This window comes from Zingiber officinale, chromosome 3A (genome assembly GCF_018446385.1).
Source record: "Zingiber officinale cultivar Zhangliang chromosome 3A, Zo_v1.1, whole genome shotgun sequence".
NCBI lineage: Eukaryota > Viridiplantae > Streptophyta > Magnoliopsida > Zingiberales > Zingiberaceae > Zingiber > Zingiber officinale.
The window spans coordinates 31,428,650-31,500,738 of NC_055990.1; the positions used below are offsets into that span (position 1 = coordinate 31,428,650).

The 72,089-nt window shown below is 36.7% G+C and overlaps 1 protein-coding gene and 1 long non-coding RNA gene across 2 annotated transcripts in view; one reads left to right on the forward strand and one right to left on the reverse strand.

Annotated features, from left to right (window-relative positions):
* The window catches only part of LOC122051650 (protein DETOXIFICATION 45, chloroplastic-like), a 20,317-nt gene extending 15,584 nt beyond the window's left edge, over window positions 1-4,733 (reverse strand). Inside the window, exons 1-2 of the mRNA XM_042612870.1 lie at window positions 4,611-4,733; window positions 3,593-3,941 (exon numbers count right to left, since the gene is read on the reverse strand). Coding sequence (XP_042468804.1) covers window positions 3,593-3,921 — 329 coding nt within the window. The 5' untranslated portion in view covers window positions 3,922-3,941; window positions 4,611-4,733. The remainder of the gene's footprint in view (window positions 1-3,592; window positions 3,942-4,610) is intronic.
* A 28,316-nt stretch (window positions 4,734-33,049) lies between these two features.
* Window positions 33,050-60,306, forward strand: LOC122051651. Its single transcript, XR_006131485.1, has 4 exons — window positions 33,050-33,873; window positions 34,236-34,297; window positions 58,939-59,024; window positions 59,925-60,306. It is a non-coding gene; the product is annotated as an uncharacterized LOC122051651 (long non-coding RNA).
* The last annotated feature ends 11,783 nt before the right edge of the window (window positions 60,307-72,089 follow it).

Sequence of the window (72,089 nt, forward strand, 5' to 3'; positions counted from 1 at the left end):
ACCAAAAATTAAGGTGAATCAATAAAAGTACATGTTGTCATAATGCAATCATGACTGTGAATGTTTGTTTTATCCAAGATTTAAATCTCAAGCCGCATCTTTGTTTTATCCAAAATTTAAATCTCAAGCTTAGTAGAGTTTCAATTTCTGACTTGGAAAGATACGTTTGCAATAGCGCATTGACACACTTTTGACACCATATCGATACAGTTTTGGTACCATATTGATACGGTCTCAATACCTTACCTAATACAGTCTCGATACCTTACCTACTACGGTCTCAACACCATATCGATGTGGTGTTGGCACCATATTAATGCCGTATCATATCGATACATTCGCGCCACCGTATCAATACGACATCAACACTCGATGCCATAACAATATCTTATGGCATTTGTCACTATATCGATACATTCTCGGCACCGTGTCAAGATGGTTTGATGCTGTCTCGGCATTGTGGCGATACGATCTCAGCACTGTGGCGATACGCTCTCGACATCATGGTGATACAGTCTCGACACTATGGCAATACAGTCTCAGCACCGTGTCGAGGTCTTAGCACTGTATCGAGATATTGACGTTGTATCGATATACTCATAACATTGTATCGATACATTCATGACACCATATCAATATAGTCTCGACACTATATAGATATGTTCATGGCACCATATTGATACGATCTCAGCATAGTATTGATACATTCACAACACAATTGATACGGTCTTGGCACCATAACAACGATCACGACACCATAACAATAGAGTCTAAAACTACATGATTTTGATACTCAATACAATACCAAAACCATATTGATAAGATTTAGGTATCATATAGTGCTAGTATGGTTTCAATGGTTATATTTAATTATAATTATATAAGTAATATAACTAATTTATAATAAAATCTATTCTATCTCTGTGAAGTTAGTTATATAACTAATTCATGGTTTGAAATCTTATATAGTGTCGGGCAAAAGTTGAAACATATCGTTCCGATAAATTATTGAAACTTGAAACTACACATCAAGACAATGTCTCTCCTTTATGTTAATCATGTCAACACTCGATACTCCTTGTTATGCCAAAATTGGCTTAATGTTCTTTTTTCTGTAATTTGTCTCCATATATTGTGTTCCAGTCAAACACCGAATCATTGACACAACTCAAGATTTTGAACCTTACTAATTTATGTCAAGATTTCGAACCTTACTAATTTATATTATTCTAAGTTATATGATTAGGGCATTAAGCACATTCCTAATTAATCATGCACTTTGTTTCTCAAGTTCTCTTGCTCCTTGCCATTGCACTTTGTGTTCTTCGACCCTAGACACTATCTACCTTGCTTGCATAGTCTCTCAGTCTCTCTTGACATCATGAAAATTGGAACATGAAGAAGAAATCTTGCTAACATTGCAAACCTCTCACACGACCTCATCAATGCCGCAAAAACCCTCAATTGACCTTTGCACTTGTTATAAGTCATAGTATCAAAGCGATTTCGTGTGCCATTTGATGGGAACAATGGTAAATTCTGCCCGTACCAACCAGCACGGGTTGACATTTAAACATTGGTTTCATCTTCAAGTGCAGACATTAAAAATAAATAGATAAAGATGTTGACCAACAAGAGAATCGGAATAACTAAAAAAATGAATAATCACATCAATCCTACAATACATTATATACTAAGTTACAGCCTACACATCACAGCAAAATGATAGTAATATGATTAACAATCCTGAAACATACTAGTTATCATAAGCAATTGGGTGTTGCTCTCTCAAAGTCTCAACAAACAACAAACAGTACAAATGCTAGATACTCGTCAAACTAGAGAAGCAGTATATAGAAATTCGGTATGATGCATAATGTATGTATATCTGTTGAATGCCATGAGCAACAGAATAGATTGAAAAATGAAAATTAGGAAAAAGTTTCAAATGAATAACTGTCAACTACTTGTCAAATAGGCTGAAAAGGAGAAACATTTGTTTATCTGAGATGTGATGTTGCAGTATTCCTAAGATTCACAAGTCATAACCAAACTATGCAACAAATCATTTATTGAAGCACATGAAAACTATGAAAAAAGGTTAAGATTGCCATGTAATATTTGCCAGAAGAATGTTGCATGATACAAGCAAATTCAGAAGTTTATGGTGTAATGCAGCAATAGTTCCATTTCTGGCTTTAGCAATAAAAAGTTAAAATGGATATATAAACATAAAACTCAAGGCATCTGTATTATATGGCATATATAAACATAAAATGGATATCAATTTCATCAATCCTACCAATTTGATCCTACTGATACTATTCAATCTTGACTCCGATATCAATTTTAACAACTATTACCACACCCTTAGTACCATTGGAAGAAGCCTAAACATTACCAAATTAGCATGTCCCTAGTACCCATGTTATCTCATAGGCAACATAAAAATTAAAAGCTTATAAATCTTACACCAATCTAAGACCCCATAAGTTTGAATCATCTTTTCAGTTTTGAGCAAAATAATTCCGTTTGACCAAACCTTTTGTCTATAGAACAAAAAAAATGAAAATATTTAAGATAAAAAATTTACATAGATATAAAAGGAACCTTCAACTTCAGATCTTAGAGTTCATAAAGACAAAACCTTTGGATTTGGATTTTTGTTAGCAACACCTCAATTCAATCAACATTAAAGAACCAAATTAGATCTGTTAGAAACAGAAGAACCCCAATGAGTTCAATAAATCCCTTAGATGGAGTCTATGGACTTGACTGGCTTACTAGAAGTACCCAATATTTTGTTCTCTATTCAGAAAGAATCCTTCTGGAAGTTATCATGGCTTGATGTTATCATGGGAAATGATGGAAGCTTGGAAAGGTTAACACAGGATTGAAATATTTGCAAAATTTTCTTGACAGACAAGCCCTTTCACTTTAAGCAGACTAGTGTTGCTCTCTAATTTATCTACAAGTCAGAAGAGCAAATGAACCTCAGATGAATAGCATTTATCAAACATAGTTGAAAGATTGTGTTTGCTAGTTATTTTCCTTTTGTTCATAATATAACTATCTAAGTGAATCAGAGGAATTTATTATGATCACTAGATGTTATTTTATGAAATAGAGGAAACTTGGATTTCATAGTACAATATTAGTGAAAGATTAACAGGGATATTCTTGAATAATAATACACTTCTCCTTTCCCAATTAACTAGCGACTAATAAATTGTCTTGTTGACAGACAAACCCTTTCCATTTCAAGCGGCCTAGGACTACCACTCTTTAATTGCCTACAATGTTAGAAGTGCAATGGAACCTCAGATGAATAATATTTATCCAACATAGCTGTAGAAGATTGAATTGGCTAGGTTTTTTTATTCATAATCTAAGAGACTCATATTAAGTTATTATTCAATGAAATAGGGAGAAGTCCTATATCTGATTGATGAAACATTAACAGAATTCTGTGAGAAAAAATACCCTTCCCCCTTCTTATTAGTGACTACAATTTATCATGACTACAATTTGTTGTGAATTTCCCCATTCAAAATAGGTAAAAATATTATGATAAGAACAATATAGAGCTTACATGAGCCTATCCTTCATTTGATCTAAAGGTTGCTCAGTCTTCCGAGTGAAAATTTCAGGTGATCCGTTTCCATTCAGGCTATCAGATGAAGAAGACTGGCATTGGACAAAAGTGTAAACTCGTCTTCTACATTCGGTCACCAAAGGCATCAACTTAGCTCGATTGAGGACCAGCGGAGAATCATTTATCCTGTGGCGACTTGCTATCCTGAGAGCATGAGTACCCATTGAACAAGTAGACATAGAGGAACACTTGATTTCCATATATCCTTTTCGTTCATATGGAGATGAAAATGATGGACGAAGTCCCCGTAGTTGCGTGCTCTTCATTTTGAAAATTGCCTATATGTCTGTAGAAAAACAACAAAATCATCTACCATTCATACATGAAGAAAATGAGTTCTCCTTTAAACAACATCACTCAAAATCTTCAAGGATGAAAAAATCTAGTGGTGGTTCGAGGTATGACTAATACAACGTCAATTACAAAATACTAAGTAATACGCAAATCACTCCTTCAAGTAGGTAGGTAAAATGTAATATGAAGAGTTCTCGTTCCACAATTCGCATGAGCACAAGGTGGTCATCACTCAACGAGTGCAGATAGATAATGGCCACAGGTCCCATAAGAAGCCATAGTTGTTCAGTATCAAAGGTAAATTTAAAGTGCAAACCAGAGACACGAAAAAATAATTCATTGAACGGAGGAATCCGTACGCATAGGAATTAACAACACATAAAAAAATAATTAAATAGACAGCGAGAATACCCAGAACGCGCTTAAAGACAAGCATCAAATTCGTAGGAAACCATAATTTGGAAACCTCACAACACACTCGAATTGATAATCACGATCAAAACCCAACGAAACAGGTCCACAGGATTTCCTTCCGCCCTAAGAAGAAGACGCAGACAGCGAAAACAACAAAACCACCAACACGAAACAGCAAGTTCCCAGTAACTCCAAAAACGAGGGTTCACGAAGAGCCCATCGAATAACATCCTCAATTTAGACTTACCTTAATCTGCCGCCAGGCTCATCACCTTCGCTCGCGGCTCGCAGGGATTCCGAAGTGGAACGACGAAACCCAGAAGCAGCGTTCATCCCTTGGAGAAAGGGTCATATATTTGTAGGTATATTCATATTAGTCCCTCGTATCTTTCCTTTTTAACAAAGGGTTCTATTTGCAAATAAGCTTTTCAATTCCATACTTTTTTTTCAGTTCTTTTTCGTTCAAATTTAAAACCTTGATTAACCATGTGAAATATAAGAAGACCATTCCTACCAATTCTGCGTAGAATGCAAACCAACTGTTACAATTTTTTTAATGGGTAAATATATATAATAAAAAATTATGCAAAAACCAATTATGTCGCTCCCTATTCGTGACGTCTCGTCACGTCTAGACATCTGCTAGATCGGAGAGGGTACTCATAGCACTATCAAAGGGTTGGTATAGGCATAGGACATTAACCTACATCAGTATCAAACATCATCAAAAACAAAATACAACCACAATCATAATCGCAATAGACATCACTCTCATTGATGCACTATCATTGATCCGGAAGATAATTAAAGGGCGCCACAAAGATAATAAAGGTTGATGACCCTACTAAGATGATGCTTCTAACAAAAAGAAAATCGAGTCAACCTTGGCTTCTTTGGTACCCCGACTTATTGGGCATCCTCGACTTCTTAGGCGTCCTGACTACCTAACACCTTGACTTCATTTGTGCCATTTAGCAAGATCAAATTAGTTTTCTTTTGCTCCATTTTGTAGCATGATTAGTAAGATCAAATTAGTCTTCCTTTGCTCTACTTTGTAGCATGATTAGTAAGATTAGATTAGCTTTCTTTTGCTCTTATCACAGCACGTTTAGAAAGTTCAAATTAGCTTTCTTTTGCTTTCTTTTATAGCATGTTTAGAAAGTTCAAATTAGCTTTCTTTTGCTTTCTTTTATAGCATGTTTAGAAAGTTCAGATCCGCTTCCCTTGTGTTATTTTTATATAGCATGTTCGGTTAGTGTAATCTTATACTTGTTAGAAATATCTACAGGATTCTAATAAGTTCTAATAAAGGAGTATGAGAAGTATGAGTAAAGAAAAGATTAGAGTCTAGTTAAAAAGAGATAACTTGTAAATTAAAGTAAGAGGCTAGTACCCGACTTCCGAGGTTGTCGTTAAACAAATCCAGGTGATCAATTCCGAGGTCTTGGCCCTGGTAAGACCGAGGTCTTTATCCTCATAGGACTAGAGGCTCGCTACCTCAGTCACTATTAGAGAGCGCGTAAAACAAAGATGGTACTAGCCTGGGCCCAAAGAAAAAGAAGAAAGAAAAGAAAAAGAAGAAGAAAGTGAAAGAGAAACTAAAAGATTAATTTCTAGTATAAGGATATAAGAAAAGGAAACATGTTTTATGCTTAGAATCAATAAAAGTTTAGTTCTTTAATTCTAAGCCTACAGTAGTAGTTTCCTTATTTTCCTGTCAGTTAGTGAGCATGTTTAGTATTCAGTTTTATTTCTGTATACCATGAGTACATGCAGCTTTGCTTTAGCATTTCAGTTTCAGTATTATTGCATTACTTTTATGCACTTCGAGTTTTTGTGAGATAGATTAGTACTTACTAAGCGTTTTCGCTTATAGTTTTATTTTCTTTCCTCCTACTGCAGATAAAGGAAAAGCTAAAATATGAAAGGGAGGTGATAGGATGGTGGTGGTGATGAAGGTGTGTGATGTCTGGACTGTGGAGAGATCCAGAATTAGCTGACAAAACTGTTAAGACTTTCTGTTTAATTCTTTTAGATTTCCTTAAGTGTTATTTCGAGTTGAGACTGTATTTAAGTTTATTCCGCACTTGTAAGTAGTTCACTTGTATTATTGGTGGAGTGATGTAGTTGGTTGCTTTGCTAGAGTAGTTTCTTTCTTTTACTGTTGATTTATTACTGTGTGGTTGTGAATAAAATGTGTTCCAGCCGCCTGTGGCTGCGTATATATTGTTTGTATTATGGATTTGGTCACCGGTACAGGGGAGACTTTGCCGAAATTTTTCGGTAGGAATTCCTCTGGGCCGTGATAAATCTAAGTGTCGCTAATAATAGCATAAGTGACACTAGTAAGTAGAGTAGCAGTTAGGTAACGGTCGCCCTTAGAGAGTAGTAGTAAGAAGGGTGGTTGTTACAATTGATACCTTACGCATATACCTATTGCAAACAGGATTGTTTAGTCGACTTGCAGTTAGGTACAGTAGACTTCTTATCGCACTTCGATAGTATTTCAAGTCTACTGGTTTTTCTTTTAAGTCTGAGTCAATTTTAATATTGGTGGTCATTGGTATATTAATATTTTTTGAGTTTTCCATTCCAAATTTCTTTATTAACTCCTTAGCATATTTTGTTTGGAAAATGTAAATTCCATCTTTTGTTTGCTTAATTTATAATCTTAAGAAAAAATTGAGTTCCCCTACAAGACTCATTTCGAATTCATTTTCCATTAGTTTTGTAAATTCTTTTAAAATTTTTGAATTGGTTGACCCAAATATTATATCGTCTACATAAATTTGTGCAATAAAAATGTTATTTTCTAAGGTTTTTACAAAAGGGTTGGATCTATTTGACCTTGGTTAAACTCTTTTGATATTAGGTAATTAGATAAGCGTTCATACCAAACCCTAGGTGCTTGTTTTAATCCATATAGGACCTTTTTTAATCTAAGGACATGGGTTGGATGTTCTAAGTCTTCAAATCCTGGGGGTTGACTTACATACACCTCTTCTTTAATAAATCCATTTAAGAAGGCGGATTTTACGCCCATTTGATAGAGCTTGAATCCTTTATGTGCTGCATAGACCAACAACATCCTAATAGATTCAAGTCTAGCTATAGGGGCATAGGTCTCATCATAGTCTAACCCTTCTACTTGGTTAAACCCTTTTGCCACTAATCTTGCTTTGTTTCTAACTATTTCCCCCTGATCATTTAATTTGTTTCTAAAAACCCATTTTGTATCAATTATCGTCTTGTCAATCAGTTTCGATACTAGTTCCCATACTTGATTTATTTCGAATTGGGCCAATTCTTCTTGCATAGCTAAGGTCCAGTCGGGATTTGGTAGGGCTTCGTCTATAGTTTTGGGTTCAATTTTAGAAATCAGGGCTATTTGGCTCAGGTTCCTTTAAGATGACCTAGTTCTGACTCCTAAAGTCGGATCACCCAAAATTTGGTCAGATGGGTGATCTGTGCTTGTTCTTGTTGGTCTTATATTTGGGTTAGTGATTTGCTCTTCAAATTCAATAGGTTCAGGTTGAATTTCATCATCTTCTCTGTGTTGGTGCGGGAAGCATCCGACGATCGAACCGTTGTTTTGATAATGGTAAAGGAATTCAAAGTTAAGGTTATATTGTTATCTAACAAGGTTCATGGAGCTTGTAGGAAAGTCCTAAGTGGTACTTAGGCAAAAGTCCTAGCTGCGGTTAGGTAGATGAAAAACCCTAGGGGGTGGTAACCCTAGGTCATAGGGGGTGGTAACCCTATGCGGAAAGTCTTGGCGGGTCGAGGGCTTCAGGCAAAAGTCCTAGGGGGTGGTAACCCTAGGTAGAAAGTCCTGGTGTCGCGAACCAGGTAGAAGACTGGACGGGCTGAGAAGCGGGAGTCCAGCAGAAAGTCCGGAAGCATCGAGTGCCGAGCAAAAGTTCAGTCGATCTGGAGGATCGTACTAGCAACAGGTAAAACTCCTGAGTGGAGTAGGTGAGGGCGCGTTCCCCATAGAGGGAACAGTAGGCGTCGGGTCGACCTAGGATTTTCGGTCGGAAATCCGAAGTCAGACTCGGACAGTCCAGACACTGTCAGAATATTCTATTATCATGATTAATATCTGTGCTAACTTGATTTTGCAGGATGTGTTTGTATTTGTAGACTAATATGTTTTGCAGGGCCAAAAACTAGAGTTTAGCCTTGGATGAACAGTGTACGAGGCACCTCCATGGAGATTAGTGGCGCCTTGGGTGCAAGCCGAAGCCAGCTGTCCAGAGGAGCTGGTGCCTCGACCAAGGCTTGAAGGCGCCTTGAAGAGGCTTGGAGGCGCCTTAAAGCAGATAAGGTGCGACCAGGTTTGTGCTGATCCACCCGTGCGACTCGGCGGCCTAGAGGCGCGTTGGACTGGCTTGGAGGCACCTCCAACACAGTATAAAAAAGGGGTTCGAGGCAACACCCAATACAACTTCATTCAAGCGATCCTTCTGCGACAAGCTGCTAACTACACGATCCCGAAGTGCTGCGACAACCTCCTGACGACCCGGAGCTTCGTTTCTTCATCTCTTGTTGTCGGTATAAGATCATTTTTTAAAGTTAAGCTGTAATTGTTATACTTGTAAACTTTATCGATTCTATAGTTGTTGCCCACCGAAAGCGGTCAACGACCGCGGGCCTTGGAGTAGGAGTCGTCACAGGCTCCGAATCAAGTAAACGACCTGTGTTTGCATTGTCTGCCTTTTATTTCCGCTGCTTTATTACTCTTATTACTCGTCAAGTTTTACGAAGTCGATTCCGAAACGCGAAATAGCCACGAGCGCTATTCACCCCCCGTCTAGCGCTTCTCGATCCAACAATTGGTATCAGAGCGGGGTCGCGTTGATCTGGTGCAACCACCAATCACGTAATTTTTTTTCGTGGTGTTTTCGATTTTATGGAGTCAATTAGAATCTAGCTTAATAGCTACATTCTAATTCTTTTTACGAATCAATTTTTGCTCGAAGTTGGTGCAACACCACTCGAGCTCGTAATCTTAACTTTATTTCCTGCACTGCTGATCCAAGACCTAGTCTTGGGTTAACTCTTCTATTTTTTTGTTTTGCATACTATTAATGGCCCAACAAGAGGATTTCAGCACCGTTCCTCCCCCACTCTTCATCGGAGAAGATTTCGGGTACTGGAAAGGACAAATGGAAACCTTCCTCAAAATCCAGTTCGAGACGTGGATAATCGTCAAGACTGGATTGCAACTACCAACCGACGAAGACGACAAGCTTACACCTTGCGAAAACTGGGAACCAACCCTAATCAAGAAGGTGGAAGCCGATGCCAGAGCGACCTGCCTCCAATGTGTCCTGACCAAAGAGGAGCTCAACAGAGTTGGTCCGTTTTTATCCGCAAAGGAGCTGTGGGAGAAACTGATAGAACTGCACGAGGGCACCTCAGACACCAAAGTAAGTAAACGTGATTTATTGTTTAATAAACTATATAATCTAAAGATGCAGGAAGGTGAGACGGCAAGTTCACTCCACGCACGTATTCAAGACATCCTCAACTCCCTCCACGGAATTGGGCAAAAGGTCGAAAATAGGGATATCATAAGGTATGCTCTCAATGCTTTTCCAAGGAGTACATTGTGGGCATTAATGGTACATGCCTACAAAGTCTCCAAGGATTTATCTTGTATAAAATTAGATGAATTATTTTCTGAGTTTGAACTACATGAGCAGACTAATGCACAGCCAATCGAGAAAGGTATAGCTTTACTTGCAGGTACCAGTAGAACTCATGAACCAAGATCACGACGAAGAACTGAACCGGAGTCGGAAGAAGAACCCGACTCAGACAATGAAGATGACGAACTGACAACTGAACCCGTGAACCTCATGAAGAAGCTCTACAAGAAGAAGAAGAGCTTTAACAAGAGAGACCTAAAGAAGGCAGTACAATCTAAGGAGATTCAACCCAGTTCAAAAGCCAAGTTCGAGGTGATTTGCTACGGGTGCAACCAGAAGGGGCACATCAAGTCCAACTGCCCTAATTAGAAGGATGCAAAGAAGCGAAGGAAGAAGGCCCTGAAGGTGACATGGGGCGAATCGTCCTCAGAAGATACCAACGACGAACTCGATCAGACGAGTCTCCTCGCACTGATGGCCTGGGACCAGATCGATGTGTCCGAGAGCGAAAGCGAGTCGGAAACAGAATCGGAAAGAAGCCACGGATCCGTATCCGTTTCTGAAAGGCCAGACCCCGCTGTAAGTATTCCTCGACTAAATAATTTAGTTAATTATTTATTACGCAAATTAGCAAAGTTGAATATTAGGGTCAAGTCACTTCTAAAGGAAGTATCAGTCCTTAAAGAAGTGACTAACTCCAAAACCTTGCCTGACCCAGTTCAGACTAGAAGTTCAACTCAAGTCCAAAAACTTGAGGAAGAAAATTCTAGTCTGAAAACTCAGGTCAAGGATTTGGAGAAAACGTTAGAACGATTTTCTTTGGGCTCCAAGAACCTTGACCTAATTCTTGGGATACAAAGAGTTGTTTACAATAGAACTGGGCTAGGATATAAAACCAAAAAAAAATTTAGACCTTATCTATCATTAGTAAACAGACCAAATAGTAAATCAGTCAAAGCATGGGTACCCAAGTCCAACCTGATCAATCAAGCTGGACTTGGTCAATATTGGATCCCTAAGGATCAAATACATTACCTCGATAGACCATATCGAGGCTATGATCCAGGGGGAGCTAGTAGAAAAACTATATTAATAAAAAGAATATAATTAAATCAAAAATTAAATTAAATTTAAAATTCAAATTAAAATTCAAATTAAAATTTAAATAAAAATTAAAATTAAAATTAAAATTAAAATTAATTAAATTTAAAATTTAAATTAAAATTTAAATTAATCAAATTAAATTTAAAATTCAAATTAAATTCAAATTAAAAATTCAGATTAACTTAAAATTTAAATCAAATTTACAAACACAAAATCTTAAAAATCCAAGGGAAGGCTCCAGAATAGCTGGCACCTCCAAAACTTAATCTACCCGATAAGGGTAACCAAGAGTAGACTACTCGGCAGGATAATTAAGGTTAAGATAAAAATGGCTAGGTTTAACTCGACTCATGGTACTGGTGAAGTATTGGATGATAGTATGTTGGGGAAGCTTAGTCATCGCATGTCTAGGAAGATATGACTTCAACCTGGTGCATTTGGCTAAGTGGAACTGACCGAAGCTACCCTTTATGGATCCTAACCAGTTAGACCAAGGTTTTGTACTAAGTTCAATGAGTAGGACTATTTGGAAAACCTCGAAGGCATGATTACTTTAATGATGTCCAGGTGACTCACCATAGCCCAGAAGTTTATCCGAAGAATGCCTATTTGTTGAACCCAAAACTAAACCTGAATCTAACACAAAGTTAAATCAAACCCTAAAATTAAACCTAATTCATCTCACAATATTATAGGATTCTTTGATTAAAAATTTAGATCGGGTGAGATGACTAAAGATAAAATAAATTCAATTAAATTTAAAATTAAATTTAAAATAAAAATAAAAATAAATTAAATTAAAATTAAATTAAAACTAATTTAAATTAAAACTATTTCAAGTTAATCAACTTAATTAGCTTTCAAATTAAATCAACTTAAAGCTTTAAAATTAATCAACTTAATTAGTTTTTAAAATTAATTAACTTAAAGTTTTAAAATTAATTTAATATTCTCTCAAATTAACTTAACATTTTTTAAAAATTAATTAACTTAATATTTTTTAACTTGAACATTTTTTCAAAATTTAATTAATTTAAACGTTTTTTAAAATCAACTTAATTTTAAATAAAATTAATATATTTCAAATTTAATTAATTTCAACACTTTTCAAAACTTAAACATTTTTCAAAACCTAGTCAACTTAAACATTTTTCAAAACTTAATCAACTTAAACATTTTTCAAAAGTTAATTTAAACTTAATGTTTTCAAAATTCAATTAATTTAAGATTCTCTCAAATTAACTTAACATTTTTTCAAAATTTAATTAACTTAATATTTTGTAAAAATTTACTTAAAATTTTTTTAATTAACTTGAACATTTTTCAAAATTTAAATTAATTTAATATTCTTCAAAATTTAATTAACTTATGTTTAATTAACCTAACCTTTTTAAATCAAATTAACTTAATACTTTTATCTTCTCAAAATTAATTAATTAAAAAAAAATTTGGACACATAGGTGCGCTTCGGAGGCGCCTCCCACACGAGGGAGGCACCCTCAATCACGGCGGGAAATCTCCCGCCGCCTTAACCAAAGGCGCCTCGGATGCTCTCCGAGGCGCCTCCAACAGCCCACTTAAGACACCTTAAGCATCATCTAAGGCACCTTCAATCCCAAATTTCAGAAACGAACAGAACACTTTCTGTTCGTTCACGGCTCACTTTCTCCACGCGATTTCTTCTCCAAATCCAGCGATCTCACCTCTAAGGCGCCCTCAACCAAGTCAAAATTCCTTCGAACATCCTACAATGCCTCCTAGGTATATCTTAAACCATCCTATTGTTCTTATGTGTTATTTTTATACACCTTTTCCTAGTTATATGTTTTTAAATCAGAAAACGCCGACATGTTGATCCTACACCGATTAGGACCCCATCCACGGATCCTAGATTCCCCTCAGAGCGACATAGGGTAGATTTTGCTAGGTTTACATTTGAGTCTATTAAACCTAGGTATGTAGGTAGGACATTTTTTGCGCAGTTCTGTCACCCCGCAGTCCAGATGATAGAATACTATCAGTTAGGGAAACCGATTTACTGCAACAATATAGTAAACCAGGATTTGTGTGCACAGTTCTATCACAACCTCGAAAAGGTTGATGATAGTACGTATTCCACCAGAGTTGGTGGAACAGACCTCCAATTTACTCCCTCCTTGATTCGTACTAGTTTAGAGCTTAGGGAGTCTACATGTACATTCCTATGCTACCCGAGTAGGGATCTATCATTCGGTGATCCCTATTCCCATATCACATTAGACACCATCTATACAAATTTTTTTCGGGGAGGAGAGACCATTTGGCCTGACTGAGTTCAGGTCGACTCTTCTTAGGGTTCAGGACTACGTTATGTATAGAGTCCTGACATCATGCATTTTGCCGCTCACATCTCAAGACGTCTTGAAGATGCGACCGTCCCACTCATTCTTTCTGTACGCCCTGAGTCAGCGCTTAGATATAGACATTGCACTGCATATGTTCCAGAACATTATACATGCATATAGTACTGTCACATCTGGAGTAGTCCACATGACCTACTGTCATATCTTGACTCAGATTTTCTCCACCTCTAGGATAGACACGGCCATAGGGACACTCATCCCACTTACACTATACAACGAGTTAGGGCAGTGTAGTCTTCGATTAACTAGTATAGAGGTCACCGCTGAGGGGATTCTAGCCTGGAAGGGCCGGCCACAGCCAACCGCTTGTAACAACCCAAATTTTCTCATTCGAGTCCTAAAAGTAATTTAAAAATATTTAAAAATGCTATAGAAATATTTTAGGGTTTTTTAGAAATTTTTAGAGTATTTTTATGGAATTTTTGGAGATCGTTTGGTATTTTTACTAAACGAAAGAAGTTTCGATAAAAAAATATCCAAGCCGAGGTTTGAACCAGCAACCCCGGACCAAACCAAACCTTGATCGAATCCAGCTAACCAACTGTTCCGCAATTGTTTTGTGAATGAATATTGAACGAAATGTATTTAAGCAGTAAGGAATAGGAAATAAATTGAAATAAAAGAGGCGGAAGAGGGATCGAACCCGCGATCAGGGGTTCCGGTCAAAACGTGGCTGACCAAGTGTGCAAGCGGGCTATGCTAATTAAGGAAAGAACGAATTGTATATAAGTAGTAGTTGGTTTAATGAAAACCCTAGTTATAAGAAGAGAATTAGTTTTTCTTTTTCCGAAAAACCTTCTCTCTTTTCCTCCTCACGCGTGCGACGACGTTTTCTCGGGCGAAATCGCAGCCGCGTTAGGGCTTGGTCTCCGACGCCGGCGAAAGACTTTTTCCGGCCGGTCTTCACTTGTGCGTGACCACCTCGACGAGGGGAGCTTGGAAACACAAAGAAGCCGCCGAGATTTGAAGCTTCACTCGAACCCTAGATCTCTCTCTCGGTTGTAAGTCCAAGCAAACCGTTGTGAGTACTACTCACCTGTGGTAGGAGTTGCTCCGAACTTAGGGTTTCATTTCCTTGTTTTCGGATTGTATTTCTCCTTGTTTTTGAATTTTCCATGAGCTTCCATGTTTAGATGATTGCTGTGGTGAACCTTGGATAAGTGGTTTTCCTTGTTTCCGAATCATGCTTTGAAAGTGATTGAATTTGGGGGTTTAGGATGACTGCCGTGGGTTACATGAGGGAAACAGAAGAGATTGATTATTTAGGTGTTAGGACTCATGAACAAATTTATGGTGTAGATGTTGTAACTGGATAAGATATGATTTTCTTTTTAAGTTCCAGCAGATTCAAGCAATACCATCATCTTCATGCATCAATTTCTTTTATAGTAATAGGATTTTATTTTCCTTATGCCTTGCTATGCTGGGAACGATTCAGAATTTGTAGACCTGTTGAGTGCATGCTTTAGTGTAACATGTGTTAACTTTGATAGCAGTAATTTCCCATACTGTTTAGATCTAGTGCCATTTAAGGGGCACGAACAGTTTCCTTAATTATTTTCCTTGAGCATGTAGTAAACCTCTAGTTGCTGTTTTACCATGCCCGAACAGTTCCCCCCTTGCATTTCAATTTTTTTGGTGAAACTCTTGCTATCCAGCAAGCATGATCGGCTGTTTTCTTTCCCTTGCATTCAGTTCTAGTGTTGTGGCATCTGTGCATTGCTCGTACGTTGTAAGTGTTTGTAGAAGCATGAAGATTAATTCCACAAGCAAGAACAACCTTATAGTTAGTGTGTCAGATGTGGTTCTTTGGTAAATTAATGAGTATGAATAGCTTTATGTCAGCATTTCAGTTTAGTTCTTTTGCAAAGATGATTAAGCATGGACAACCGACCTTCTCTTTTAGCTTGCAGTTTTATTTCCTTGCAAATCAGTGAGCTTGAATGGTCTATTTTAAAGTATGCAAATCTTAGATTTCTTTGTTATTGGACAGCATGTACAGTTAGATGCAATTCCTTATTTTCACAGCAAGTCTTAACGAATTGAACTCGTTCTATGCAACTCTAGAATTTATATGTACATATAATGTTCTATTAAATCCTTTTAGGGATTCATGAGAAGTTATGAGTAGAGAAAAGACCAAGGTCTAGTTAGAAAAGATAACAAGTAATTTAAAGTAAGAGGCTAGTACCCGACTTCCAAGGTTGTCGTTAAACAAATCCAGGTGACCAATTCCAAGGTCTTGGCCCTGGTAAGACCAAGGTCTTGGCCCTGGTAAGACCAAGGTCTTTACCCTCATAGGACTGGAGGCTCGCTACCTCAGTCCCTATTAGATAGCGCGCATTTGGTACTAAGCCTGTGCCCAAGAAAGAGAAGAAGAAAGTTAAATATTAATTTCAAGTATAAGGCTATAAGTAAATGAAACAAGTATCACCTATGTTTAGAACTAGCAAAGTTAAGCTCTTATAATTCTAAGCATACAGTATTGGTTTTCATTTGCTTCCTTATGAGTTTATTGAGCATGATTAGCTTTATTTCCAGCATGCAGATTTATTCTTCTATATCATGAGTATGCAGATTATTTTAGTGCTTTGCTATTAGATGAGCATGTGTAGCTTTTCTTTTTAGCATTTCAGTTTTAGCATCCTTTGTATCTTATGCACTTTCGATTTTTTGTGAGATAATTTAGTACTTACTAAGCATTTTGCTTATAGATTTATTTTCCTCCTACTGCAGATAAAGGAAAAGCTAAAGTATAAAGAGGAAGGCGACAAGGAGGATGCGTGATGGATGTATGTGATGTTTGTAACACCCCACCCTCCTCACTACTGGTCTGTGAGGGCGGGGCGCTACTGTACTACTAACTTATCTTAACTAACATTGCACACATGTTGATAGTAATTCCTAAAACTCTCGGAGAGCTCAAAACTTACAATTAACTAGTAGCGGAAGACTAAATGACTCATCTAATACATTCTACTCAACTCTTTGTTAATAAATTCTTATGCTAAATCCCAAGGCTTCTATAGTCCAGGCATCACACATCATCGAACACCTCTTTGCCGCCTTCCTTTGCTAAAACTTTTCCTTTCCTATATCTGCAGTAAGAGGAAATGCAAACTATAAGCGAATGCTTAGTAAGCGCTGTCTAACTCACAAAAACTCGAATATGCATGTAAATATACTGAAATCCAAGAACTGAAAGCTCTAAAGAAAATACTACACATGCTCATCTAATAGCAAAAGAACAATGCATACTGGAATGCTAAACATGTAAAGCTAATCAGAATAACATGCTAGCATAAGGAAAACTAAAACTTGCTGAGTTTTAAACACTTTCTGGATCTTATTTCACTTGCTTAAAAACTTATTATTTTATTTCACTTGTTTAAAACTTATACTTTAATACTTCAAAATAATAATCAACTTCTCTTGGGCCCAGACTTAGTACCATCTTATGCGCGTTCCCTAATAGGTTGGGGTAGCGAGCCACCAATCCTAAAAGAGTAAACCTTGGTCTACCAGGGCCAAGACCTTGGAATTGGACACCTGTATTTGTTTAACGACAACCTTGGAAGTCGGGTACTAGCCTCTTCAAAGTAAAATATCTTATTATCTTAATTACTTCTTCTTTAAATGCCTTGGCATTTTAATAAGCACCTTGTGTGCCAAAATCCCTAAAGTCTTGACTTTGAGATCTACTTAAGGCCTTGGCCTTTTTCTTTCTTTTCTTTATCTTTCTTATACTTGTTAATATTTCTAAAAGAATGCTTCTTTAAAAAGAAACTGAAATGTTTAAGCAAATTCTAACTTTGAAATGTTTAAACAAAAATCTGCATACTATGCTAATCAAAATTCTACATACTATACTAATCAAGATTCTGCATTCCATGCTACATGATCCTGTCCGAACCAAGAGTCAACGGACGCTGGGGATGTGACGCTCCCTGCTGGATCCTCGAGTGCTCCGGCGAACCTGCAACAAAACCGAGCCGGGAGGGATGTCCCGGCGACGGCCCTCCGACGCTCAAGTCAGGCGAGGAATAACAAAGAGGTGGCTTCAGAGATCCAAACTAGCGTACCTCCGGTGAAGAAATGGAGACCTTATATAGACCTCTCGCAGGAGCCTAGGCGCGCCAATCAAAGCAATCACCTGCTTTCGACCATGCCCAGGTATGGGTTTGTCAGAAGGGCATCCATAAGGCCATACCGCTACTGTATCAACCTCTCCATGATGTGACGGAGATGTGACGGCAAGACCCTTTATCGTGAAATCTTGTGTATGGCATAATCATCAGACATGCCTTTGCTGACATCCCATATCCCGAGCCGAACGAATAGGCCGCTCGGCTAACCTTTGTATCCTCGCCCTTATCCTGGCCGAACGGACCACCCGCTCGGCCCTTCGGTTCCAGCCGGGCAGACACCCGCTCGGCCATTCAGTCCTCCCGCCTTGGCGTCGGAAACCCAAGTCTGGCTGGGTTAACTCTAGCTCCGCTCGGACCTGCTCAACTGCTTGACCCGCTTAGTCAGCCCTCCATCCGTCCTCAGGCTGGGACCCTTCAAGAAGTGGGTCCCCCATTCTTACCGCCGGATCACTACACTATTTCTGCATACTATGCAAACATAAATTCTGCACTATAATACTTAACCAAACTGCACTATAATCTTTTTCTTTAAAAACTACACTATAAGTTCCACCAAAAATCTGCACTACAAGTTCCACCAAAAATCTGCACTATAAATTCCACCAAAAATCTGCACTACAAGCTCTAAAGAAATTTGCTCTAAAGAAATCTGCATTTTAAGCTCTAAGAAATCTGCACTACAAGCTTAATTAAAATCTGCACTATAAGCTTACATAAAAATCTGCACTATAAGCTTAATTAAAATCTGCACTATAAGCTTAATTAAAATCTGCACTATATGCTTAATTAAAATCTACACTATAAGCTTAATTAAAATCTGCACTATAAGCTTAATTAAAATCTGCACTATAAGCTTTCATAAAAATCTGTATTATAAGCTTAATTAAAATCTGCACTATAAGCCTACGTAAAAATCTGCACTATAAGCTTAATTAAAATCTGCACTATATGCTTAATTAAAAATCTACACTACAAGCTTAATTAAAATCTGCACTATAAGCCTACATAAAAATCTGCACTATAAGCTTAATTAAAATATGCACTATAGGCTTAATTAAAAATCTGCACTATAAGCTTAATTAAAATCTGCACTATAGGCTTAATTAAAATCTACACTATAAGCTTAATTAAAATCTGCACTATAAGCGCTTCTCATGCTTCGAATTCAAGAAGAACAAAGGTCTGAAACTACTCCTACTGCAGGTGAGAAGCACTTACCTTTGCGTTCTTGGGCTTACAACCAGAAAGAAAACTTCTAGGGTTTGCGGGAATTGCAAGCTTCGACCCCTCCTCCGTGCTCACGGTTTCCCCTTGACGAGAGGATCACAACCATGTGAAGATCTCCCGGAAATCTCCCTTGGCCAGCCGCCGGAGAGGAACCCTAGATCCCCCCCTTTTTTCCTTAGCCCAAACAGGAGACGCTGTGCCGTCGGGAGAGAAAAGGAGAGGAGAGGTTTAGGTTTTGGAAAATAATCCCTAAGTTCTCCCTTTTTATAACTTAATATTTCTGTTAACTATCTTAAATAAATTCGCTACCTTTTCTAAACAGACAAATCCAACATCAACTTATCCCTTTTATAATCCAATATTTTGTTAACTATCTTAAATAAATTCACTACCTTTTCTAAACAGACAAATCCAACATCAACTTATCCCTTTTATAATCCAATATTCTGTTAACTATCTTAAATAAATTCGCTACCTTTTTTAAATAAACAAATCCAACATCAACTTATCCCTTTTATAATCCAATATTCTGTTAACTATCTTAAATAAATTTTTCTACCTTTTTTAAACAGAACCGCTTGCTTGACCACTTGGTCAGTTGGATTTGCTTAAGGCTTGGTTCGGCCGGAGGTTGCAGGTTCGAATCTTGGCTAATTTTCTTTATTTTTTGCAACTTATTTTTTTGATAAAAATACCAAATGAACTCAAAAAATTACATAAAAATACTCTAAAAATTTCTAAAAATCTCTAAAATTTTTCTAAAGCATTTCTAAATATTTTTAAGTATTATTAGGACTCGAAATGAGGAAATTTGGTTTGTTACAATGTTGAACTATGGAAGCCTCAGGACTTGGCTAAGAAGTTGTTTAGAGTCCTTCTTTAATGTTATTAGAGAAGTTGAAATGATTAAAGAGTTGTTTCCTTTTTCTTATGTTGCTAATTGAGTCTATTCCGCATTGTTAGTTTGGTTGTTTCTCACTGTTGGAGCTTTATTCATTTGTTATTGCTAGAATAGTTTTTTTTTAAGTTGGTGTGTCTTATTACTGCGTGGTTGTGAAATATATATACCAGCCGCATGTGGCTGATGGTTTATTTTGCATATATTGATGATTATTGTCACCGGTACAGGGGAGACTCTGCCGAAATTTTTCGATAGGAACTTCTCTGGGGTCGTGATAAATTTAAGTGTTGCTAATAATAGCATAAGTAACACTAGTAAGTAGAGTAATAGATAAGTAACGGTCGCCCTTAGAGAGTAGTAGTAGTAAGAAGGTGATCGTTACACCGCTGCTCCTATTGCTCCAGAGGCCGAGGATGCACCGGGCGAGGGAGAGGAGTGGCCTGACTTCTTAGCCGAGGAGTTTTTCGCAGATCCATTACCTTCCACCTCAGCCGGGCCTTCCACATCAGCCAGACCTTCAACTTTGGCACCACTTTCTGTCGAGGACAGACTCACTCGGCTCGAGATTCAGTTCATTCAGACGCGACGGGCTGTTCTAGATAGCCATTGCTTCCTCCGATCCCTACGATCTGAGATAGCTGTAGGATTCGCTTCTCTCCGGGGTGAGATACGTCGCTAGGGACAGCCTGCACCCGAGCAGCCCCTTGCACCACCTCCAGCTGACGACCCTCCAGCTGATGATCCTGCTTTTTGACACTATCATTTCATGTACCTTGGATATTACACAGACACTTCCATTTTCTAGTCTTCTTGTACTAGTGCTTAGTAGAACTCAGTTACTCTACTTATTTCTGCTTACCAGTTTTATTTGCTTAATTTTGACAAATAGGAATGTGCTGGGTAGAATAGATCTTGATTTTCAAATTTCTTACATCTAAATATTTTTCAGATATTATCTTTAAAAATACTAGGAAAAATAATATTTTCAAAATCCCAGTTTTCTTAGTTTTTTTAAAATTTGGACTTAGCCTATGATCCTCCTCCTAGAAATCATGTTCCCCTAGTTTCAGCCAGAGCATCTCACAAGCACACTAGGCATAACTTGTTTGTGTTTTCAAAACTTAGAACGGTGTGAGATGCATAGGGTTCAGCCTGGACTTCAGAATGCTTATCTCTGTGCATCACAGCACGTTTGGGCGTTAAAATATTTTATATACATTAATCAATTTAAGTCATCCAACACTAGTCAAATCTAACTGGATCTGTTGACTTAACTTGACTAACCAAGTGAAAGTTGTTGTCCTCTAGGCAATCAGCTAGTAGCTAGATGGTTAGACATGTGGTCAAGAACTTAAGTGCTTGATTTTAAATTTTTTTTACTCATGCTTAGACATTAGGGCTCTGATACCTTACCAAAAAAAATTAGAATTAGCTAATGTGCAATCTCTTTAACTCAGCTCATGCTTGGACATTAAGGTTTTAAGTCTATTAATCCTCTTTGCCTTTAAGTATTTTGGAATTCGTTATTCGGTAAAAAATTTTGTTAAATGACCTTAGCCTTTCTTAATTTTCTCTCTTTCCAAATTATTGTTCAAAAAGCTTTTTAAATTTATTTAAGTCTTTCAAATCTCTTCAAAATTTACTAAGTATCTTTTAATAGATTTTGAAAATTTAGCTAAGTATTTATTTTTTTAACAGATTTAGCAAAGTATTTTTCTAACAGATTTTCAAAATTTAACTAAGTATTTTTCTAAAAAGATTTTTAAAATTTAGTTAAGACTTTCAAAGTATTTCTACTTACCTGAAGTATGCTTCAATATGATTTTTAAATTTTACAACATATTTTTCAAAGAGTTCAACTAAGATTCAAAAATTGACTAACGTCATCTTTCAAAGTTAATGTTTTATTAACTTTTCAAACCTAGTTGAAAGAAAAATATCTCTTTAAACCCTTATTTTACAATGAAAATATCTCTTTATCCCTCTTTAAAGCCTAATGTTTATTTTTCTAACTATAAAACTTGTTTATTTTAAAGTAGGGAAATTATTCAAACTTGTTTATTTTTTATTAATGTCAAAGGGGGAGAGTAGGGAAATTCAAAGTGGGGAAATTCAAAAGTAAAACTTATAAAGAGAGCCTTTATTAAGGGGAAGCCTTACAAAGTTTAAGTTAGCTTAACTATGTTTGCATTTAAAATTTATTTATTTAAGCTTGCTTAAACTTTAAAAAATATTTATGCATCTATTTTACTTAACTTTGAATTTTAGTTGTCATAATCAAAAAGGGGGAGATTGTTGGTGTGGGAAGCATCCGACGATCGAACCGTTGTTTTAATAATGGCAAAGGAATTCAAAGTTAAGGTTATGTAGTTATCTAACAAGGTTCATGGAGCTTGCAGGAAAGTCCTAAGTGGTACTTAGGCAAAAGTCCTAGCTGGGGTTAGGCAGGTGAAAAACCCTAGGGGGTGGTAACCCTAGGTCATAGGGGGCGGTAACCCTATGCGGAAAGTCTTAGCGGGTCGAGGGTTTCAGGCAAAAGTCCTAGGGGGTGGTAACCCTAGGTGGAAAGTCTTGGTGTCGCGAACCAGGTGGAAGACTGGACGGGCCGGGAAGCGGGAGTCCAGTAGAAAGTCCGAAAGCATCGAGCGCTGAGCAAAAGTCCAGTCGATCTGGAGGATCGTACTGGCAACAGGTAAAACTCCTGAGTGGAGTAGGTGAGGACGCGTTCCCCGTAGAGGGAACAGTAGGCGTCGGGTCGACCTAGGATTTCTGGTCGAAAATCCGAAGTCAGACCCGGACAGTCCAGAGACTGTCAGAATATTCTATTATCATGATTAATATCTATGCTAACTTGGTTTTATAGGATGTGTTTGTATTTGTAGACTAACATGTTTTGCAGGGCCAAAAACTAGAGTTTAGCCTCAGATGAACAGTGTCCGAGGTGCCTCCATGGAGCTTGGAGGCGCCTCGGGTGCAAGCCAAAGCCAGCAGTCCAGAGGAGCTGGAGGTGCCTCAGATGAAGCTGGAGGCGCCTTGGAACAAGGCTTGAAGGCGCCTTGAAGAGGCTTGGAGACGCCTTAAAGCAGATAAGGTGCGACCAGGTTTGTGCTGATCCACCCGTGCGACTCAGCGGCTTGGAGGCGCCTTGGACAGGCTTGGAGGCACCTCCATCACAGTATAAAAGAGGGGTTCGAGGCAACACTCAATACAACTTCATTCAAGCGATCTTTCTACGACAAGCTGCTAACGACACGATCCCGAAGTGCTGCGACAACCTCCCAACGACCCGGAGATTCGTTTCTTCATCTCTTGTTGTCGGTATAAGATCATTTTTTTAAGTTAAGCTGTAATTGTTATACTTGTAAACTTTATCGATTCTATAGTTGTTGCCCACCGAAAGCGGTCAAGGACCGCGGGCCTTGGAGTAGGAGTCGTCACAGGCTCCGAACCAAGTAAACGACCTGTGTTTGCGTTGTGTGCCTTTTATTTCTGCCGCTTTATTACTCTTATTACTCGTCAAGTTTTATGAAGTCGATTCCGAAACGCGAAATAGCCACGAGCGCTATTCACCCCCCTAGCGCTTCTCGATCCAACACTCTGTTTATTGAGTTAGCATTTTCTGTATTTTCATTTTCATTTATTGTGTTGGGTAATTTATTTTCTTCATCAAATATTATATTTGTTGTTTCTTCTACTTTTAGGGTATTTTTGTTATAAACTCTATATGCCCTACTAGTTGTTGAATACCCTAAAAATATTCCTGGGATTATTTTTGATGTAAATTTTCCTAAGTAGTCTTTAATGTTTAAGATGAACACTTTACACCCAAACACTTTTAAGTAATTCAAATTAGGAATCTTATTATAGTATATTTCATAAAGTGTTTTATTTTAAAATTTGTTAATTAGAATTCTATTTTGTATATAGCATGCTGTATTAACAGCTTTAGCCAAGAATTGATTAGATAATTTGTATTCGTTTAACATGGTCCTAGCGGCTTCTTGTTGGGTTCTATTTTTACGTTCTATCAGACCATTTTGTTGGGTGGGTTCTAGGACAAGAATATTCATGTTTATACCCATTAATCTCACAAAATTCAGTGAAGTTATGATTTTCAAATTCTCCCCCATGATCGCTTCTGATTCTTTTTATTTGACTGTCTTTTTCATTTTCTATTAATTTGTAAAAGATTTTAAATATTTCAAAAGTTTCATCTTTAGTTTTTATAAATTTTACCCAAGTAAATCTTGAGTAGTTATAGATTATTTCTAAGCAATATTGGTTTTTGCTTAGTGACTTGGCTCCATGCGAATCAAACAAGTCTAGGTGAAGAAGCTCAAGTATTGAAGTTGTTCTATTTAGGTTGGTTAACATGTTGTTTGACTTGGTTTGTTTACCTTGTTGACAAGCATCACATGTTGAATTAATGAATTTTAATTTGGGTAGACCTTTAACTAGGCCATTTTGACTCATTTTGAGATGAGTCTAGTATGAGTGTGACCCAGTCTCCTGTGCCACAGCTTAGTTTCCTCGTGTTGTGTCAGGAGACACTCTGTTAAGGATGTTGGTAGGTTAATGGTGTATACATTATTTCTCCTAATGCCCTTAAGTATAATTTCAGGGTTATGAGTATTTTTAATTGTACACCCAGATTTGGTAAAATAACTAAGTAACCACTATCACATAATTGGCTGATGCTGAGTAAATTAAAGTTGAAATTTTTAACTAATAAAGCTTTTCAAATAATAAAGTCTGAATTGAGTTTGGTGTTACCTCTTCTGATTACCTTAAGTTTACCGTTGTTGCCGAATGCAACTGAGCCTAAATTCCTTAACTTGAGTTTTGTGAACTTCAATCTATCTCCGGTCATATGTCTGGAGCATCCACTATCCAACATCCATTGATCCAATTCCTACACATAAAGTATCTGAATTGAAATCATTTTGATGAAATGATAGTTTGATTGAAGTTAGCTCCCTAATGAGTGAATGTGAGATGATTTATTGATTTAATCTAATTGGATTTAATTAGGTTTTGGTTAAGTTAATTAAATTGGTTAAGGTAATTTGTGAATATTTTAAAATAATTTTTAAATAATTTTTTAAAACATTTTTAAATAAGTTTTTAAAAGATTTTTAAATTAGTTTTTAAAAATATTTTTAAAAAAGTTTTTAAAAGATTTTTAATTTTTAAATAAATTTTTAAAAGGTTTTTAAATGAGTTTTTAAAAGGTTTTTAAATTTTAAAAACTTATTTAAAAATATTTTAAATCAGTTTTTAAAATATTTTAAATCAGTTTTTAAAATATTTTTAAATCAGTTTTTAAAAGGTTTTTAAATGAGTTTTAAAATAAGTTTTTAAAATATTTTTAAATAAGTTTTAAAAATATTTTTAAATAAGTTTTTAAAAGGTTTTTAAAAGATTTTTAAATAAGTTTTTAAAAGATTTTTAAATACATTTTTAAAAAGTTTTTAAATGAGTTTTTAAAAGGTTTTTAAATTAGTTTTTAAAGCATTTTTAAATAAGTTTTTAAATAAGTTTTAAAAATATTTTTAAATTAGTTTTTAAAATATTTTTAAATAAGTTTTTAAATAAGTTTTAAAAATATTTTTAAATTAGTTTTTAAAATATTTTTAAATAAGTTTTTAAAAGGTTTTTAAATCAGTTTTTAAAAGGTTTTAAATAAGTTTTTAAAAGATTTTTAAATCAGTTTTAAAAGGTTTTTAAATCAGTTTTTTAAAATATTTTTAAATAATTTTTTAAAATATTTTAAAATATTAATTTAATTTAAATTGAATTATTAATTTGATTTTAAGATTTATTAAATTGATTTGAATTATTAGCCTTAGTCATCGCACCCGTTCTAAATTTCAAATCAGGATATCCTATAATTTTGTGAGACGAATTGGGTTCAATTATTGGGTTTGGTTTAATTTTGTGTTAGATTCAGGTTTAGTTTTGGGCTCAACAAATAGGGATTCTTTGGATAAACTTCTGGGCAATGGTGAGTCACTTGTACATCATTAGAGTAATCATGCCTTCGAGGTTTTCCAAATAGTCCTATCCACTGAACTTAGTACAAAACATTGGTCTAACTAGTTAAGATCCGTAAGGGGTAGCTTCGGTCAGTTCCACTTAGCCAAATGCACCAGGTTGAAGCCATATCTTCCTAGACATGCATAGACTAAGCTTCCCTAACATACTATCATCCAAAACTTCACCAGTACCATTGGTCAAGTTAAGCTGTTGTCCTTCTTTATTCTAGTCTATTTACCCTGCCGGGTAGGTTGCTTTTGGTTACCCTGTCAGGTAGGTTGTTTTTCGGAGGTGTCAGCTATTCTGAAGCCTCCTCCTATATTGTTGATTTACCTTTTAATTTATAACTTAGCTTTAAGTTTTTAATTTAATTTTAACTTAATTTAATTTTAAATTATTTTCTTTTGATGATTTATCTTTTTATTAATACAAATTTTCTTTTGGCTCCCCCTGGATCATAGCCTCGATATGGTCTATCAAGGTAATGTACTTGATCATTGGGGACCCAATATTGACCAGGTCCAACTTGATTAACCAAGTTGGACTTAGATACCCATGCTTGGACTGTTATACTATTTGGTTTGTTGACTAGGGATAGATAGGATCGATATTTTTTTTTGGTTTTAAAACCTAATCCAGATCTGTTGTAAACGGCTCTTTGTGTCCTAAGAATTAGATCAAGGTTCTTGGATCCCAAAGAGAACCGTTCCAAGGTATTCTTCAAATCCTTGACTTGAGTTTTCAGACTAGAGTTTTCTTCCTCAAGCTTTTGGACTTGAGTTGAATTTTCAGTCTGAACTGGGTCAGGCAAGGGTTTGGAGTTAGTCACTTCTTTAAGGGTTGCTACCTCCTTTAGAAGTGACTTGACATGAATGTTTGATTTTGCTAGTTTTCAAATTCAATAATTTACTAGATTATGTAAACATGGGATACTTACAGCGGAGTCAGGCCCTTCGGAAACGAATACAGATTCGTGGCTTCTCTCGGACTCGGCTTCCGATTCGTTCTCACTTCCGGATTCGTTGGTGTAGTCCCAGGTCGTCAACGTGAGAAAACTCATCTGTTGTAAGTATCCCGTTGATGGGCGTGCATTAGTCTGCTCTGAATACCTTATGGGCATCCATGGTAGATGCGTACAAGGTATCCAAGTACTTGTCTTCAATTAAATTAGACGAACTCTTCTCTGAATTTGAACTGCATGATCAGACTAATGCATGCCCGATCGAGTATATGCATTAGTCTGAATACATCCATTCAGCAGATCTTGAATTCTGGCGTGAAGCTGGCTTGCTGTCTCTCCTTCCTACATTTTAATATTGTATAATTTATTGAAAAGCAGATCTTGCTTACTTGGTTTCTGATGTGCCCTCATGTAGTTCGATTAGCTTTTCCCATAATTCCTTTACACTTGATAATGTCCCTACTCTATTGAGTTCCTCCTTTGTCAGACTACACTGGAGTATGCAGGTTGCCTTTGTGTTTGCCTCTACTTTCTTTATTAATGATGCATCAAAGTTCTAGTACGATACTGATTTGCCCGTGCCGTCAAGTGGGAGTTCGAGGCCTGTCTTGGTGATCATCCAGACTTCGAACTGAGTTTGCAGGTACGCCTCCATCCGACCCTTTCAGTACCCGAAATCGTCTTCGGTGAAGAGCGGTGGTCCAACGGTGCTATAACCTTCTTGAAGCACCATTTTAACACCTGCACACAGAGAAAGGGGGGAAAAAAATCTGTTCCAAGACTTGGTCTTGGATTAGCAGTGTGGGATGTATAATATTAATAAAAAAAATGAACTCGAGTGGTGTTGCACCAACTTCGAGCGAAAGTCGATTCGAACAAAAAGAAAAACAAATTGGAATATAACAATTATGCTAATTCCAATCGACTCCGAAAAATTTAAAAGACACCACGAACAATTGCTTGATTGGTGGTTGCATCAAATCGAAGCTACCCGCTCTGATACTAATTGTTGGATCGAAAGCGTTAGAGGGGGGGGGGGGGGGGGAATAGCGCTCATGGCTTTCACATTTTCCGTATTCAGAATTTCAAGTAACGCAGCGAAAAAATAAAGACACAAACACACACAAAGGACACCAAGGTTTTACTTGATTCGGAGCCTAGGGCAACTCCTACTCTAAGGTCCGCGATCGATGATCGCTTTCAATGGGCATCATTATCAGTCCAAAAATATTTTACAATTTCAAGATTACAAGTGCTGAATGAAAAAGTAATACCGACAATACACAGGAGTTTGAAGAAACGAGGTTGTCAGTTGTCGTCGGAGTAGCAGAGCGCAGTTGAAGCGTTCGAAGCAGCGTATTAGAGCATAGGTCGTTCTGTTTGAGATTGATTCTCTAGCTGCTTCCCGAGGCTCCTTTTTATAGGCTCTATAATGTTGATCCAGATCCCCAAGTCTCGGGATCAGGCTTGACCCGAGGCGGATCGGTCGACCGATCAGGCGATCTCCTCCTATCCAATCCGTTCGCTCCGCTTCGATCTAGTCAAGTCTCATCCCGGGTTCGGTCAACTGATCCCGTCGTTCGGTCGACCGATCCGCTTCTTTGACCTGATCAACCTGGCTTGATCCAGTCGTCGATGATCCTTGGTTCGGTCGACTGATCCAAAGGTTCGGTCGACCGATCCTCTGGTCGAGCATGGTCTAATCTCTATAAATCTGATCTGTTGACTTGGGGGTTCGGTCGACCGATCCCAAGGTTCGGTCGACCGATCAAGGTCAGATCTAACCCTACACAAAAATATTAGTCACCTTCAAAACAGAGTTAGAACAGATAATATACGAAAAGATAGATTGACAGTCTTTGAACTGTCCGGTTCTGACTTCAGATTTCCTACCGGAAATCCTAGGTCGAACCAACGCCTACTGTTCCCTCTTCCTGGGAACGCGTCCTCACCTACTCCCTTTAGGAGAGATTACCTGATGCCAGTTCGGTCCTCCAGACCGACTGTACTTTCTGCCTAGGGTTACCACACCCTAGGACCTAGGGTTATCACCCTCTAGGGTTTTTCTCCACCTAGGGTTACCAATCCCTAGGACCTAAGGTTGCCGCCCCTTAGGGTTTTCCTCCACCTAGGGTTACCACCCCCTAGGACCTAAGGTTACCTCCCCTTAGAATTTTCACCTTGCCTAACCGCAGCTATGACTTTTGCCTAAGACCATTTAGGACTTTCCTGCAATCTCCATCAGACATGTTAGATCACAAATAGGCTTAACTTTGACTCCTTTGCCATTATCAAAACTTGTGTTCGATCGTTGGATGCTTCCCGCACCAATAATTGCTTCCCTCATAATGATTAGTAAGTCTATAGTGAGAGAACTTTTTATAGAATCTTATGGTAAAACCCCTCATTGGGACTCTCCAAAGGAGAAAGTCTCTGAATCTAGTAGAACAAGAGCCCCCTAGGCCCTCCATTCTTAAGGGACATCCTACAAAATGAATTGTCAGGCACTTTCAGGTGTTGCAGATCGAGGAATATAATGGTACTATATATCTCGAAGATCATATACGTAAATTTGAAAACACTTCTTTGTTATATCAGTATACGAATGACGTCAAGTGTCAAGTTTTCTTAACCACACTCTCAGACTCGGCGCAGAGGTGGTTTAGACGACTCCTCGCCTCTTCTATTCGAACTTTTGAAAAGTTTAAAGTCATCTTCATGGAACACTTCACAATCAATCGAAGATACCAAAAAATGTTGCATGATTTATTAGCCCTCAAGCTAAAACTTAAAGAACCCCGAAAAGAATATTTGCAACGATTTAATATGGTGGTCATGGATTCTTCCTTGGTTATCCTAGAGGTACAAGTCAACGCTTTCTTGCAAGGCTTGATCGATGAAGATTTTTTTATATCTTTGGTGAAAAGGCCCTCAACCAACTTCGAAGGATTATAAGTCCAGACACTTGAGTATATTCAAGTTGAGGAAGCCCTGTATACAAAGATAAAGGAAGCTCCAACTCAAGCTTCGACATTTTTTTTTAAACACTACTAATTTAAGACCAAGTCTTGGTACTTCTTTCTAGTTTTCTATTTCAGTAATCAATGGCCCAACTTGAGAGATTCAACATTGCTCATTTTCCTCTCTTTAATGGAAACGATTTTTTGTATTGGCAGAAGAGAATGGAGGTATATTTGAAGACAAACATCGAGCATGGTTCACCATCTGACAAGGGTACTACGTGCCTATAGACGAAGCAACCAAAATACCACTCGATTAAGAAAGATGGAGTTCAGAAGATAAGAAGAAAGCCCAGATCAACTCAAAAGCATTAAACATGATCCAATGTGAACTCATGAAAGAAGAACTCAATTAGTTGGCCTACATGAGAACGTAAAGGAGCTATGGACAAGCTCATCAAATTACAAGAAGGAACTAATGATGCCAAGGTAACTAAACGAGACCTACTTCTAAATTCATTATTTAATATTAAAATACAAGAAGGAGAAACCGCAAGCCAACTACACACAAGGATCAAGGATATCCTCAACGACCTGCATATGATTGGACATCAATTTGAGAACTATGACATTATTAGGTATGCTCTAAACTCGTTCCCTCGAACCTCACTATGGGCATCAATCATAGATACTTATAAAGTTTCAATGAACCTTTCAAAATTAAAACTAGATGAATTATTTTGTGAATTAGAGCTGCATGAACAAACCAATGCCACAAAGGTCGAGAAAGAAATTGTATTTCTTACAGATACTTCGAAGAGAGCTAAACCCAAAGTGGAAACTGAATGCAAATCGGAAGCTGGCAAACCAAAGCAAACTAGCTACCTCACGCTGATGACAACCGGAGGTGAATTAAATCAAGAAGAAGAGTCCGAATACGAGTCGAGCAACGGATCCACATCTGGTTCAGATGAACCAACTAGGGTAACATTTAATTATACCATATTTTTTTTTAAAATTATTTCTTGCTTAAATAAAAAAATTAACAAAAACTAAGGAACACGCTAAACTCCTCCTTAAGGAAAATAACATCCTTTAAGGAACAACTGAGCATGACCTCCTTAACTAACCAAGTTCAAAATAGAAATTTAACTCAAACTACAAATCTTGAGGAAGAAAATCCTATCTTGAAAAGTCAAGTTAAAGAGTTAAAAGAATAGTTGAAAAAATTTATCTCAGGATCCAAGTTATCTAAACATGATAATTGTATCTCAAAGAGTTATGTATAATAAATCTGGACTTAGATATAAGTCTAACTCAACATTTAAATCATTTTAAACTCTAACTCAAAATAAAAAATTAACTAAAGCTTGGGTTTTGAAAGTATGCCTAACCATGCAAGTAGGACTCAATCAATACTATGTATAAAAAAAAATAAAATTCACTACTTAAATCAAAATAAACCAAATTAAACCTTTAAAACTTAATTCAAACCTAAAGAATAAAATCAAATCAAATAAATAAAAAACTAAACCTAAATTAAATAAAAACAAAATTAATCTAAACTCAAACTATAACCAAGTTTATTATAACTATAAAGTAAATCGACACAAACTTAAAATCTAAACTCAAAATTTAATAATTCAAGGGAGTCTCCAAATTAGTTGGCACATCTAAAATAATAATTTACCCGACTGGGTAATTAGGACTATGATAAATATGGATAAAAGTTTAACTTAATAAATGACACAAAAAAGTTTTGGATGATAGTAGGTTAGGGAAGCTTTGCCTATGTATGTCTAGGAAGATATGACTTCGACTTGGTGTATTTGACTTAGTAGAACTAACTGAAGCTACCCCTCACTAATCCTAACTGGTTAGACCAAAGTTTTATATTAAGTTTAGTGGATAGAACTATTTAAAATTTTTTGAAGGCGTGGTTACTCTAATGATGTCCAAGTGGTTCACCACAGCTTAGACGTTTATTCAAAGAATGCTTGTTTGTTGAATCGAAAGCTAAACTTAAATCTAATACAAGTTAAACCAAACCCTGAAATTCAATTTAATTCATCTCACAAAATTATAAGATTCTCTGATTGAAAATATAGATCGGGTGAAATTAATAAGGATTAAATTATATTAAAATTCAAATTAATTAAATTATATTAAAATTTAAATTAATTAAACTAAAATTCAAATTCAAATTAATTCAATTAAAATCAAAGTTTAATTCAAGTTCAAATAAATTAAATTCAAATTCAAATTAATTCAATTAAAATCAAAATTCAATTCAAATTAATTAAATTAAAATTAATTAAATTAAAATCAAAATTTAATTAAAATTAAAATTTAATTTAATTAAAATTAAAATTAAAATTCAAGTTAATTAAATTTAAACTAAACTCAAATTTAAGTTCACACTTGAGCTAAAAAAAATTTTCCTACTCTTTATTGGAATCTAAATGGATATTTAACCGTCGTTACTCTTAACACATGACTGGGATCAAGCAATGCTCGCAAAATTAAGTTTCAAAAGACTAGGAACAGTTGCCCTTGAAAACAACGACAAACTAAAGATAAAGGTAATTGGAATAGGTAATATTGAACTAAAATCTAATTTCATTATTCATAAAATACTACTTATTGAAAATTTCAAATTTAACTTACTCAGTGTTAGCCAATTGTATGATTCAGAGTATAAGGTTAGGTTTAGATCTACTGAATGTTTAATTAAACATATAAAAAATCCTACAATAAAATTAAAAGGACTCAGGAATAATAATATTTACACAATTAACCTAGCTAACTCTTCACTTAAGTGTCACTTGACACAAAAGAGGAAACCTGGTTATGACATACGAGAATGCCTCACACTAACTTCAGAAAACTCGCCAAACTAAATGGCTTATTTGGAGGACTACCAAAACTACTCAACTTAGACTCAACAATTTATAATGCTTGCCAATAAGGAAAACAGACTAAATCAACCCATAAACCAACTAATCGAACTCAAACTAATTAACATTAGAATTATTATACATAGATTCATTTGACTCACATTGTAAGATCCGGAAATTAAATAATAAGTATTATTAGAGAAATAGCCTTATTAGATTTTTAGGAAATTTTTAAAAAAATTTCGGGATTTAAACGGAGTTCGTTTGACACGTTTAAGGGGATGAATTGATTAGGCTTAGAGAAAACTTGTTTGGAATACTCATTTAGTTGGGAGTTGATTGTGTTAATTAACCTAGGTATAAATCATCTAAACCTAAGTTCCTAATCTTATTCCTCTCCTCTGCGTCGATGCCTCTGTTCTTCCCCGATCCTTTCTTCTCCTCATCCATCGCCCATCTTATCTCGCATCTCTCTCTCCCTTGCTCCCACACGCGACCTTGCCATGTCGCCTTGATCGCTGACGTCCCAACCCTTGCCTCGCCACTGACCACAGTCGATGGTCGTTGCCCAACCCAAGTAATGCGAGTCGTACCCTAGCTTCGTATCGCTGCATCGGCATCGTCTCTTACTTCTCAAGCCGACATCGTCAGCCATGGTGTGAGCACCGTCACTTACTCCTCTTCGACAACGAGCAAGAGCCATTAGCCTCCCTAGTGTGACTCCCTCTCTCCCTCTCGTGTGGCGCCCATCGCACCTTTGAACCCGCCTCTGCCCGATCACTGGTCATCGTCACCCTGATGTCGCCTACCTCCTCCCCTTTTCCTATCACGGAAGGGGGTTACTATCATCTGAGGTGGGATTGTAATTGGAGAGCCAAGACGTTGTGGGAGGTCGAGCTGCCACCATTTCACTGCTGATGTCGTCGAGCCTTAGCCTCGTGTTTCTTCCGATCTCATCTTCTCCTCTCCACTACTGCTAGCAGCTAGCTCTGCCGACAGCCAGTCCTAATTAGTTCTACTCTAGCCACAGTGAACCGCTAGAGAGGAAGGAGGTCATCTGTTGATTTGGGTAACAGATTTCATTTGTTAGATTTAATTTAGTGATGACATATCTCTGTTCATATCTTCCTAGAACTATAACCTCGAAGATGTTCGGAGTATTGCCTGGGAGGGATTCATTCCACCATAAGTTTTGGTTGGAGAAGGAGAACAGTGTTTGGGTAATGAAATCTTATTTCTGATTGAACTTACATCAATAAAAGGATTAGATAGAAGAATTCTGATTTGATACATTTGATTGCTTGTGTGTTTGGATAATTAATGGAATAAGTCTATGAAGTGACCAGTGGGTTAAGGATATTTTTGTTATGTAATTGATTAGGTTGATGAATTAAGTATAGTTTGATCCTGAAAGGTTGCCATGATTTAATTGATTAACCCATAAGGAGATTAGTTGTGGAAGAAATGTTGGATCATTAAATGGGATTAAAATGTGGATACCTAATCAAATTAGGATTAGCTTTTGGGTTTAGTTAGTTGTTATATATGTGATTAGCTAAACTGTACATTATGTGATTTACAGGACGTTGATTCGAGACGAGCGTCTCGACGTGGGATTTGGTTTAGCACGATCGACAGATAAAGGTGGGTACTTCTTACTTTGTCTCTTTAGCACTTTAACCTTAGTGCATGAGCAATATATTCGGAGAGTTGTTGTATTTACCTTGACTCCACTCATATTTTTCTTGTGCTTGATGTTTATCCACTCTATCTTTGAGATGCTTGTTTCCAAATCTATACAGTTTCTCGTTGCCGATATTTAGCAGATACTAGATACCATGCTTATTTGCTTTAAATGTTGTTTATTTACATACCTTATTGAGCATGCTGACTTCATATAGCATAACTGATTTCTGTTTACACACACACACACACACACACACACACACACACACACATATATATATATATATATATATATATAATGACTGTTGCATCTTGCACATCATATCATTGCATGCATGTCAGCGACCATATCTCTCTTGTGGTTGAGAGGGTTGTTGGCAAGGGTCGCACGCTCAGCCACTCATGGGTAGTGGTAGTTGGAGCAGATGCTGCTTGTCTTGTCATGCTCCCACTCGCTCACTCATGGGTAGTGATAACTGGAGTTGCGAGCAGTAGGGACCCTCGTCGCTACGTAGCTAGTTAGTTACTATGCAACTGTCCCCTCGACCACTCGAGAGTAGTGGTAGTTGGAGTGATATACAGTTTGTCACTAACCCTAGTGTACTTGCTAGTAGTATGTTTATACCTTACATGTTACTGGTCAAAGCGCCCCGGACTGTTCCGGGCGCCTCGGACAGTTCCGGGCGCCCCGGCTAGGAAAGTCAACCCCGTTGACTTTTTTCAACCCAGGTCTTCTGCTCCGGCTCCGTTCGCCTTAGTCCGAGTCTTCCATTCGCTTGGGTGATCTCTGCCATCCGGAATAGGGCTCACCCGAACCCAACTTCCGATCTTCTCGAGCAGACTTCTGCTCAGGCTTCTCGTTCCTCGGAATCACCACGTGCTTCCTTCTCATCCGTCGGCATACTCATCCACAGTCTTCGTCCCTCGGTCGCACCCCGTGTCGACCTTCTCGCTAGCTGTGTCTCTTACTCCTCGAGCAGTCTTCCACTCCGGCTTCTCGTCCCTCGAAACCACTGCACGCTTCCTTCTCGTCCGTCGGTGTACTTTTCCGCAGCGCTTTGTCCCTCGGACGCACCGCGTGCCGTCCTTCTCACTAGCTACATCTTCCGCTCGACTACCTGTGCTCTTAAGCTCCTGCACACTTAGACACAAGTTAAAACAACACAGGACCTAACTTAACTTGTTGATCATATCAAAACAACCTTGGGGTTTTAACATGATCTAGTAACTAAAATATTAAGAAAGGGTTACCTATAATCACCATGGTACTAGTCCAATAAAATAAATCATGACTATGTTGTACTAAATCAACCTTTTAGAAATAAATCAAAAGTAAAGTGTAATTGTCAAACTATCAGGTAGGCATATGGTGAAACAAAAATCAACTCAACATCGCTTCTATACAATTTTACTACTAGATAGGAAAACATGAATCACTAAAAATGAGAGAATGCATCCGCATGATAACACTAATACTAAATACATCAAAATATTTCTTAATGGACAAGGCATGCATGGGTGCTTCTGTTTGAATCCAAAATATCGACGAAGCTAACTAATAACTCAACATATATACATTCTCTTAGGCTTAAATTTTTCAATGTTTCAAAGAAATCATAACTATAATTTGGAGGAAGTTTAGAGTGAGGAAAATTACTGAGTGATGCACGCTAAACGTTTGAGTTATTCATGTGTTGAAGACACCCCTCTATCCAGTATTCACATTCCTCCTCATTATTGAATCCTAAAAAAATAGACAAGAAAAACCAAGTAAGGGGTTAGGGTTAGGAAAAAAAAGAAGGGAGATTAAGGGAGGCATGACCCATGTTTGCTCTTGACAAAATTTAGCACAAAAGAGATCAAGTTCTTTTTTTTATGGCGCCCGACAAGGCCCGTGCTGGTGGAACGTCCCATGTTGGGCTCTGTGAATTCCACTAGTGCTAGCCATGGCAAGTGACTGCTGGCACGAGTTCCCATGGTGGGCTATGGAACCTGGGCACGACCCGTGCCCTGGGCATGAAGCAGCGCAAGGGTTGCCATGGCGAGGAAACTAATCCGGGCACAGCTCGTGCCACAGGGCATGGGCGCCCATGGCAGGCTCCAGATTTTATCCTTAAACTCCATTTTCACTCTCTTCATGCTTCATCATTGAAAATAACAAGCATTGTTCCCAGAAATTATGCTCTTTATCCTAAAATTAAGCAAAATAAAGAGTTAAAACTACAAAATAAGAGAAAAACATAAATGAAAACAAGAAAAAAACTTAAGTTTTCTCCCAAGAAGCACTTGTTTATGGCTATAAGCTCGATCTCTTATTTAGCTAATCTAAATTTTGTTTTTAGAGGAGTGAGATATTTCAGAACCCTCTTACCAAGGGCTCTTGGCCTTGAATATGTCTTGAATCTTGCTCGTGGAGGAGCAAGGTACTTGTTTTCTCTAGGTCTTAGACCATCCTTAAATGTGCTTATGTTCACACGGTTCACATAAAATCGTTCATGTGATTGTTATGAAAAGTATGTCCTACCACAAACAAGGTCAAGAAAATATTGATTAATAGCTTCAGATATATCTAATAAAAATTTACCTACATCAATCATAAAAGTGAGTAAATCATCAAATATGGTTTCATGTGTGGTTAGGAAAGATTCTAGCTTTGGTGGTGGTGCCACAAAAGATGTGATTCTTGGGGCTTGGCCTTTACTGTGCAAGTCCCTACACTTTTATCATCAAAAAAATTCAAATCCTACAACATTGATAGTGTCTAGTAGTTGTGTGACCAAAGAAAGTGATTCTTAGGGTATTGTTTCTATAGTATAAGTCCCTATACTCTCATCCACAATATCATCATAAGCAGGACAAACTTCACCAAGATTAACATCAACAATAAGAGTAACAACAATATCGGTAAACACAACTAAATTTGTTTCTTCAAGTGTTTTCTTCATGGCTTTATTCGCTTTATTTTGAGTTGCAATAAAATTTTCACACTTGGTTTGTAAGTTATGAAACCTACTACAATTATCGGTTGTGTGTCATGTTGCTTCACACATCTCACAATATTGTTGTGTATTTTCATACTCAAACCCTGAATGATCCATCCATTCATAATCAGATGTATTTGAAATTGTTTTGTGCATAACTTGTTGCCGATGGAATTTCTCAATCACTTCAAATTTGACTGCTAGAAATTTCTTCATCATCTTCTCCAAATTAGACTTTTGTGGTTGTTATGGTATTTGAAAGTAATCAAAAAGGATTCTCTATTTTTACATGTACACTCTATGTGTTGGATCAAAAATCATTGGGCAATCATCTGTTGGATCGAGTCGCACATGAGAGAGAGAGAGGGGAGGGGTGAATCACGTGGTTTTGAAAAACTTATCTTTTCTTTTCAAATTTAAAAGTAAAGTATGCAGTGGAGAAAGGAAGTTAGAAAGAGAAGTAAAAGAACAAGCAAACAAATAAGCAAACTCGATCGGTTTACTTGGTTCGGAGCCTTCAACGGCTCCTACTCCAAGACCCAGGTATCGTCGACCTATCAATGGATAATTCACTAAAATATCTTTTCTAGTACCTCTAGAAAAGGGAATTGAGTACACAAAAAGATGAAACAAGTGCAACACATTGCACTTATCCTTTTGCAAATAATTAAGTACAAAAATTACAAGTTTATTACCCAACACCTTGGAAGATTGTTAGCTTAGGCTCAGTGTCAGTTAGCTCCTCAGTAGTAGTTGGGTGCAACAATATCATAGCAGGGTCACAGTAGGAAGTCAGAGCAGTCAGAACCTCAAATGGACGTGTAGAAGCTTGTATAGAAGTTGTTGTAGAACTTAGGTCGAGAAGCCCTTATAAAGGATGTGGAAGGCACCTCCAACCTGACAAATTTGATCCTGAATAAACTGGCCCTTATCTGCAACGAGGTCTAATTCTTATCCTATGGAAGGCACCTTCCATACATTGAAGGCGTCTTCTATGAACAGTGCCAAGGTGCCTTCCACTGCTTGAAGGCGCCTCGTGTATTGTTCACCCGAGACTTTTTATGCTCTTCTTACCCTATAAAACATGTTAGTCCCATAAACTAAATAATAACCTACAAGATAAGTGTTAGCATAAAGATATTGAGCAATAATTAGACTCTGTCTCTCTTGAGACAAGGATCTAGTCAAGGTCTCAGTTTAGGGATCTAAAATGGACCTAAACTGGACCGACACCTACTGTCCCATATTCGGGACACGTCCTCATCGAGTCACTCTCCTCCAGTGACTTATCTTTACTTACCAACTTGTAGTCAGTTTGACTAGCCTCTTGACCCACCAAGTCTTCATGCCAGTTGTCAAGTCCGCAGACCCAACTAGACTTCTGCTGGTTTGTCCGATCCTGCGGACCTAGCTACATTTCAGCCTGGTGTTAGGTCCTCTAGACCCGTCAATTCCTACATGCTTGGTAAAACACTTAGATCATAAAACACATAACTTAACTCACTTGTTATTCATCAAAATCTAAGTTAGACCATTAGTGTAAATCATATCAACATCATCTGTATTATGCCAATCTACACCACAAAGATGACAATAGAGACTAGAAAATTTCACAGCATTAAATTGATTGAACCATTGATTTTGAGCATCCATTTTGTTTAATAAAAAAAGAAAAGAAAATGTAACAAAAGAGAAAAATAAAAGAAATCTAGATTAACCAAATTACTATCTAACTAATATTGATTGGTACAGTCCTCAATAATGATGCCAAAAAATTGATGTGTGGCAAATCCGCAAGTGCACAGAAATGTCGTCAAGTAATAAAAGATATCGATCCCACGAGCACTGTGAATCAAGTAATAGTTAGAATGATAAAATATGTTATCTAGATAATCAATGTTGTCTGTGTGTCACTAGAACAAGAAAGAAAGCTAGAGTTGAGAGAGCAAGAAAGAGAGGTGAGAGAGAGATGCAGAAAAGATCACAAAAAGAATGTAGAGAAATTAGAGTAGAAGTCAGTGAAATCATAGAGAGAAGGCAATAAGATCTCAATGAGAAGGCAGAGGTGATCATAGAAGGGAGACAAAGAGACCTAGATCAGAAAATAGAAAGATCACAAAAGGTTCAATGGTGAAGGGAAATTCTTATTGGTGCAGTTAGCACCAATGGTCAAACTCAGATTTTAATGAATGACAAGTGGATTAAAGTTAGATGTTATATTTATTTAACTTGTCTAACAAGTGTGTGTTGGGTTCAGAGCACAGCGGAAGACATATATTAAATCATGGATCTTTTCGTGGTACATATAGTTTTACACAAAAATAATATAAAAACATACCTCGAGTCCTCGATAGGCTTGAATGATATTACAGATAGATAAGAGCCCCACGTGTGACTCTTCTAGTGGTATCCACATGCACTATATCACGAACTTGATACAATCCATTAGGTGCTAGCTTCTTGGATCGACAAAGCCTTGGAAGTACTACGATCTCTTCCGAACGAAGAAGAAGTTGACGAAGGAGAAATGGAGAGAAGGAATACTCTTTGAATGTTTCCAAGGATGGCTACTTATAGCCTCTAAGGAATATGAAGAGTTAAAGTCATAATTAATTCATCATTTATGATCTTCATTAATTAGGAAGATGAAGAGTTATAACATCCATAAATTCTTTATTTATGACCTTCATTATGATGACTCTTCAACTTCTCCATTAATTATAATTATGATCACTCTTCGAATTCTCCATTAATCATCATGATTATGACTATTCAAATTTTCTCTTTTTTGTATCAAATAAATCCATATTTAATCTTGATCTCGACTAGCTTCTGATACCATTGTTCATGTCTACGTGATATACGTGCGACCCTCTATGTTTTATATACGAAGGAAGTGTAAATCCATACACAGACTAAGATAATCGTCTAACAATAATTTTTAGCTACCCAACATGATAAAATTAATATTAGTCATAAACTGTAAACCACCATGAACCGATTACTGTTTAATTCAATCTCTTTATCTAAGCCTACATCCCAATTAATTCGATACATTATGCATCATAACCAAATTAATTGTTTTAATTGCTTTCCAAGATATAATAGACTCCTCTTGAATGATAAATCATTCTTCCCATGGCCATGGATTTCGAGTTACTAATATCTATATCAAGTGGCCAGGATGTTAACTCCTAATCAAAGAGAGCGATGAATCCTCTATTGACTCAACACTATTCTCTCTATGCTTTGCCATACACCCAACTACCATATTAATTGTAACGACCACCCTTCTTACTACTACTACTATCTAAGGATGACCGTTACTTAACTACTAACTCTACTTAACCGGTGTGATTAAAAACCACATGGAAACCCTACCGAAAAATTTCGGCAGAGTCTCCCCTGTACCGGTGACCATATTCAACAATATATGCAGTATATATACTCAGCCACAAGCGGCTGGAACACATAACAATCAACCACGCAGTACAATAATTCTAACTCGGCAACAATAAAGGAAAACTAATCCATAACCACAACTGAATAGCAAACACAGTATCAAGTGTCCTTATAAACAGTTATCAAATTTCCTTAACACATAAAAACTTAATTAACTCAAAGAACAAATCATAATTTATTTTATTCGCAAGGATCCCTAGGACTTCCATAGTGCAGACATCATACACCCCTCTTGCATCTCCTTGTCGCCTTCCTTCATATTAACTTTCCTTTTTCTTTATCTGCAGTAGGAGAAAATGCAGTCTATAAGCATAAAGCTTAGTGAGCGCTATCTAACTCACAAAACTCGATATGCATGTATACAAATAAAAACATGCTAAAACTGAATGCTAATATGTAAAGCTACTCATGCTCATAAATAGCAAAGAAATCAACTAACAGAAAAGATAACATGTATAACTACTCATGCTCATAAACTAATAAAGAAAGCAAACTAACTGGAATGCTAACATATAAAACAAAAAACATGCTCATCAACTAGCAAATAAATAACATGTAAGAAACTAAACATGTAAAAGCTGCTAGCATAAAAGAAAGCTAAACTTGCTGATCTTTAAAACAAAGTGAAACTTACTTCATTTACTCTAATCTTATTCTTTTATTTCACTTGTTTAAAATTTATACTTTAATACTTGAAAATAATAATCAACTTCTCTTGGGCCCGACATAGTACCATTTTTCGCGCTTCCTAATAGGTTGGGGTAGCTAATCCCGAAACTACAAGATACTTCTAGGCCAAGACCTTGGAATTGGACACCTGGATTTGTTTAACGACAACTTTGGAAGTCGGGTACTAGCCTTTTCTTAAAAGTAAAATACTTATTATCTTAATTACTTCTTTAAATGCCTTGGCATATTAATAAGCACCTTGTGTGCTAAAATCCCTAAAGTCTTGACTTTGGGATCTACTTAAGGCCTTGGCCTTTTTCTTTCTTTTCTTTACTCATACTTCTCATACTCCTTGATTAAAGCTTATTAAAATCCTATAGATATATCTATCAAGTGTAGAATTACAACCAACCAAGCATGCTATATAAAAATAACATAAGGGAAACAGATCTGAACTCTCTAAGCATGTTATAAAACAAAGCAAAGGAAAGCAAATATGAACTTACTAATCATGCTATAAAATAGAGCAAAAGAAAGCAACTTTGAACTTACTAATCATGCTTAAAAATAGTACAAAAGAAAGCAACTTTAAGCTTCCTAAACATGCTGTAAAATAGGGCAAAAGAATGCAACTTAAAACTAGAAAGTCTGTTCATGTACATCTATTGCTACACAAACAGAAATGCAAATAAAGAAAGGTTGTTCTAGGCCCTAAATGAAATTGTTCTTGCTTGCGAATATGCGATTAAAGAGAAACTGCTCTAAGCTCTAAACAGAGCTGTTCATGCTTGCAGAAATGCAAATAAAACTAATATGCTAAGACTGAGATGCTAATTAAGGTAACAAAGAAGTCTAAGATTGATATACTTAATTTCAAAGTTGTTCTTTTATCGCAGCAAGGAGAAAATCCAACAAGAGCTATAAATCTACAGCATTTCATGCTCTAACAATTTAATAAAAGGTCTATAGCTAATATGGATCCAAAACATGCTTGTTCTTCTTGTTATGTTCCCCGACACAAACCAACCAGAAAATACTGCTGTAACTAAAATCTTTGCAAACATGTTCACAACATAAAGCAACAGAATTCTTCAAGTTTACTTCAAAACAACCCGGAACCATAGTCCATTTCCCTGTTTAGTGCCACGGTAGGAACCAATAAGAGTAAAACACCCCACTTACTTAATCCATAAATTAGCATGCTTAATATGTATGCTACAGAAATGAAAGGGAAACCCTAGCTTATAATTCTGTTCAACAGCAACCCAATCTTACTCCAAAGGAAAACCCTAGCATAGAAATCCGAAACCTATTGCCCTAACATGGCAAATTCGGCCCAGCACCCTTAGGACAGCAAATTAACACAACAAAATCGAAAACAAGGAACGAAAATCCCGGAGCTATCCTACTGCAGGTGAGTAGCAACTCACCTCGCTGCTCTTGGACTTACAACCGGAGAAGAGAACTCTAAAGCTTCTAGGTTTCGGGTGAAGATCAAGATCTCGGTGATTCCTTCCTTTTCGCGTGTTCTCCTTGATGAGGAGAGCTTGGTTCCGCAAGAGCTCGTGGAAATTCCCTTCGGCCGGCCGTCGGGGACGAAGCTGGCTTCGTTTTTCTTCCGCTCGGGCAGAATCGGCGCACGCACGGGATGGAAGAAGGGAGAAGAGATGGGATTAGGTCACGGGAAAAACACTTAACCCTTTATAACCTAGGTTTTATTTTTTGCCCTTTACAACAACTTAAATACATCTCGCTACATACTTAGTTAACAAATCACGCGCAGCCCAGTTGGTTGGCTGCATTCGGTTAAGTCAAGTTCGGCCGGAGGTCTTAGGTTCGAGTCTCTACTTCCACATTTTTGGTCAAAACTTCTTTCTTTTTGTAAACATACTAAACGACCTCCAAAAATTACGTAAAAATACTCTAAAAATTCCTAAAAATCTCTAGAATATTTTAAAAGCATTTCCAAATATTTTTATGGACTTTTAAAACTTGAAATAGGGAAAATTGGGTCGTTACATTAATCACAATCTGATTAAAGACTGCTTTTAACAGCGTTAAAGCATATACCTCCACGTATAGAATAAATGAAGGTTTCAAGTCAAAAGATCAGTTACACTCGTTCATAAGAGGAATAACCAATGATACTTAATACGTGGTCTCCTCTTAAGCGGGTCGTGTCTAGTGTACCTAAAAAATCAAGGCACCCCTCAAGTACAACTTGAATATCCATCCCTCGATCTATCTCGACCTAGTCATACTCAGCGTTGATTTAGATATCCATGCCCCCTCTAGATATCTATCTGATCAAGGACGGTTTTCATATTAATATACCCATTAATTTATAGGACTTTATCATTAATCATATACATACAAAAAAGTAAATAATTAATGATAAATTCTTACTTTTATTAAATAACTATCCACAAAATACATAAGGAGTGTCTTGACACATAAGTGCACACACTAACAATCTCCCACTTGCACTAATACCAAACACTAGGGACTCTCAGTCCTAGTCTCCTCACATGGGTCTCATGTTTCTGTAGAGGTAAGGTCTTTATGAGTGGGTTTGCGATATTCTCGCTGGTATCTACTTTGCTAAACAACACATCACCCCTCTGAACAATCTCTCTAAGGAGGTGATACTTCCTTTGTAACGACCACCCTTCTTATCTATACTATTACACTCTAAGGATGACCGTTACTTAACTACTAACTCTACTTAACCGGTATGATCGAAACTACGAAGAGTCTCTACCGAAAAATTTCGACAGAGTCTCCCCTGTACCGGTGACTATAAACCGAGATACAAACATATTATACATCAGCCACATATGGCTGGAACATATATCAATCACTCACGCAGTTAAATAAGTGACAACACCAAAAATGCATACTTACTAAACAGAACTCATTTCCATGAAATCTAAACAAAAGAATCTCAAATGACATGAACATGAAATACAACTTCAAATGTTTATTAATTACTAAAATGCGGAAACTTAATAATATCCCAAGTCTCTTTCATAGTCCTGGCATCACACACTATCCTCACCTCCTCCTCGTCTTCCTTTATCTGCAGTAAGAGGAAATGCAATCTATAAGCAAAATGCTTAGTAAGCGCTATCTAACTCACAAAATCTCGATATGCATGTGAATATACTGAAAACTAAAACTGAATTCTCAAAGGAAAACTACTCATGCTCATCTACTAGTAAAAGAAACAAACATACTGAAATGCTAGACATGTAAAACTACTCATGCTCTTGTAATAGCAAAGAACAGTAAGCTAATCTAAATAACATGCTAGCATAAAAGAAAACTGAACTTGCTGCTTTTAAAACAAAATGAAACTTATTTCATTTGTTAAAAACTTATTCTTTTATTCCACTTGTTTAAAACTTTTACTTTAATACTGTTATACTTGTGTGAAACTCATTTTACTTGTTCAAAAGCTTATACTTATAATACTTCAAAATAATAATCAACTTTCTTTTTGGGCCCGGCAACTGTACTTGCTATGCGCGCATCCCTAATTACACACGAGATAGCTGGTCCCGAATCTAGTAGGGTTTACTAGGTTATCTAAACCTAGGGACGACTATGGGAGCCAAATCTAAGGACAACTGAGAGTCCTGCATACTAGGTTATCTAAACCTAGGGACGACTATGGGAGCCCAACCCAAGGACCACTGAGAGTCCAGTACAGTGCCACTGATAAAAGTAAAATACTTGTTATCTTTTAACACTTCTAATATATAATGCCTCAGCATTTCCTTTAAGCACCTTGTGTGCCAAAATCCATAAAGTCTTGACTTTGGGATCTACTTAAGGCCTTGGCCTTTTTCTTGCTTTTCTTTATCTTTCTTATACTTGTTAATACTTCTAAAAGAATGTTTCTTTAAAAAGAAACTGAAATGTTTAAGCAAATTCTTACTTTAAAATGCTTAAACAAAAAATCTGCCTACTATGCTAATAAAATTCTGCATATTAAGCTTAATAAAAATCTGTTCTAAGATTGGAGTTCTGCATGCAATACATATCAAAATCTGTAAACAATACTTATAAAAATCTTGCGTACAATACTAACTTAAACTAAATCTAAAACTTGTTGGAATTAAAACCTATACTGCATGCTTCGAATTAAGAGAACTAAACTAACTGAATCTAAACTTATGTGAAGCTTGCTGGAATAAATGGTAGCAAGGAAACATATCTAAACCTCATGTTAGAATAGAAAAATTCAAATCTGTATCCTAGAATGAGTGTAACAAGAAAATATATCTAAACCTCAAATCTGTATACTTGAATGTAAGTAGCATATCTAGACCTCAAATCTGCTCGTGCACAACTAATGGCAATAAGGAAATCCAGAAATCTGTTTGTACACATCAAAAAGCAATGGAAAACCAAAATCTGCAATGCTACAATATGCAAAAATCTGCACTGCTCCTAAATGCAAAAATCTGCACTACTACAAAAGCTATTCACTCCTTTTCATGCTTGCTGTAAACACAAGGGAAATGGGGCTGTTTGTGCCTTTTTTTTTTCTTAGCAAATATTAAACTCTGTCCGAAACTTTTGGAACCACTAGGAGGAAACAAAACACTCACTAACCAGCCAAATCCATTAAGCAAAAACAACAGTAACACCTCCAACTGAACCTTATCTACTCATGGTATTAAGAAGCACAAAGGAGAAACAGAACTTCATCGTTCCAATTCGGAACCATCCAGTGATTGCAAAACCATAAGAAATCAAAGCTTCACAGTTCAAATCACAAAACCTCAACAATCACCAAATTAAACTTGCTGAAAACTTAAAACATAAACCTCTACAAAACTGATTCACAACTTGAACTTCTATATATTGCTCTACTGAAAATATAGCAGCCCTAAAGAACCATTGTTAATACATGGCAGAAACAAGGAATCCCAAAACCGTATGCTAAATATATGGGCTGTCCTGGCTTGACAAAAAGATTAGCAACAAAATAAATACAACTCTTAGGGCATGTTGTGAGATAAAAACAGCTTATCAATTCACCTACAAACAAGCCCTAGGGTTTCATGCAAAGCTTCGGGAACAAGGAGAGGAACAAGGAATAGACCTCGAAACTATCCTGCTGCAGGTGAGTAGCGACTTACCTTGGGTTTCTTGGACTTACAGCCGAAGAAGAAGGCTTCCAATGCTTCTAGGGCTTGCGGAGGATTTCACAAACTCGCCCTCTTCCTCGTGCCTACGGATTCTCCTCGACGAGAGGAGCTCGGACTTGTGAAGAACCCACGGAGAGGTCCCCTTTGGCCGGCCGCCGGAGAAGCCCTAAAGCTCTGTTGTGTTTTTCGCCCGAGAGAAAACGCCGTCGTCGAGAGAGGAGAAAGGAAAAGTTAGGTTTTTTCGAAAATCACTTAAGCCCTCTTTTTATAACCTAAGGTAATTTCCGTTATCAACTATTGCTTAAGAATATTTCATGCCTTACTCTTTCACGAAATATCCGCGGGCCAGTTGGTTGGCTGCGTCCTGCTTAAGACTCGGCTCGTGGGTTCAAATCTCGGCTGCAACCCTTTTCTTCCTATTATTTCCTGTTCCTATTATGGCTTAAGTATAATTTGGTTCCTATATGTTCATAAAATATCCGCAGCACACTTGGTTAGCAGGATTCACTTAAGGTTTGGTTTGGTCGAAGGTCTCGGGTTCGAAACTCAGCTTGGACATTTTTTTGTCAAAACTTCTTTCGTCTAGTAAAATACCAAACGACCTCCAAAAATTACATAAAAATACTCTAAAAATTTCTAAAAATCCCTAGAATATTTCTAAATATTTTTAAGAACTTTTAGAACTCCTAATGAGGAAAATTGGGTCGTTACATTCTTAGTACATGCTTGGATCATTGGTGAGACCTTAGCTCCTTTTCCTGTGCTATGGCTATATTATTGTCACAATATAGTACAATTGGATCATGCTAGGAACCACTTCAAGCTCTGCTATGAAGTTCTTGATCCACACAGCTTCCTTTGCTGCCTCTGATGTTGCTATATACTTAGGCTCAGCTGTTGAATTTGCAATTGTCTCCTGTTTGGAACTCCTTCAGCAAATAGCTGCACCATTCAGACAAAACATATATCCTTGTTGTGATTTTAGATCATCCCGATCTGTCTGAAAACTTGTGTCAGTATATCCTCTAACGACTAATTACTCGTCTCCTCTGAAAACTAAGAACATATTATTTGTTCTTCTAAGATACTTGAGGATAGTCTTTATTGCAATCCAATGACCCTCTCTAGGATCTGACTGATATCTACTCGTCATGCTTAATGCATACGAGACATCTGGTCGAGTGCAGATCATAGCATACATTATGGACCCTATAGTCGAAGCATAAGATATCTTGTCCATTCTACTTCTTTGCTCTTGTATTCGTGGACACATAGCCTTGGAAAGATGCACACCATGTGACATTGATAAATATCCTCTCTTGGAGTCCTGCATACCAAATCTATTCATCATTTTATCAATGTATACACCTTGACTCAACCCTAGTAACCTGCTTGGTCTATCTCGGTATATTTTAATACCTAAGACATAGGTTGCATCCCTAAGATCTTTATTAAGAAACACTCTCCCAACCAATTCTTGGTAGATTCTAAGCTAGGGATGTCATTTCCTATAAGAAGTATATCATCAACATACAACACTAGGAACGTAATCTTGCTCCCACTAACCTTCTTGTAAATGCAAGGTTCTTTTGGATTTTTGACAAAATAAAAATCTTTAATAGCTTCATCAAATCGCAAATTCCAACTCTGAGATGCTTGCTTTAGTCCATAAATGGACTTCTTGAGCCTACATAACTTATTAGCTTTCTCAGATTTTACAAAACCAAGAGGTTGTACCATATATACTTTCTCCTGCAACCTTCCATTTAGGAAAGTAATTTTAACATCCATTTGCTAAATCTCATAGTCCTTGTAAGATGCTATAGCTAGTAAAATTCTAATAGACTTAAGTATTGCAATAGGCAAAAATGTTTCATCATAGTTAATTCCTTGACGTTGATTGAAACCCTTTGTCACAAGCCTAGCTTTATAGCTACTTATGTTCCCATCCATGTCAATCTTTTTCTTGAAGATCCATTTGCACCCTATGGGTTTTACCCTAATTAGTACATCAACCAATTCCCAAACTTGATTGGTGTACATGGAGTCCATTTCAGATTTCATGGCTTCTAGCCATTTCTCAGAATCATTTGAAGCAACTGCTTCCTCGTAAGTCGGCGATTCATCATCTTCGATGAGTAACACTTCCTCATCTTGGGTTACCAGCCAACCATATCTATTTGGCTCTCGATATATTCTTGTAGACTTACGTTGATCTCGCATTTCATGAGCAGTCTCAGATGAAGGAGACACTTGTACTTGTGGCACTGTCTCATTATCAAATTGTTCATCTTCCAACATGTTTGTAGAGTCTATAATTTCTTCAAGACTTACTTTATTCCCACTACTTTCTTTAGAAATAAATTCTTTTTCTAAAAATGTAGCATATTGAGCAATAATAACTTTGTTCTCACTTGGGAGATAAAAATAATATCCCATTGTAGCTTTGGGATAACCTATAAATGTACATTTTATGGATCTTGCTGCAAGGTTATTAGAATTTTCATTCATCACATAAGCATCACAACTTCATATCTTAAGATAAGATAAATTTAGTTTCTTTCCAAACCATAATTCATAAGGAGTCTTATCTACAGTCTTGGTTGGAACTCGGTTAAGTGTGTGTGCTACTGTTTCTAAGGCATACTCCCAAAATGTCATTGGAAGACTTGCATGACTCATCATTGATCTAACCATATCTATGAGTGTACGATTTCTCCTTTCTGAAATATCATTCCACTTTGGCGTTCTAGGAGGTGTAAGTTGGGAAATTATCCCACACTCTTTTAGGTAATAAACGAACTCTTGGCTTAGATACTCGCCACCTTGATCACTCCGAAGGGCCTTGATCTTCTTGCCACATTAATTTTCTACCTCATTCTTAAACTCCTTAAATTTGTCTAGAGTTTCAGACTTATGTCTCATTAAGTAGATATATCCATATCTACTTAAATCGTCAATAAAAGTCACGAAGTAGGTATATGCTCCTCTAGCCTGAACTTACAATGACCCACAAACATCACTATGTATGAGTTCTAGTGGTTCCTTTGCCCGTTCACCTATCTTGATGAATGGCTTCTTGGTCATTTTGCCTTGTAAACATGCTTCACATATATCTATGAGCTCTAATTCAAAAGAGTCCAAATACCTATTACTGAGTAATCTAGCGATGTGTTTCTGGGTTATATGACCAAGTCTACAGTGCCAAAAATATGTTAAGTTTGAGTCATGTAATTTTTGTTTCTTACTTTCAATACAATAGATCAGTTCATCTAAGTTAAGAATATAAAGACCATTATTCAATGAACCATTCCCATAGAATATATTATTCAAATAAAAGGAACATAACTTGTCCTTGAATTGAAATACAAATCCCTTGGTGTCTAAACTCGACATCGAAATGATATTCTTTGAGAAACTAGAAATAAAATAATAGTTTTCTAAATTCAAAACAAGTCACTAGGCAAATTTATTGAATAGGTTCCTACAGCTAATGTAGCAACTCTCGTTCCATTAGCTACTCGTAGGTCCATTTCGCCCTTGGACAATCATCTGTAGTCATTTAGACCCTGCATGTTCTCACAAATGTGAGAACTACTTCCAGAATCAATGACTTATGATGAAGAAATAGAAAGATTGTACTCTATCATAATGATACCTAAAGCATCCGCTCCACTGGCATTCTTCTTCATGAAAATATAACAGTTTTTCTTCAGTGACCTTTCTTGCCACAATGGAAGCACATGGCCTCCTTCTCATTAGATTAGGGTACCTGCATCCCTTTCTTAAGCTTCTTCTAAGCTTGATATCTAGGATTCTTCACTGCATTAACCTTGGGATTAAACTTCCCAGTGCTAGGGTGCTTGTTGGTCTTTCTGACCATCATTACATGCAGTGAAGGATTTACCTTCATATCCTTCTCAGCAGTTTTTAGCATTACCATCATATCAGTCAAACTCTTGTCCATGCTGTTTATGTTGAAATTCAACATGAACTGGGAAAATGATGGAGGTAGTGACGACAAGATTAAGTCAATAGCCAAGTCCTGGTCCAACTTGGAACCTAAGCTCTTGAGCCTCTCTATGTACCCAATCATCTTGAGTACATGAGACCCAACTTGGTTTCCTTCCTCCAGCATGGTACGAAATAGTGCTCGAGAGGTTTCATACCTCTCTACTCTTGCACTCTCTTGGAAGAGCTCACGCAAGTGCTGATCAATCTCCTTAGCACTCATGTTCTCATGTTGTCTCTGCAACTCGAAGGACATAGAAAACAACATGATGCATTGCACATCCAGTGCATCTTCCATATACTGAGAATAATATTATTGGTCTTCGTTTGAAGCATTGGGTGTAGGCTCTTTCAGTGGTTCATCTTTGAGCACGTAAATTTTTCTCTCGTGTCTTAAGACGATTTTTAGTTTCCTATACCAATCCAGGTAGTGGAATCGAGGAGGATATTCTCTTTCTCGAGAATGCTTGGCAGTGATAAGGTACTTGTATTTGCCATCTAAAATTTAAAGCAGAGTTTTAGTATTTGTGGAATATATTTAATAAAGGTCTTTTATAACTCCTATTATTTTATTCAAGTCTAATAGCCCTCACTGTTAGAATCAAGAATTGGTTGGTAACAATTCCTAATAGGACTGAAACCCTGAATCATATAGAATGCACACAGCTAAGCTGTACCTATATACTACATTCATTAAGTAGGCCTTAACTTGCCAATCATAAATCTATGTGACTTTCGGTATGTTCTTGTTGTGCCTTATATTCTCAACACTTGCCCCTCAAATCAGTTAATCTTAGCTAAGTCAAACAAGTCAACGAATTTGAGTTAAATCGACCCACTAATAATTATGATAAATTATAGATGTTTTGACACAAGCCCACAGTTGAGCTGTACCGACTTATGTAAAAACTCTAACTATCATCATAGTTATTAGTGGAGGGCTTTTAATAAATCTTGACTTTAATATATTTAAGGGATTTTATAATTATTAAAATATCTCACCATAATTAACTTCTTGTGCATTTGCACAATCTCATTATGAGATTTATCTCCATTAATCCTCTTAGTCTTTTAAGAAAAATAGTTCTCGGAGATTTTAACATACTAATCTATTTATGTCATAAGGAATTTATATCTAAATTACAACATGTATTACTTTACAGGTTTTAGACAAAATTCATTTCTATCATGAAATGTTATGGCATATAACTTGAAATAAAGAAATTAAGATTTCTTTGAAATTTCTCAAAACACTGATTCTATTGGTTGGTCCTAGGAAGATCGTACCGGTTCCACTGTACAAAAATTTTATACAAGTGTCGAACCTTTCCTAAACAACCTATTGTGTTATTTAGAAGTTAAATTAGGAATTACAAACGGAACTTAACATTATTGATTCCAAATTTAACTTATTTGTTCTTAATGGTTTAGACTTGGATCACAAGCGGAACTTAACACTATTGATCCAAATCCACTTATGTTATAAATTCAATTAAATATTTATTTCTAAAATCGACTCCCAGGTCAAATATGGCGAGGCACTTGGCCTTCTTTGATATGGGATCAACCACCACTGCCTCGACAAAGCCTTTAATAGAAATTCAATATTTAATTTCCTAAAATAACATTAGGTTTAACCAAAAAGAACAATCGAATCACAAATTCAAAAAATAAAATAAAAGAAACACAACTTCGAATATCTAATTCGAAAATCTAGATTCTAATGCCTCTTGTGTTTGGAATTCATACAAAAGAAAAACTAATATGATGCGGAAAATAATTACTAGTTATACCTTCCTTTGTATGCAACGACCTCTTGATCTTCTACCGTATTCCTCTTCTTATCCCGGACGTTGTGTGGGCAATGATCTACCGAGACGAGAACCACCCAAGCCCTTCTCCTTCTTCCTTGCAAGTTTCGGCCAAACCATGAATCCTCCAAGGATGTAGAATTTCGGCCACCACCACCAAGCTCCAAGAGATGCAAAAAACAACGCCTCCTTTCTCTCCTTCTTCTCCTAGCTAGAACCGGCCACCATCAAAAGCTCCAAGAGAAGGATGAAACTAGCCACTAAAGAAGAAGAGAAGAGGAGAGGGAGAACCTCTAGGGCCGGCCACAACCAAGGAAAAGAGGGAGGAAAAATAGAATAGAGTTGTTGCCCATGAAGGTACCTCTACCCCCTCTTTTATAATTCTTGGTCTTGGCAAATAAGGAAATTTAAATAAAAACTTCCTTAATTCCTTTTCCATGAAAAAGAAAATTTATTTAATTAAAAATAATTTTCTTTTCTTAGCCGGCCACTATTAATCTCCAATCAAGGAAAGTTTAATTCACACAAGAATTAAAACTTCCTAATTTGTTTCCGGAAATTTATAAAAAATTTCTCTAATAACTTTTCCCTTCATGGTTTGGCTATAAAAGGAAATTTTATAAATTAAAATCTTTCTTTTAAACATGTGGTTGATTTCCAAAAGGGAGATTTTTCTCTAAAAATTAAAATCTCCTTTCAATCTACAAATAAGGAAAGATATCAAATCTTTTCTTAATTTTTTTGTGGAAACTTATAAAAGGAAATATTTAATTTTAAAACTCTCTCTTTAAATCATGAACATGATTACAAAAAGGAAAGTCTTATCAAAATTAAAATCTTCCTTCCAAGCTACAAATAAGGAAAGATATCAAATCTTTTCTTAATCTTTTGTAGAAAGCTATAAAAGGAAATGTTTAAATTTTAAACTCTCTTTTAAAACCATAATATCCACATAAGAAATAATTTAAAATAAAAAATCCTTTTTTATGTGATGTGGTCGGTCACATCATGCTTGGACTCCAAGCATTGGCCGACCACCAACTTGGCTCAACCACTTGGTCTTGGCCGGCCCTAGCTTGGGTTCCAAGCTAGCTTAGTCGGCCCCCTTGGGTTGGGTAAGGAGTGGGTATAAATCTCTATATACAAGAGGCTACGATAGGGACCGAGAGGAGAAATTGATTTTGGTCTCCCGATGAAATTAAGCTTCCCGTGTTCGCCCCGAACACTCAGCTTAATTTCATCAATAATAATTCATACCACTAAAGAATTATTATTGAACTACCGCACCAATCCCAAATTACGTTTTGGACTCATTCTTATTATGAGTGTGTTAGTCTCCCTGTGTTTAAGATATCAAATGTCCACTAATTAATTGAGTTACTGACAACTCACTTTAATTAATATTTTAGTCCAAGAGTAGTACCACTCAACCTTATCGTCATGTCAGACTAAGTCCACCTGCAGGGTTTAACATGACAATCCTTATGAGCTCCCCTTGGGGACATTCTCAACCTAGATTATTAGGACACAGTTTCCTTCTATAATCAACAACATACACTATAAGTAATATCATTTCCTAACTTATCGGACTTATTGATTTATCGAACTAAATCACACCCTTTGATAAGTCAAAGAAATAAATATTAAATATATGTGCTTGTTATTATATTAGGATTAAGAGCACACACTTCCATAATAACTAAGATATTTGTTCTTTTATTAAGTTAGTATAAAAAGAACTTATCTTAAATGATCCTACTCAATACACTCAGAGTGTACTAGTGTAATTTATCAGTCAAGATAAACTAATATCTAATTACACTACGACTATAACAATGGATTGTTCCTTTCCATCTTGTCGTGACCAACTGTTTATAATTTATAAAGAAATGATAATATGATCTTTTATTAAGTTAGTATAAAAAGAACTTATCTTAAATGGTCCTACTCAATACACTCAGAGTGTACTAGTGTAATTTATCAGTCAAGATAAACTAATATCTAATTACACTACGACTATAACAATGGATTGTTCCTTTCCATCTTGTCGTGACCAACTGTTTATAATTTATAAAGAAATGATAATATGATCTTCTGTGTGTGACACCACACACCATGTTATCTACAATATAAATTAATCGAACAACTACACTTAACTTGTAGATATTTGACCAATATGATTCTTATTTCTAAGTAAATGTTTATACAAAAAGCTAGGCTTTTAGTATACACTCCAACAGATTCCTCAAATAAATTTATAAGAATCAGCTTCATATTATATGATCTAACCACGAATTGACTTTGATACCATTGTTGGGTTCAGAGCACAGTGAAAGACATATATTAAATCATGGATCTTTTTGTGGTACATATAGTTTTACACAAAAATAATATAAAAACATACCTTGAGTTCTCGATAAGCTTGAATAATATTACAGACAGATAAGAGCCCCACGTGTGACTCCTCTAGCGGTATCCACGCGCACTAGATCACAAACTTGATACGATCTGTTAGGTGCTAGCCTCTTGGATCGATAAAGCCTTGGAAGCACTATGATCTCTTCCAAATGAAGAAGAAGTTGGCGAAGGAGAAATGGAGAGAAGGAATACTCTTTGAATCTTTCCGAGGATGGCTACTTATAGTATTCAAGGAATATGAAGAGTTAAAGTCATAATTAATTCATCATTTATGATCTTCATTAATTAGGAAGATGAAGAGTTATAGCCTCCATAAATTTTTTATTTTTGACCTTCATTATGATGACTCTTCAATTTCTCTATTAATTATCATTATGATGACTCTTCAAATTCTTCATTAATCATCATGATTATGGATATTTGAATTCTCTCTTCTTTGTATCAAATAAATCCATATTTGATCTTGATTTCGACTAGCTTCCGATACCATTATTCATCTCTACGTGCTATACATTCGACCCTCTAGGTTTTATATACGAAGGAAGTGTAAATCTATACACAAACTAAGGTAACCATCTAGCGATAATTTTTAGCTACCCAACACGATAAAATTAATATTAGTCATAAACTGTAAACCACCATGAATCGATTACTGTTTAATTCAATCTCTTCATCTAAGCCTACATCTCAATTAATTTGATATATTATACATCATTACCAAATTAATTATTTTACTTGATTTCTAAGATATAATAGACTCCTCTTGAATGATAAATCATTCCTCCCATGACCATAGATTTCGAATCACTAATATCTCTATCAAGTGGCCTGGATGTTAACTCCTAATCCAAGAGAGTGATGGATCCTCTATTGACTCAATACTATTCTCTCTACACTTTGACATACACCCAACTATCGTATTAATCACAATCCGATTAAAGACTATTTTTAACGACGTCAAAGCACATAACTCCACGCATAGAATAAATGAAGGTCTTAAGTCAAAAGATCAGTTACACTCGTTCATAAGAGGAATAACCAATGACACTTAATATGTGGTCTCCTCTTGAGTGGGTCATGTCTAGTGTACCTTTAAACTCAAGGCACCCCCAAGTACAACTTGGAAATTCATCCCTCGATCTATCTAGACCTATTCATACTCAGCGTTGATCTAGATATCCATGTTCCCTCTAGATATCTATCCGATCAAGGACTATTTTTAGATTAATATATCCATTAATCTGTGAGACTTTATCATTAATCATATACGTACAAAAAAGTAAATAATTAATGATAAATTCTTACTTTTATTAAATAATTATTCACAAAATATATAAGGAGTGTCTTGGTATATAAGTGCACACACTAACAGTGTGGAGGACTAAAAAGACTTGATAGGGACTAGACACTAGGCTGAAGTCCAATCGGGTCAAGAGGGCCAGATGATTGGCATGAAGTCCAGCTAATTCAGAGAGGACTAGACAGTTGGCAAGAAGTCTAGTCAGGTTAGGGAGGATCAAAAGATTGGATAAAGTCCATGGGACATCAGGTAGGAAGACATGGTGGGTCAAGAGATCAAGATCAACTAAGTCCATAAATGGTAAGTAAAGATAAGAAACTTGAGGAGAGATTTAGTGAGAACGCATTCCCGGTTGAGAGAACAATAGGAGTCAATCTGACCTAGGGTTTTAGTGAAACTTGAAGTCAGGATCGAACAGTCCGGAGACTATCAAATACTCTATCACTCTTCCTTATATATTATTGCTTGTTGTGCTAACCTTGTGATGTAGGAAAATAAGTTGCTGAAAAAGGGGGCTCCAGACGCTCGGACACAGTCTAGGCGCTCGAAGGCTCAAGCGCCCGAAATTGGTCCAGGAGCCTGGGATGGGACCGAACAGGATGACCAACGGAGCTTAGGTGGTGCACGGTGATTGGCTAGGATTCATCACAATCTGGGCACCTAGATGGGTCTGAACTCTTGGAGAAGGATAAATTTTCAGAGATAAGTTCTGCTGAGGAGTTGCCACGTCAACAACCCAGGCGCCTAGGGGTGGCTCGGGCGCCCAGAGGAGGATAAGTCAACGATGAATAAGGTCATGTTGGAGGCAATCGGAGATGGTTTGGGTGCTCAGAAATGGCATATAAAAAGGCCTTCGGTTAGAAACTTCAATATAACATCTGCTCCAACTTTCATTCTTGCATATAGCTCTGAGAAGCTTCTACGACACAGAAAGACAACTCCGACAACCAGTAACCAAGAATTTTCTTATTTGTTGTCGGTATCCTATTATTATTCTTGCATTATACTTAACTATTTATAATCTTTTCAATATTATAGTGATTGTCCAACGAAAGCACTCAATAAGTGCGGGCCTTAGAGTACGAGTCGTCAAAGGCTCCGAACTAAGTAAATTAAACTTATGTTAGCTCTTGCCCCTTTTAATCTCGCTTCTTTTTCCTTAGTTATATTTCCTTTGCAAACTCAATTTTAAAACAAAAAGAAATATTTTTAAAATCACATCATTCACCCCTCTCATATGCTCATGATCCAATAATTCTAGGATTTCAGTTTCACCTAAATAATTGTAAACATCTAATCTATGTTTGGTTTCATATTCTCAATTGGTATTTATGTAGGTAGACCATCTTATGGTATCCAATGTGAACTTTTACTTTTACAATGACGTATCACCTCTAATCATTGTCTACTTTTAGAAAGATAGCAATTAGTGATCATAACTTAGAGGAGACCCTATCACTAGATCCCATGACCTCTAATCATTACAAGAAAATAGGGCTTTAGAGACAGATTTCTGAAATGGAATTAAAATTTGTTTCAAATTTTAGTACATTAGAAACATATTTTCTACGGAATTACTATTCCGTTTTAGTTAAATAAAATAATGTTAAAAAAAAAAAATAAAGCATAATTTAAAATGAATTTGAGACGAAATTGATAATAAATTTTTATAAATAAAAATAAATATAGATTAGAAATGAATATTTGAAATAGAAATAAAATCTATTTGAGATTTTTATAAATCAAAGATTGATTTTCTAGTGAATCACTAATCTATTTTAATTTAATAAAATAGACAAAATAATATATAATTTTTTATAAAAAAAAATATGGATTGTAAATAGAATTTGAGGCCGTATTTCTATTAAAAAGGTTTATTTAAAATTTAAAGAAGATCAATTGATTTTATTTTTAAAAATATAATGTATAAAATGAAATTTGAGATGAAATATGAAATATATTTGAAATAAATTTTTATATAAATGTTTAAAAATAAAAAAATATTAAGTATAAATAGATTTAAAAAATTGTAAAAAATATCATTTAAAATCTAAAAAAATTGAGATAAAAAAATTAGTTTCTAAATTAATAAAACTTGTGATGTAATGGACTTTGATTTATAAAATACTATAGGCTATTTTTTCCTCTAAAATTTATTAGGCCTTGTTATTTTTTTTTCTCAATATGTTTTTTTTTTTGCCTAAGCACTCTTCGTAACTTGAATCAGCCCTTCCCTTTCTTTCTCTCACCGCAACAATTTTGTCATTCTTAGGGATTTCCTTGCTTGACTGCCTCTTGCTGGCGTGAGGTCGCACACCTCTAGCAGCCGCGAGGTCGCACACCTCTTGGGTCGTGAGGTCGCCACGGTTGTGTGCGACCGCCTATGGTTGTGCATGGTTGCTCATGGTTGCCTCATTCTCAAGGCGGCAACCTCGCATGGATTTTGGTTGTAGCTGAAATTGGAGATTTCCTAGAAAAGCATCGTAGATTTGGTTCTACACTATTGGTCAACGCCAAGGTTTATGGCTTCCTGGTGTACCCTGGTATATTGTATTGCCTCAGTACATATCTTGCTTTGTTGCCTCGTATCGCTGCATCAATATTACAGTGGTGATAAAAATGCTTCTCTCTTATTTTCTGATATTCACTGCATTACTTGATTTAGCTATAACTTATGGCTAATATTTAGTTCAGTTTCATATTACTTGAATCAATTATTGCAGGTATATTGTTGAAAAAATTGTACATAACAATATCGTTTCTTAATCAAGAAACTACTTTTCATTAGATAAAAGGTGGCAGACATTCCATGTTGGATCATTGAATTGGTTTAGTGGTTCCTTTCCTATCAACGCTAGACAACTGCAATGCAAGGTAAATACTAAATGATGTCTTTTAAACTTATTAGATTGCTCTACTGAGATACAATATATCCATGATTCTAAATTTTATAGATTGTATTAGAATATAATGTCAAATATCAAGGTCGATGAGTTGGTTGGTGTTCCATATGTAATTTCATATATTTTGATTAGAAAATCTTAGCGAATAAGACAGTTGTTTTCTAAAGTTGGTTTTTAAGAATATGGTGACTCCTTGCTATTATGAAATATCCATCAAAGTAATTTATATATGCTTGGTTCAAAATTCAAACTCCAAGAGTTTTTTTTTCTAGTGTAAATATAATTGACAAAAGAAATTTACTATTTGGTATGATGTGATCTTGTTTCTATGGGTGCATCATTTCAAGTGGACTAGAAAAAATGGTGAAGAAAGTTTGGTTGTGTATCAATCAGAAGATGACTACGGGGTTTGGCTGTTGGAAATCTGTATCTTTCTACTAAGACTAAGTGTATGTAGGTTCATGAGTTATTTTGGACTCTCAGGATGAAAAGTGCTTCCCCTTTTGTTGAGAGGCTTTGAAGATTGCAAGGATGGAAGATAAGTCAAGACTTGGAAAATTAGTTAGGATATAAACTTGAAATCAATTAAAAATATAATTTGTTGATCAGAATATTGTTGATGACATATTTGCGAGAATATTAAAATTATGACCTAGACTCAGGTATAGATTTCTAAAGAATTAATGTCATTGCATGTTAATTGTCCTAAGTTTGATTATCTCATTTCTCCTCTAGTATGTGGTCCAAATCTCAATAGAGATAATATAAATTTGTACTATTGGTAAGTAATTTTTGTTCGATATAAGTTATCTCATTGTATGTTTGTTTTTATATTTATTAAACTTACTCATTCCATGTTTTGATTTGCTAGATTGTCTCAACAAACTTAGTTGGTTTGTTAATTCGTACGAAGTAATTTATCTTATGGAGTTCGAGACAAGGGAGGACAGAGGGAAGAAATTGTAGACATGCATGCTACTAGCAAGAGGATAGAACTCCTTATCATAGAAAATAAATAGAGAGAAGAAAAGTTTATCGAGTAAGGTAGGCAAAGCAAAGAAAATCTCAGGGAAAAGGTTTGTAAAATGATTCAAGAGATAGAATATTCAAATCATTTATGTCTACGAGGATTTGGTCCTGTGACCATGAGTGTCTTGATAGAATGTAAAGATTAGATTATTTGAGGAGAGATTTTAAAATGTATACATTTTCTTAGATGATGTAAATATTTATTTATCCCAATATTAATTCTATGATACTTTGTGATTAGAAATTAGTTATTTTAAATAATTTTTAATTTATTTGAAATGTATGAATGCTTTTGGTAGTAGATATGAATATAGAAATTTAATATAATAAAAAATTAGCAATAAATTTAAAAATAAAATTATATATGGATTTATAAATAGAATTATAAATGGATTTATAAACAAATTAAAATTATTTTTTATATGTTATTTAAGATGAATTAATGATGGATTTCAAACAAAATTTAGAGATAGATTTTGTATTTAAAATTAATTTTATTTGGTTAATTTTAAAACAAATTTATAAATGACTTTTTAATCTATTTCTAAATTTGAGAGAGAATATTTTCGTCTCCTGAATTAGCAACAAGGCTTTCAATAACAAATTTTAGACACTGAATATTCCATCTCAAACTTTTTTTAGAGATGAAAAAAATGACTTTCAGAAACATATTTTTTCATCTCTAAAGCCCTATTTTCTTATAGTGAATTGATCACTTTTCCTACTGCATGACAATGAATTATGTTTGATCCATTAGACTCTATGATGGCCTAGGGTTTCTCATGGAATACTGGATTGTACTTTCATATCTGACTCTCTATATCTCAATTTTTTACGGGTTGGAGGGTCGGATTCTCCTTCGGTTCATCCCCAAACCCTCATTGGATATGAATATTGTGCTTTGGCATCAAGATCGTGTTAATACGGTAAATCCGGACTATAAATACATATTTTATCAAACAAGGAACATGTAAATATATAGATTAACCAAAAAGATGTTCACATATCAAAAGAGTTACTCTCTACATCCTAAAATTAAGAAAACTACTCCATCATAAGGAAATTACAAACCATAGACACTAATAAAAGCATTCATCCATATCAAAATAGATAATAGAGATAGAGAAATTCTTCAGAATGGTTCCCTTGCGCCAGAGGTGGATGGATCACCGGAGTTGATGAAGATGATGCCTTTATGAACTTCCATGGTCCAAGATTCCTTTTCTAAATGAGGAGAGCCCCTTTTATAGTATAGAAAATATGACGTCCGACATAGCCCGTGCCGCTGTTCATGGGTGACCGTGTTGGGAGCGAGAGCTTCATATTTGGTAGGGCATGTCCCGTGCCACTAGGCACGAGCAGTCATGGAGAGCAGGTCGAGTTGGGCACGAGTAGTCGTGGCGAGCAAGCCGAGCCAAGCATGAGCAGCCATGGTGAGCAAGCCGAGCTGGTCACGACCCGTGCCGCTGGGCACGAGCACCCATGTCTGACTATGGGGTATTCACTTCTTGATCTCCTTCCAATTTTGCTTTGATTTGCATCCCTATCAATAAAAACTAGCAAAGAGAAGTTCTTCAAACTAAAAGTATCAAAATGAAGCACACAAAGATGAAAATATGAAATATATGCATATAAAATGGGATAGGATGTGTGTCAAACTAGGATAAAAAACCTATATAAAATTCATACATCAAGTATCACTGGCCAAATATCATTAGTTGGGACATATGCCTAGTCCCATTTAGGAAAAGTTCATCTGCTAAAGTCCGGATGGGCATGTCCGTGGCCGTCTCTTCAGCGTTCCTCCTTCCGAAGGCCGCTAGACTATAGAGGGTGAAATTCAACTTGTGTTCTTCTTGAACTAGTTCTTAGGATAACTCTACAGTGACCAAGACACCCTTGTTGTCCGACAAATCCTCCCGACGATCTATAGAACCCAGAACCATGGGAGCATGTAAAGAACCAACCCTAATATGGGAATTTCTCAACTCTACAGGGGGTATGGAAGCTACGGTCCTAGGACACGTAGGTGGGATGTGCACTAGGGGAAGATTGGCCACTACTAGGTGGCTCACCGACTCGACTGGCGAGATGGATGGCTAAACCGACGAGCAGATCAATGGACTTGGGGATCCAGCTAGTACTCATGTGGGGGTAGACGGACCTGAGTGGCCAGCCAAGGGTTAAGACGAGCGACGCCTCTTTCTTGAAATTCTAAGGGGGCCCTCCAACTCCGCAGATGAAGTCAATCTCAATGCACTAGATCGATGAGATAAACTGGAGACCTTCTCAACTCCCTCGTCAAGCTAGATTCTCTTGGGTTTGCAAGGTTGCAAACATAATCCCATATTATAAAGCACATGGGAAAGATCACGGGTTTATAAAGAGAAAAGATATCTCCATTAGCATGAGACCTTTTGGGTAGAACCCAAGAGTAAAACCATGAGGGCTTAAGCCCAAAGTGGGCAATATCATATAATTGTGGGAATATCTAAATTCATTACGATCCTACAAGTGGTATCAGAGCTCGGATTGCCAGAAGGTTTAACCGCCAACTGTGCACAACAATCATGGTCTGATTAAGCCATGTGGATACAATATTACCTCGAACAAAGAAAGTGGGAGCTCCTATGTTCGAATTAAGAGGACCATACACCAAATAAAGAAAGTCCTAGTAGGTCGGGTGGATCGAAGGGTAGAGGACCTGGTGGGCCGAAGGATCGGACTTGGGAAGCATGTGGTCCTTTGTTTGAGGGGGGATTGTTGGGTTTGCAAGGTTGTAAACATAGTCCCACATTGTAAAACACATGAGAAAGATCATGAGTTTATAAAGAGAAAAGATATCTCCATTGGCATGAGGCCTTTTGGGTAGAACCCAAGAGTAAAACCATGAGGGCTTAGACCCAAAGTGGACAATATCATGTAATTGTGGAGATATCTAAATTCATTATGATCCTACAAGTAGTATCACATTGATGGTTCTCATAAAACCTAAGCCGCATGAATTCTAAACAACCGAAATAAGAATTCAAATAGGAAAAATAAGAATATATAAGCATGGATCTTGGTTTCGTCAAGAACATGACATAAGAAACTAATAATATATAAACATAATGACAAAGAACCTGATTGAAGAGCCATATCTTTTTCCTTTAGCGTCGTCTAGAAGATCCTGTGGAAGAAGAAGCAGTGGAAAGAAAAGGTAGGTCTTCCAAGGGACTTAGGGGATGACGACGCAGAAAAGCTTTAGGTCAATGGGAAACCAAAAACTATATCAAGATCATCCTAAACTCTTGGGGACCAACCCTATATATAGTGGACATCTATTATCAACCCATCGATGATAATAGATGTGGGACTATAAGTCCATATATACTGAACATCTATTATCAGCATATAGATGATAATAGATATGGGACTAAAGGTTCTACACATATGAAATCCACATCCAATTACCCGAAACCCACTAGACATAAGTTAGATCACTTTAAAGGGTTCAGATCGTATTCACGTGTGCAACTTACAAATAAGCCCACCTAATAAGGATAATTATATCCAACAATCTCCCACTTGGGCTATATGTGAGTTGTACGTGAAATACAAATAAAACTTTAGTTGATATCAAACTTTATTGGTATATAATACCCCTGTAAACAATCTGATCCATTAACTTTATTGGTATAGGACTAAAGAGGCCATAGCTATTGTATATGATTGTAACAAGCTCCAACAGTAATCACAATACCAATATCATTAATGACATAGATAAAGATGTGGATGTGTAGAGTGAAAATTACATGAAATGTGATCAATACATGTCAATTTCCAACTAGTCCTAAGATGACCTCAAAAGAGGTCAGATCATATTTGCAAAATACTTTATGCTAAACTGCAATAGCAAATCATGATCCAAACTGTATGATTCCAAAAGGAATCTATATCATATTTACAAACACCAAATGCTAAATAACAGTAATAAATATGATATCATAGTAAGAGTGTCAAACAAATATATAAATTCTCATTAATGTTTTGAACATTAAGTACGTATAATAATCAAAACAAAATTTTGTCTTTATTATTAAATGTAGAGCAATAAAAATAAATACAGACTCCCACTAGATGAGTTCTTCTTCCATAAGAAGGACTCCCATATCCACAACATGCGCATGAAACACCTTAGGCACCAAGCCTTTAGTGAGTGGATCGGTCAACATGTAATCTGTTTTGATATGCTCTACCATAATCTGACAACTCTGAACTCTTTCTTTAACCGCTAGAAACTTGATGTTGATATGTTTAGACTTCAACGAACTGTGGTTGTTCTTGGCATAAAGTTCTGTGACTTTATTATCACAGTAGATCCTCAGTGGTCTGTCAATGCCATCAGCGATCTGTAATGTTGTGATGAAGTTTCGCAGCCAAATCCCGTGATTAGATGCTTTATAGCATGCTATCAACTCTGCCTCCATAGTAGAAGTGACTATTAGCGTTTGCTTGATGCTCTTCCAAGATATAACCCCTCCACCAATCATAAAAATATAGCCTGAAGTAGATCTTCTGCTATCCAAGCATCCAGCAAAATCGGAGTTTGAATATCCAATCACCTCCAGATGATCTGATCTCTGATACGTGAGCATATTTCCTTTAGTTCTTTGCAAATACCACATCAATCTCTTTACCACTCTCCAGTGTGATGATCCTGGGTTACTAATATATCTGCCTAACATCCCCACTATAAATGTTATATCTGGTCGAGTACAAACTTGTGCATACATGAGACTTCCCACTGCTGGCGCATATGGGAATTGCTCTATCTCCTTTATTTCAAGTTCAAGCCGTGGACACTGTTGCAAGCTGAACTTGTCACCTCTTGACACAGGTGTATCACCAGATGTACAGTTCTGCATACTATACCTTATAAACACCTTTTCAATATAGGCCTATTGTGAAAGTCCAAGAATGCCTCTTGAACGATCACGATAGATCTATATGCCTAAAACAAAGGATGATTCACCAAGATCTTTCATTTCAAAATAACCAGATAGAAATAACTTGGTTTGTTGCAGCATACCCTTATTATTACTTGCAAGCAATATATCGTCCACATACAACACAAGTATAACAAACTTGCTCCCACTGAACTTGACATATATGCACTGATCAACGGGATTCTCTTTAAATCCAAATAAGGTAACCACTTGATCAAATTTTCAGTACCACTGACGGGATGCCTGTTTTAAACCATAAATGGACTTCTTTAATCTATATACTAAGTGCTTTGAGTCGTTAGACTCAAAGTTCTCTGGTTGCACCATATATATCGACTCCTCTATGTCTCTATTGAGGAATGCAGTCTTTACGTCCATTTGATGTAGCTCCAAATCATAATGAGCTACAAGTGCCATGATTACCCTAAGGGAGTCTTTCGTCGACACAGGTGAGAAAGTCTCCTTGTAATCAATGTTTTCTTTCTGAGTGAATCCCTTAGCAACAAGACGAGCCTTATACTTTTTAACATTGCTCCTTGAATCCCACTTGGTTTTATATATCCATTTACAGCCAACGGGCTTCTTTTCTTCAGGCAATTCGACAAGTTCCCAAACGTCATTGTCCACTATAGACTTTAACTCTTCTTGCATGGAGTTAATTTACCTTTTAGGGTTAGAATATTGTTTGACTTTTTGGAAAGATGTAGGATCACTCTCCAACGCTATGTCAAAATCATGCTCTTGGATATAAACATAATCACGAGAATTCGTGGTTCTCCGTTCCCTTGTGGATCGCCTTAAAGGCACTTGCGTTTGAGGTGGTTGAGATACTTGCTCATCAATATGAGGCAATACTTCAATTTGAGTGGCAGGTTCCTCCAATTACATTAGAGATGTCATGGGAATATCTTGGTTCACTATGCTCACTGGATGTGTGATACCCATAATGTGTGGTATGGTAACCATATTGCTACTGATCACACTAGTAGTAACCATAGAAGGATCGCCAATGCTTTCCTCAAAAGATACTTACTTGATTTTATTACTCCTACTGTCCTCAATAAACTTGGCATTTCCCGTTTTGAAGAAGGATATATTAGAGGGGTCATAAAATTTATACTCTCTTGACTTCTCAGAGTATCCTATAAAATTACAGCTAACCGTTCTTGAGTCCAGTTTCCTTTCATTAGGCTTGTAAGGCCTAGCTTCAGCTGGACAACCCCAGACATGTAAGTGCCTAATGCTAGGCTTCTTACCCGTCCACATCTCAAATGGGGTTTTAGTTACTGCCTTACTAGGTACTCTATTAAGTAGGTAAACTGCAGTCTTTAGTGCTTCACCCCACAAGGACTCTGGTAGAGAAGTGAAAGCCATCATACTTCTTACCATGTTTTTAGGGTTCGATTGCGATGCTCAGCTACACCATTCTGACTGGGTGTACCAGGCATGATATACTGAGGTACAATTCCACACTCAACAAGGTAGTTCGCAAAAGGTCCTGGACGTTGTTCACCTGATCCATCATATCGACCGTAATATTCACCTCCACGGTCGGATCAAACAGCTTTAATTTTCTTACCCAATTGAAGTTCAACTTCGGCTTTGAAAATTTTGAACATGTCCAAAGATTGCGATTTCTCATGAATAAGGTACAGATAGCCAAATCTGGAATAGTTATCTATGAAGCTAATAAAATATATGTGTCCATTCCAAGATGCCTTAGGGAATGGTCCATAAATATTCGTATGTATTAGCTCCAAAACATCACTACAACGGCTAACCGCCTTATGTTGGTTGCTACTCGGAAAGCCTAGAGGTTCCACTGTACAAAAATTTTGTACAAAGGTCTGAACCTTTTCCTAGCTACCATGTGTTCCTTTAAATTAAATTTTGGATCGCCTGCGGAACTTAACACGTTTGATCCAAAACTTAATCTATTTGTTCTTTTAGGTTTTGACTTGGATCTCCTGCGAAACTTAACACGTTCGACCCAAATCACCTTAAGTTATTAATTCCATTAAATATTAATTTCCATAATTGGTTCCCAGTACTGACGTGGCGAGGCACATGGCCTTCTTGGATATGAGAGCAACCACCACCGACTAGACAAAACCTTTTATAGAAATCTAATATTTAATTTCCTAAAATAACTTTAGGTTAACCGAAAAGAACAATCAAATCACAAGGAAAAAATAAAACAAAAGAACACAACTTCGAAAAACATATTCGAAATACTAGAATCGTAAGCCTCTTGTATTTGATATTATTTCCATAAATAACTAGTATGATGCGGAAAGGAAAAATTACTAGTTATACCTTCTAAAAAGACCTCTTGATCTTCTACCGTATTCCTCTTCTAACCTCGGACGTTGTGTAGGCAACGTTCTTCCGAGATGAGAAACCACCAACCACCTTCTTCTCCTCCTAGCTAGGTTCGGCCACAAAGAAGCTTTACCAAGGATGAAGAACAAAACACCAACCAAGCTCCAAGAGATGCAAGCTTTCTCTCCTTCTTCTTCTTCTTCTTCTCCAAGTAGTATCCGGCCACCGCAAGAGCTCCAAGGGAGAGAGAGGTTCGGCCACCACAAGAGGAAGAGAGGGAGATGATGATGATGGCCGGCCACACCAAGGAACAAAAGAGGGAGAGAAATAATAGAGGTTGTATCTCATGAAGGCACCCTCACCCCTTCTTTTATATTCCTTGGCCTAGGCAAATTAGGAAATTTAATTACAATAAAATTTTCTTAATTTCCTTGACATGATTTAATTGAGAAAAATAAAATAAAATTTTCCAATTTAATCTATATTGGCCGGCCACATCAAAATAAATAAATTAGACAAGTTTTAATCAACAAATTAAAACTTTCTAATTTGTTTCCAGAAATTTTAAAATTAAAATTTCTCTTCAAAAATCTCTTCATGGTTGATAAAAAGAAATTTCTATAATTTTAATTTTACAACATGTGAATCATTTTTAAAGAGAAAATAAAATATCTCTCCAATCTACAAATAAGGAAAGAGATTTAATCTCTTTCTTTAATCTTTTGTAGATCTTTTACAAAAGAGATATTTTAATTTTAATTCTCTTTAATAAATTATATCTATCACATAATAAAAATTAAAATTAAAATTCTTTTTTAATTTAATTTGGCCGGCCCCTCTAGCTTGGGTTCAAGCTAGGGCCGGCCACCCCAATCTATGCCTAGGCCGGCCCTAGCTTGGTTCCCAAGCTAGCTTGGCCGGCCCCCTTTAGGTGGGTATAGAAAGTGGATATAGGTGGGTATAGTACTCTATAAATAAGAGGCTACGATAGGGACCGAGAGGAAAAATTGGTTTTAGTCTCCCGATAAAATTAAGCATTCCGTGTTCGCCCCGAACACACAACTTAATTTTATCAATAATAATTCATTCTACTAGAGAACTATTATTGAACTACCGCACCAATCCCAAATTATATTTTTGGGCTACTTCTTATTATGAGTGTGTTAGTCTCCCTGTGTTTAAGATATCGAATGTCCACTAATTAAGTGAGTTACTGACAACTCATTTAATTAATATCTTAGTCCAAGAGTAGTACCACTCAACCTTATCGTCATGTCGGACTAAGTCCACCTGCAGGGTTTAACATGACAATCCTTATAAGCTCCTCTTGGGGACATTATCAACCTAGTATCTCTAGGACACAGTTTCCTTCTATAATCAACAACACACACTATAAGTGATATCATTTCCCAACTTATCGGGCTTATTGATTCATCGAACTAAATCTCACCCACTGATAAATTAAAGAAATAAATATCAAATATATGTGCTTGTTATTATATTAGGATTAAGAGCACACACTTCCATAATAACCGAGGTCTTTGTTTCTTTATAAAGTCAGTATAAAAGAAACGACCTCAAATGGTCCTACTCAATACACTCTAAGTGTACTAGTGTAATTATACAGTTAAGATAAACTGATACCTAATTACATTACGACCTTCTAATGGTTTGTGTTGGGACCGAAAAGTAGCTAGAGGGGGGGGGGTGAGTAGCTCTTCGCGTGCTCTTCGTCGGCGTTGCTCGTTTCTTCAGAGATATGCAGCGGAAATATAAGAAACAAAATAATACAACGCTAACAAGGATGGTTTACTTGGTATCCACCTCACAAGAGGTGACTAGTCCAAGGATCCACACCTACTCACGCACCCTCCACTATGAATAACACTCCTTTATGGTAACTACCAAAGGCGGAGAAGCCCTACAACACTCTCAATACAAGAAGAAGAAAGGGAAATACAAGATAAGCAAAAGCTTATAAGATGTACAATAAAAACCCTAACCCTAACTTCTTCTTCTTGTTTTTGATCCGCCTCGACTTGGAAGAGCCCCAAGAATCTTCAAGAACCGCAACTGAGCTCGAGAGAGCTATGGAGTTGCCGGAGAGTATCCGAGTGAATCGTAAGAGTCACGGAGGAAATGAACGTCATGCGCTTAAATCGACGCTTAACGGCTGATCCCGATCGATTAGATTGCTCCCAATCGATCGAGGCTTTGATCGATCCACGGATCGATCCGGCACCTCTGCGCGAAAGCCCGGATCGATCCACGATCGATCCGTTATCAATCCAAGCGCGCGCCAATCGATCGGCGATCGATTGGGACCTCTCAATCGATCCACCGATCGATCCGAGGCTCTGTCACCGGAAGGCCCGGATCGATCCACCGATCGATCCAGCTCTCGGGTTTTGCCCAAAACCAAGTCCAAAACCCCTAAACCAACATCTAGTCAACCATGACTTGTTGGTACATAAGACCTAGCATCCGGTCACCCTCGACCAGCTAGGACTCTCTCACCAAGTGTCCGGCCAATCTCTTTGACTCACTTGACTTTTCTTCTTGCAAGTATTCGGTCAATCCTTCGACCTACTTGGACTTTTCTTCCTCGTGCCAAGTATCCGGTCAATCCTTCGACCTACTTGGACTTTCACTGATGTCCGGCTCACTCACCATCGATTTTCTCTCTGCCTCGCTTCACTCACCAGGACTTCCAACTGCCTAGCTTCACCACTAGGACTTCTCTCTGCCTCACATCACTCACTAGGTCTTTCACCAGCTTCACTCACCAGGATTTTCAACCGCCTAGCTTCACCACTAGGACTTCCCAACTGCCCAGCTTCACTCACTAGGTCTTTCACCGCTCACTCACCAGGATTTTCCCCCCGCCTAGCTTCACTCACTAGGTCTTTCCAATTGCCTAACATCCCAGTTAGACTTCATGCCAAGCATCCGGTTATCCTCGACCTACTTGACTCTTCTTCAATCAACCTTACATGTCAAACATCGAAACCCAAACCAAGACTCAAGTTGGTCAACCAGTTTGACCTAAGGATGTTGCACCAACAATCTCCCCCTTTTTAGTGTTTGACAATACCAACACTATCACTTACAATACCATATGTAAGTTAGGCTAATCCCATAGCCTAAACCTTCTTCATGCCACTAGGTAATGAATACATAAGTTAAGCCCTTCATTCTCCCCCTAAGAGGGCAAACTCCCTCTAGGTAATAAAAGCCTAACTTACTCCCTTTCATTCTCCCCCTATTGGCACACATCAAACCATGCCCCATTTTTGGGCACACATCAACAAATTCACTTGTTGAAAACTCTCCCCCTGAAGAGTTGCTCATCGTTGTTCATAACTTCACTCGTTGTGATCAACACGATAATGAAGGTCTCATACCCTTCATTATCCTTAACCCTACATTCTCCCCCAATGTAGGCAAATGCCCATCCTTGAGCATTATCCACTTGAAACCACTTGAACAATGAGGATATCCACTCCCCATTAAAGTTCAAACTCTCAACCTTGAACATATTCTTAACAGAAGGTTAACCACCTTCCAAGGTTCATGAAAAATAATTTTTATGTCTTTAAAGAGTCCCTCCCCCTAAAGACATGGTGGTAACTTCTGTCATTGCACCAACAATGACTTGGAATCCCTAAAACTTTAGGAAACCCAATTTTAGAAGTTTTGAGGTTCAAATATTCAAAATTTGAAACAAACCTCAACCTAAACTTTAACTTAGCCTTCCTTAACCAATCCATCCTTGTTTTCCACACAAAAACACCCGTTTTATGTATACAAATGTATTTTTAGGGGTTTGGAATGGTTACCTAGACTAAAATAGGTTCAAAGATGCTGAAATCAGACATTCTCAGCCAAAATCAGCAACTTGGATCGATTGGAGTTGGGTTCCAATCGATTGAACCTTGCTGAATCGATCCACTGATCGATTCAAGATGTGTAGATCGATCGGTTGATCGATCCAACAAGCTTCTGCTCGCGAGAATTGCCTTCTGAATCGATCCACTGATCGATCCAGATCTCCAATCGATCCATGGATCGATCGGAGCTCTGATAGTTGCTGAATTTCAAATTCAGCCAACTTCAGAAACCCCTAGAGAATTCTACAAAAATCCAAAAATCATGAAATTTCGTGTAGACATTATTTAGGGCATACTTTATCATGGAAAAATAGTTTTCTATGAAAGTACATCATATGACACAAGCTTGAAAACTTGCTAAAACATTAGCGTTTTCTTCAAGTTTGTGTCTAACTATTCAATGGTGATTACTATCAAAAGATAGCATTCATCAAGGTTTTCCAAAAGCCTTTTAAAATAATTTTCAAAACCAATATCCCATCACATTCCTTGGGCTTAATGCACATGACTTGTACATTAACTTTCCCAATGATGGGAAAACACATAACTATGTGTTTTGATGAACCTAAAACTCAAAGGAATGCACTAAATCAACATCATGAGTTTTATTCATCTTCCTAACATCTCACTTGTATCTAATGTGCACTAAAACACATACAAGTCACCTTATAGTCCTTGTGAGATGTGAGATTTTGGTTTTTGCCCTATTCTAGGGATCATGCATATCTATCTAGGCATTTTAGAGATATTAGACATCCACCTAGGATGTCACTTGTTAATAAGTGTTGTTAAATGCCATTTGTC